This window comes from Ochlerotatus camptorhynchus, unplaced genomic scaffold (genome assembly GCF_037179485.1).
Source record: "Ochlerotatus camptorhynchus isolate MF236.1 unplaced genomic scaffold, CSIRO-AGI_Acam_v1.1 ptg000094l, whole genome shotgun sequence".
Lineage (NCBI taxonomy): Eukaryota > Metazoa > Arthropoda > Insecta > Diptera > Culicidae > Ochlerotatus > Ochlerotatus camptorhynchus.
In genome coordinates, this window is record NW_027040584.1 from 4,250,609 (window position 1) to 4,322,697 (window position 72,089).

General features: G+C 41.8%; 5 protein-coding genes across 5 annotated transcripts in view; all 5 read right to left on the reverse strand.

The window, feature by feature from the left end:
- Positions 1-11,827: 11,827 nt before the first annotated feature.
- On the reverse strand, positions 11,828-13,192 carry LOC135698800 (uncharacterized). Its single transcript, XM_065218932.1, has one exon. The coding sequence runs from the start codon at positions 13,190-13,192 to the stop codon at positions 11,828-11,830; it is 1,365 nt and encodes a 454-aa protein (XP_065075004.1).
- Positions 13,193-16,548: 3,356 nt separating this feature from the next.
- On the reverse strand, positions 16,549-20,514 carry LOC135698801 (interaptin-like). Its single transcript, XM_065218933.1, has 4 exons — positions 20,474-20,514; positions 20,313-20,408; positions 19,900-20,260; positions 16,549-16,748 (listed from the first exon to the last, which is right to left on the reverse strand). Exons 1-4 carry the CDS (start codon positions 20,504-20,506, stop codon positions 16,549-16,551), a joined length of 690 nt encoding a protein of 229 aa, XP_065075005.1. The 5' UTR covers positions 20,507-20,514.
- A 4,052-nt stretch (positions 20,515-24,566) lies between these two features.
- On the reverse strand, positions 24,567-36,280 carry LOC135698802 (syntaxin-1B-like). The gene is made up of 3 exons (XM_065218934.1): positions 36,251-36,280; positions 35,883-36,207; positions 24,567-25,021 (listed from the first exon to the last, which is right to left on the reverse strand). Exons 1-3 carry the CDS (start codon positions 36,278-36,280, stop codon positions 24,567-24,569), a joined length of 810 nt encoding a protein of 269 aa, XP_065075006.1.
- Positions 36,281-40,557: 4,277 nt separating this feature from the next.
- LOC135698803 (syntaxin-1B-like) lies at positions 40,558-60,052 on the reverse strand. Its single transcript, XM_065218936.1, has 4 exons — positions 60,005-60,052; positions 59,851-59,946; positions 59,438-59,798; positions 40,558-41,012 (listed from the first exon to the last, which is right to left on the reverse strand). Exons 1-4 carry the CDS (start codon positions 60,035-60,037, stop codon positions 40,558-40,560), a joined length of 945 nt encoding a protein of 314 aa, XP_065075008.1. The 5' UTR covers positions 60,038-60,052.
- Positions 60,053-69,292: 9,240 nt separating this feature from the next.
- The window catches only part of LOC135698719 (syntaxin-1A-like), a 9,992-nt gene continuing 7,195 nt past the window's right edge, over positions 69,293-72,089 (reverse strand). The window contains exon 4 of the mRNA XM_065218802.1: positions 69,293-69,756. Coding sequence (XP_065074874.1) covers positions 69,293-69,756 — 464 coding nt within the window. The remainder of the gene's footprint in view (positions 69,757-72,089) is intronic.

Sequence of the window (72,089 nt, forward strand, 5' to 3'; positions counted from 1 at the left end):
GCGAAGGTGGGCGCTATGGAAGGCGACATTTATGATCGACAGATCGCCTATAGTGAATTTTTCTCTATTTATCGTCAGCAGTCGCTCGTTAGCTGGCAACATCAATGGAGTGAAGGGAGCTTGGGACGATGGCTACATTCAATTATCCCTAAGGTGTCGAAGTTTGCATGGTTCAAAGGGTTGGACTTGAGTCGAGACTTCATACGCGTGATGTCTCGTCTCATGTCCAATCACTATTGTCTAAACGCTCACTTGTTCCGTGTGGGGTTGGGAGACAGCAATCTCTGTGAATGTGGACAAGGTTACCAGGACGCTGATCACATCCTTTGGTCTTGTGCGGAGTATCGTGGAGTCAGATCACATTTTTATGATTCCCTTCGGGCTCGAGGTAGACAACCTAATGTTCCAGTTCGGGATATTTTGGCTAGACGCGATCTGGAGTTTATGAAACTCATATATGTTTACTTTAAGGATATTAACCTTAGATTGTAAGTTAGATTAACCTTGTGTTTAGTTTGTATTTTGTACGTGTGGGTTTTTTTTTTCAATGTTTGTTTTCAAGATGAATAGAAATAATTTCATGCTTTAGGATTAATTAAATAGTTGTATCGTAAACCACATTTCAAACCTCCTTCTTCCCTTTTCCCATCCAAAAAATTGTAAATCTCCACTAACCTCGAGACAACCGCGAGTACTCGGTCCAGTTCCTTTAACCTTAAATTTAAGACAGTAATAATGTATAACGCAAAGGATAACTCGGCTCTGTAAAGTTTATTCGATTGAGCCTGTACAAATAAAGTAATTATAAAAAAAAAAAAAATGAAAACGCACATCTACGTGTTTCAATCGCCTGGCCAGCCTATCACTTTCCGCTACACGAATGCACGCCTGGTTATCTTCGTATATTATCGTTGGATCAGCAACACGTTCTTCCAGATCTCGCAGCAAAACTCGTAGCCAAATCGCTTCGGTAACTGCCATGGTGAGAGCAGCGTATTCGGCTTCAGCCGACGACAACGCCACAGACACCTGCTTCCTTGTGGACCACGATACGGTAGCCCCTCGTATCTTGAATACTTATCCTGACAAAGACTTACGGTCGACGATATCTCCCGCCCAATCAGCATCGGCGAATCCCTCTAGTAGCTTTGCACGTTTGAGATGACAGTAGTGTTCATCGGTAGCGCAGCTCTGGAAACCGCTGAAATAATTCACCGCCAGACATAAATCGGGTCTCGAAGTGACTGTAACGTACATCAAGCAACCTACAAGTTCTCTATAAGGGTGTTGAGTGAACTTCGTCGTATCGGTACATTTCTCCAGCTTCAAACCAGTAGCCAACGGTGTTTTGACAGGTTTACACTCGCTCATACCGAAACGGCTCAAAAGATTTTTCAGGTACAACCTTTGACCGATTTTCAGTACACCGTCCTTTTTGTTGCGTTCAATCGTTAATCCCAAAAACGTGCTGACTTCCTTTAGATCCGTCATTTCAAACTCGTTGCCCAATGTCCTTTTTATTTTGACCAGAACATCTAGAGAATGGCATGCAATAAGTATATCATCCACGTAAATTGCAAGAATGACGATCTCGTTCTGTATCTTAGCAACGTTCAAGCAGTTATCTGCTCCACTGCGCTTAAATCCCAAGCCAGTAACGAAATCATGGAATCGAGCATTCCATGCTCTTGATGCTTGCTTAAGGCCATATAATGATTTTTGCAACTTAGCCACAAGTGAACCAGCACCAAACTCATCGGGCAGGCGCATGTAGATGTCCTCCTGGATTGTTCCATTTAAAAACGCCGTCTTCACATCGAGTTGGTGAAGATGCATTCCGCTGTGGTTCACGATAGCCAAGAGTGTCCGCAATGTAGTGAGCTTAGCAACAAGAGAGTAGGTATCCTCATAATCGAGCCCTTTCCGTTGCGAGAATCCCCTTGCTACCAAACGGGCCTTGTAGCGGTCGATCTCTCCAGACCCACTCCTTTTTATTTTAAAAACCCATTTACAATCAATCAAGTTCCTACCTTTTGGCAGTGACGTCAACGTCCAGGTGTTGTTCTTTACCAACGACTCCATTTCCTCAGCGACGACAGACTTCCATTTCGGCCAGTCACTACGCTGCTTCAGACCTTCCACCGTGGTCGGCAGATCTTCCACAAAATTTTCAGCACACATAGCCAAACCGCACGTCATTTCGTAGCAATCGAACCACGCCGGTTCTCGTCGTGCACGCCCGCTTCGCCTAGCTGAGATGTGCTGCTCATCAACCTGCGCATCGTCGTGAGAATCCGATTCATGGGAACTGCTGTTATCACTGTTTACTTCTTCTTCTTCTTCTTCTTCTTCCGGAACCACTGATTGTTCATTCAGTTCGTCAACACCTAGGTCTACCGTCTTTGGAACACTCACTTCCACTTGGGATTGTTTTCCGAACAACAAGTTTTCATCGAACACAACGTCTCTTCCACTAACAATTTTTCGTTTTTCACAGTCCCAAAGACGGTATCCATTTACCGTGTATCCGACATGATACAACTTTTTGCACTTTGCGTCCAATTTTGATCTTAACTCCTTCGGAATGTGAAGGTACGCGCCACTACCGAACACTCTGAGTTTCTTCACGTCCGGCTTTCTTCCATTCCACAACTCATAGGGAGTTTTCTTCTCATCCACCGCCGATGTGGGGCACCGATTTGTGAGGTACGTGGCCGTGTACACAGCCTCACCCCACATTTCCTTCTCGAATCCGCTCTCCGCCAGTAAAGCACGGGCACGCTCCATCAACGTGCGGTTCATCCGCTCTGATACGCCGTTTTGTTGCGGCGTGTACGGCACGGTGAACTCCATGGCAATTCCTTTCTTCCGGCAAAACTCGCGCATTTCTTCGTTCGCATATTCACCCCCGTTGTCGGTACGAAGCCTCGCAATTCTAGAGCCGAACCGAGCAGTTACTAAGGCCTCGTAATCCCGGAAACGTTCGAACACTTGGTCTTTCGTCTCCAGCAAAAACACAACCGTGAAATGCGAATAATCGTCAATAAACGAAACCACGAATCTTTTTCCGTCCCATGTCACCGGCTTCATTGGACCACATACGTCACTATGGATTAATTCCAGTACCCGCGACGACCGCCTGTCCTCACTCGGAGTGAACGGCAACTGAACGATCTTACCCGACAAGCACGGCTCACAAATCACCACATCATCGTCTAATTTCTTCAATTGCAGACCGTTTACCATCTCGTTTTTCACCAGTTCGCGGAGACTATCGCAACCCACATGACCGTAACGCTGATGCCATAACAACGCACTACGTGATACCTTTCCTGATACCATAGCAGCTCCCATCTTACTAGGTTTGCAATAGATGTCCAGTTCGTATAACTTCCCTTTTAGCCAGCCAACGGCGGTAACAACACCATCCTTCACGATTTCTGCTTTCTCGCCGTCAAAACAAACTTTCAGTCCAGCCTTCACAACTCGTTTTACCGAAAAAAGATTGCAGCTGAGACACGGTAAGAAAAGCACTTTTTTCGCCGTACACTTTTTCGTTACACCACCGACGACCGTATAAAGCGTGACGTCACCGTATTCAGCACGAAGCTTCTGCCCGTTTGCAACCACTATTTCCACTGGCGAATCCAGACGCCGCAATGACGAAAAACAGTCAGCGTCCTTTAGCATGTGGTCGGTGGCACCAGAGTCGATGAACCACCCCACTTTTACAAATTCACCACTTTCCGCCGTCAAAAATGCAATCTCCGGCTGCTCTTCACTAACACCAACATGAGCCTTTTGTTTGCTCACTTCGTTTTTCGGCTTCGTACTACTCTGATAACCCGATTTCACCACTCGGCAGTCGGCTTTCTTGTGGCCAAGCTTTCCACACAAAAAGCACTTGATCTTCTTCTTCGCAAATCGGCTCGTAGCCATAGCAACGCCATCATGGCCGCCACTCGTTTCACCACGCGATTCGAGATTTCGCTTTTTCATGTCCACATCCAGAAGCCTTTTCTTGACAAAGTCCATCGTGACTCCGCCCGGAAGGGTTTCGATCGCCGTCACAACCGGATCGAACGACGGGGGTAGTGTCAATAATAAATGACACACCGCATCCGACTCCTCGACATTTGCACCACTTCCCTTGAGTTCACGAATCAACTTATCGAAATTCACCAGGTGTTCCGCCATCGTCTTTCCAGCCCCCTCCACATAACGCAATGTGAGGAGCTGCTTCCTGACGTACAGCTGACCGGCAACACCTTTTCGCTCGAAAACGTTTTTCAATGTTTCCCAAATCTGCTTCGGGGTTTGGCACTCCTTAATTAGCTCGAGCTGGCTATCCGCGATCGCTTGCACAATAATCGATTTACACTTTTTCTCTTGTTTTCTTCTCTGTACAATTTGTTTATTCCGTTCCACACGCGCTGCTGCCGATTCACTTTCCACATCGCGGAGCTCTTCGATATCGTTCACTTCCCGCTGCAGACAGTCCAACAAATCGTGCATGTCCAGCACGGTCTCGAGGCGGAACTTCCAGTTATGGAATCCCTCACCATCGAACGCGACAATCTTATTTTTATCTTCCATGATCTGGGCCCATAACCTAAAGAGCGGCGCAATAGGTTATAATACGCGGAACGAGGAACTACCGATTGCCAGAGAGAACAAAGAAAACACAAGTTTATCGTTCAGAGTACTAATAGCGAATGAGATTTATTTATCTGTATTTGAATACAAAGGTGCGCCAAAAATGCATGGCGTTCAAGATCAAAGTATGTAATAAAGAAAGGTAAGGCGAGGGATGGTTGGTTACTTGTATGCACTCTTATTATGAAGGGCCAAAAATGGATTGGGTAGATCGATAAGCAAAGTCGCCAATACGCATCTATGCAACAATAAAGAATCTTCTTCCAGCAACTTGATCAGCCAATTGGTTAAAAAGACAAGCCTACAAACAGGAAGATGCCCGAATAAGTGGGAAGAAGGACCTGCCCTTTATCCACGAAATTTTATCAACAAGGAGTTGGCATTCCCACTCTCCCCGTCCAAATCGCTTCAATCGGGTGCCCTGTTGGACCGTCCCTTCCCTTTTATACATGTATTTCAATATGTATACGAGTTGAGTTGATATATACATATACGAGGTTATTATCAATAATACTTACATTTCGATGAAGATCGTGATACTTATCATTACAGAAACCAATCTTGAATCGTAGACCAGGTCCATCAACAATACACTCGTTCCGAGACGGGGCTCTGTGATAAAGCCATCTTCTTATTCTTCGTCATGTTCGCTCACCATCCGAAATGCAAACGAAAAAGAGATACACCCAGGATTAGTTTTTTTATATATATATAAGTATAAGTAATAGTTTTATCCGAATACCCAAGTTACCATATTGTGTCTCAGTGGCATTGTTTCACTCTGAACCCACATTCAAAACTACTTTGTGACTATGTGGTACTTGGATACTCATATAAAATGTTGTGCAAGTACCACAAGTTCAACAACGCCCAACTTTGGACAGCTCAATGTTTATCCCATCCATTCTTTGAATCAGTGAACACCTACTTGATTATCCGCTAGGAAACACCAAAGAATATATACCGTATGCGTGATAATGTTTCCACCATTTTCAAAAATTTAGTTTTCGAGTTTTTTTTTTATTTATCCAGAGTCTCAGAGTCTTAAACTATTAGCGAATTTGTTTATTATCGGGGTTGGAACCAGTTCCAACCCAGTGAGAAACCGAACTTTTTGTCAGTGCGAACCTGAACCTGAGGTAGGTTTAAAAAACAAACGATCAAACTGACGTTTGTTAGAAAACAAGCAGAGCCGATTTTAATACCCGATCCAGGTTGGAACTGAATAATAAACAAATTCGCTATATGTTAATCATCGATCGAGTTTCCACTTGCAGCAATTACGGCTCCACACGCTTCCGGGATGCACGGCAGGTTCTAATAATGTAGTCTGGATCCATTTCTCTCCAGGTACGGACCAATGTTTGTCTGAGGCTTGCTGTACTCGGGTGGCGTTTAGAACAGGCCTTGGCCTTCATGACGCACCATATTTAGTAATCCAGCGGATTAATATCGGGGCTGGATGGCGACCACATATCCTTCGCCCAGAACGGAAGATGTTCCTGCAACCACTTCTGAGTGCGGTTCGAGGTGTGGCACGGAGCCCCATCTTGTTGAAATACAACATTTGGCTTCGGACCGTACTGTTATTTGATCTACGGAAGAACATACTTACTTAAAATCCCGATGTAGACTTCCGTGTTGACCTTGTCGCCTGCTGGAATGAAAACCGGGTCAATTTTTTTGCCATCGGAAGCCACCAATCCAAACAGCATAACGCTAGCAGGATGCTTGGACAAATACACGTTCTTGTGCTCGTCGGCCACGTCTTCTACCGGAAGAGAGCTAATATACCGGTCGGTTCTGGAATTTGATACGGGATCGACGGTAAACATGCTCTCATTGGTGAACAGGATTACCGGATTTTTTTTTCGCTTGAGGAAATTCAAGATTTTCTTGCATCGTTTGACTCGTAGCTCCCGGATGCGGTTGGTAATCATGTGAGTTTTTTCCGTGCCCTCGACTTCGCCCCGCAATCTTCCTTTACGATCTTCCGTGCCGTAAAGTCACTGATCCCGTGTTCCTTTGCCATTTTCCTTATTGAACGCACTGGATTCACCCGAATCTTCCTTTTGATAGCAGCGATAACCCTCGGAACCCGAGCTGTCCTCGGACGACCTGTGGCCACCTTCGCGGATAGTTGTCCTTTCTTTTCTCGGTCTAAAACCCTTTTTGACGGTGCACCGGTACACTCCCACGGCGATTGAAATGTCTTTTTGTGACATTTGCGCGTGGGACAAATCACGAATACGCTGCCACTTCGTCATAGTGCAACTGTCAAACTAAGTAAATCATTTTCTTTTATACACAGCCTACTACCAACCGGTGGAAACTAACGATTTTAAATTGGCTCACTACTTGACTAGCCTATTGGTCCCAAGCAAATGATTAACGTACCCCATTCTAGTCGAAATTCTAGTACTACACTATGTTTGTTTTGATTCGCTGTGAAAGTTTGACAGATAAAATAAGGGGTTCGTGGATTTTCGTATGTTTCGCGGGGTTCATCGATTTAAAAAAACCAAGGCATTGTATGCACAGGTGAAACGGGAACCTTATTTGTACGATGGTGCAAACATTATCGCCTCCGCGCTCTGCCTCTGATTCAAACATTACAATATAGTGAGTGTAAAATAAAATGTCCACCTACACTGTGACACTGTGTTTTCCATTCAGAAATCATTCTACACTGCAAGTTCCGTTTGTTTCAAATTCATCTCAAATAGTACACTTTACCCATTGAGTGTTGACTAATCACAATACAAATTGTGACCGAGCGCGGACTTGAGGTTATTGGACTATTAAATAATCTAGGTCCTTTTTAGAATTACATTTATATAAAAGAATCCAATTTGTTTTGCCCATGTCCACCGAAAATAAATAAAACTTCTTTATGACTTAAAGTGCAATGAATGAGCGGTAGTTTCGAGATCATTTTAGTGTTAGAGTTATGTTAGTTTCTATCCGTAATCAGCCCTGCCGGCCCCTCCAACATTAGTTGCAGGCAGTGGTTGTTAGGTCAAGCGACACTGTAACCACTACTATGTTAAATGTATGATTCGTCAAGTTTATACAATTCAATGTTTTAAATTAGGTAAACTATTTATCTTAACAAATCTAAAATTGTAATTATATGCAAATGCAAAATAAAACTTGTATGTATAGTAAATGTCTTGTATGAGAATTTAATGGTGGTTACATTTAATTCTTCCTAATGTTTCTTCGAGAGGGTGGTTTAAAGGCTTGGACTTAAGTCGTAACTTCATTCGCGTGATGAGTATACTTATGTCCAACCACTACTCGCTATATGCGCATCTCCATAGAATAAACCTCGTGGACATCTGTCGTTGTGGAAACGGTTACGATGACATCGATCACGCAGTTTGGCAATGTACGGATAATGACGCCGCCGGAGAGCGACTTTTGAATACCCTCGAGGCCCAAGGTAGACACCCTATATTCCTATCAGAGACGTGTTAGGTACCCGCGATCTCTGCTATATGCAGTCGATTTATGTGTTTCTGCAAATGTCTAGTATAAGAATTTAATTCCTTTGTATTTTGTCTCTCTTTATTAGTTTTTGTTTGTCTTGTCTCCCGTCTCGATGAGTCTTATCGTCGCCCAGTGGTCACCATAGCCGGTTGAACTCCAGACGAATCTAGAACCACACTACCGTTCATACTGGCGACATCGCTCTGATGAGATAACAGAACCCTATCCTCCAGCTCCTCCCCTATTCCTATCCTTCGACAATGTACCCATCTAACCGCGGGTAAGCCACGAGTATTCGGCCCAACTCCTACTAGACATAGAATTAAGTGAATTTGGTTACAAACAAGAAACAATGAATTATCGACTCCGTAAAGCTAACGCGATTGAGCCTCACAAGTAAACGAACTAGATAAAAAAAAGTATGTAGATCGGATTTCTTTCCAGCATAAAACAACGCTATTTGCTTCAAAGCAGGAATATCTTTACTGCCATACACACCGCAATCATTATCAATATCACCAGCACCACCGACAAACAGTGGGTCATACTGAAGCAGAGCCATTTGTAGTTGTTCGACCGGGTGTAGAACTTTCGAGCCTGCTTGATATCCTCTGCCGCTTTGGCCACATGTTCCGAGGCCACCTGAACGTACCCCTCGGCTAAATTCAGTATACTACCGTGATCCATCACCAGGGTTGAGAACAGGACAAACAGGTCCCGCATTTCAAGCAAGGATTGTTCCACCGATACCAGCTCCTGGTGCCGATCCACGACGGCGTCCAGAGTGCCACGGGTCTCGTCAACGGTGGCGAATGTTTGAAGATGGTTGAGGTTATCCTGATCAGTCAGCATTGGATCCGAGGTGTTGCCTTCGTTGTTGTCGTCGTCGCCGTATGGCGGTGGTAGAGCCGTGAGGTCCTCGGACGATGACACTGAGAAGATTGTAACAAGCAAATATACTACATAGCTCACTCTTTTGTTTTTCTGGAGACACGATTTTAACCAACAAGGGCGCATTTGCGTCATAAAAGGTTACTAATGTATTCTATCAACATAACGAGGGATGCTTCAAAGCTTTAAGAGAGATTAAAAAGCATTAAGAAGCATTAAAGGCAGTTACTGTTCTTATCTATCGTCAAGCATTGTAAACTCATAAAAATGATCCATACTTTTCATAATACATTATTAATTTCAAGCTCAAAGTCAAAAACCAACAGGCTCAGTGGTGAAAGTATGAAAACCAGCCTCGTGTTTATGATTAACCTGAATTTTCAATTGCAATAATTGATAGAGTCATGGCCCTAATAAACAAATACCATAAACGAACTGTATCACGGATGGGTAAACTATCCCACAAATGGTTTGGATGGTACCCCGAACACGTCGTTACGCTCTCTTTTATGGTTATTTTTATTAGGGGGGGCCCGAGCACTCCTGGCTCAGAATTTTTGGCGGGAATCAACTGAGAATGAGCAAAACAGTTTTAAACTTCTGAAATTTTCAAGCAGTTTTCCATTGGCTTACAAAATAAAATCGATCGACTCCGCAGTACCCAGGTTGGCATGGCTGGTTCTCGACAATGTGTAACGAGCATGAATGTCGTTAATTGTTATATTTATATTTCTTGCTAAATAATTAATTAGTATTAAATACACTTTTATAGACCAGCCTAATAATGAAAACACGTAATAAGAATTCAGTGTCAACATTTCAAAGGGGCGTAATTGTATTAGTAAACAATGACTTTAGCCGTCGATTTCTCGTGAATTAAAACTTACTCATGAAGATTAATGACACCAGCAGGTAGAGGAATGTTTACTTTGCCAGCTAGCATTGTTAATTTGAAGGGATGGACTTTTATTTGCGAGAAATCGATAGCTAAAGCCATTGTTTACAAAAGCAATTACGCCCCTTTGAAATATGGGCACTGAATTCACTACCTTCAATCGGTTCATGATACCACGTACATCTACACGCTATTTCAAAACTACCCAAATTTGAGTAGAATCCACCCAGATCGGTCAAAACTGAACCTACCCAAAAATGGGTAAACTGTGTTGGGACTGAAAAGTTGACAAATGGACAACATCGACATTAATCTGATCGACTTTGTTCATTTGTCAAATGTGGGTAGTTTTCAAATAGCGTGTAGAATGTATAAATGAGTTCCCTACCTAAAGGCTATAGTGCAATCAAAATATACACGGGATTTTCTCCTAGGAATCGTTCGGAAACACCACAGAAAAACGATACAATGAGAATTCGAGTGCAGACGCGACGGAGTACGTAGTTCATCTGATTTATTTACACTATGGCTGTGTTCCATTTGGCGAATTTTCACTTAAACTTGACAGATGGAAAATTTCCAAATTAACCTGCTATTCCAGCAGACTTATATCTGACAGACAAGGAATCAATTTTGACACACACCTTCTCGAAAATTGGCCGATCAACAACAGAGGGATTTTCGAACATTATAATTTAGTTTCGAAGTGTCAAATTTAAGTGAAAATTCACCAAATGGACCACAGCCTATGTACAAATTGTTATGCTGCACTGGTTTGACAGCGGGTGTGTTGCGTCTTTCAGCTGCTTGTACGCTACGTACGCACAATGGGTGTGGTGCGCGTGGTACAGTGGCAGTAATTATTAATATTCGGAATTTCATTTCAATCTGATTGGTTTTAAACATTCCGGCCGCCAATGAAATTTTGGGGAGTTCATCGGTCACTGGCGGTGGAACTTCTACGACGTCTTATACGGTGATGTTGATACACGGGTTCTGATTGGTACAGGTTTTCAGGACAGGCTCCCTCACAGCTTCCGGAATAAAGATGACAACCAAGATTGTGCAGGACGGTGTGCTATAAAGGAGGAACATCTGTACGCGAATTGTTGGATAAGAAAAAATGAAAAGAGCGGGTACTTCACTTGCGTCAAGTCCGAGCCATATGGGTTCCACGAACCCACACGGCGAGCTTGACTCTTTACAGATGTACCACGAACCACTCGATTCCCCCGAGCATGGGCCAGGATGTCGTCTGGCGACTCATTTCCCCGAGTAAGGGCCGGGACCTCGTCCAGCGGCTCTGTTCCCTGAGCAAGGGCCGGGAACTCGTCCGGCGGCTCTGTTCCCTGAGCGAGGGCCTTCTTCAGGCGACGTTTTAGCCGGAATACCGATGGTTTGAACAACATTCGACACTACGGTGGCAGGATCAACCTCAACCGGAAGTAAGCACAACTTGGAAATGGCGCGCTTGGTTGTTCCGGAGTTTGTCTTTACTGTGGCAACCCGAACTAGCCCATCTGTGCCGGGATGGATGGTGATCACGCGCCCGAGAGGCCATTTCTGTGGCGGAACATTCTCGTCCTTGAGAACAACAATGGAACCGACGGCGAGGTTGTCGAGAGCTTGATTCCAGCGGTAACGGTTTTGAAGCGTAGCCAGGTACTCCTTGTGCCAACGGGACCAAAAATGTTGAGTGAGCTGCTGTACTCGTCTCCACCGGGACAAGCGGGTCTCAGGAACGTCTTGCTGATCGGGATGGGGTGGTGGTGAGGTGAGGTGGGTATTGCCGAGAATTTTGCGAAGTAGGGTCTTGACTGATTTTACGCAGGCCTCCCAGATTCCACCAAACGAAGGCGAACGTGGTGGGATGAAATGGAACTGGATGCCATCTTATGTACACTCTCGTGCTACTGACTCCTTGTGCTGCTGTGAGAGGAATACTTTTCGTAACTCTTCCAGATCCCTTTTTACTCCAACGAAGTTTGTCGCGTTGTCACAGTAGACGTGTGCAGGCTTTCCTCTGCGACCGCTGAATCGCCGCAGGCTGGCAATGAATGCTACGCTGGTCAGGTCGGACACAAGATCGAGATGAGCAGCTTTGGTTACGAGGCATATGTAGACCACGATGTACGCCTTGAAGAACGGACTGCGCTTGTTTCTTAACGAAGTGCGCACGTAGATCGGGCCGGCAAGGTCTATGCCGACATTCTGGAATGGGTACGCCTGGTTGACCCACACAGGAGGAAGTTGTCCCATCAACTGCTCGAGTGATTTCGGTTTCGCTCGCACGCAAGTCACGCATCGGTGCACGTTCTGGCGAACTAAATTCCGGCCGCCAAGAGGCCAGAATCGTTGACGAAGGGACGAAAGCAGTAGCCCCGGTCCTGCGTGGAGCGTCTTCTGGTGTTTCTTCGTTGCAATCATTGCGGTCAGTTGGTGCTTGGCTGGGAGAACGATCGGGTACTTCTCCTCAATCGGTATTCGTGCATTGTGCAACCGGCCGCCAACACGAATTATACCGTCCACGAGCTGTGGATGAAGATAGCAGAGCTTGGATTTCCAATCCACTTGACCAATAGTGGAAAGCTGACGGATTTCCTTCTCAAAATGCTGCTCTTGAGCTAGGCGAACTAAGGCTAGCAGCGTTTGATCGATTTCAGCTACGTTGAGCGGACCAACAAGAGGATCTTGGAGATTCTTGTGGCGACGACAATTCTCGGCGAACCGTCGTACCAGCGAACCAATCCGAAGCAGCGGACGAAGACTGGAGTACCGGGAAACTAACTCGTTGGGCGTTTCATCTTCGACGGCTGGAAGAACGACGATCTTGCGAGTTTCAGATTCCTCCAACGGAAATGATGTTGTGGGGGCGTACTTAGTAGGCCATGGAATAGTTAGCGTTCCAAGCCAGTGCGGTCCGTGCCACCATAGTGAGTTTTCTTCAAGTTCGTTGAGGTTCATGCCCCGAGATATGAGGTCCACTGGATTTTCTTTGGACGGAACATGGTTCCAGACAGCATGAGTGGTGAGCTCCTGAATATCAGCCACACGATTGGCCACAAACGTCTTCCACGTAGACGGTGTTGCCGAGAGCCAATTCAACACTATGGTCGAATCAGTCCACAAGTAGATCGTGGCGGAAATATCAACACTGTCCTTGGCTTGTACCAATAGTTTGGACAGAAGTTGAGCAGCGCATAACTCGAGTCGAGGAATGCTTTTGGTGTCTATCGGAGCGACCTTGGATTTCGACATCAAGAGTCGAGTTGTGCAGCATCCAGCAGAAGTGATTGACCGAAGGTACAGACAGACCCCGTATGCAGCTTCTGATGCATCGCTGAAGCCGTGAATTTCCAGGCGTGCGTAACCTGAACTGAGAACGTGTCTAGGAACACGTAGCTGAAATTCCTGCACAATCGACGAGTTGGTCAACCGTTTCTGGCAGTTGGAGGAGGTTCAAAAGACAAAAGGCTGGTCTCCGTCCGAACGTTTCTGCGAAGAACACTTCCTCAAGAACACAACTCGAAACTCCGATGGCCGCTACGTTGTCCTACTTCCGAAGCGAGAAGAACTCCTGTTGCAGCTAGATGACAACTGGTACAACGCTACGCGACGTTTCTACGCTTTAGAACGGTCGCTAACCCGAGATCCTGAGAAGAAGGCAATGTACCAGAAGTTCATCCACGAATATTTGGCGTTAGGACACAGGCGAGAAATCAGTCCCGATGAACGAAATGTCCAGCCTCGCTATTTCCTTCCCCATCACGCAGTGGTCAAGATGGATAGCACGGCTCGAAGGACCAAATTTATGTTTAAGCACTTGACCACTTTTATTCAAAGGAATGAATTGTTGGAATCCTTAATCAACCAATCAAAATGTACACGGGATTTTCTCCTAGAAATCGTTCGGAAACACCACAGAAAAACGATACGATGAGAATTCGAGTGCAGACGCGACGGAGTACGTAGTTCAACTGATTTATTTACACTACGTACAAATTGTTATGCTGCACTGGTTTGACAGCGGGTGTGTTGCATCTTTCAGCTGCTTGTACGCTACGTACGCACAATGGGTGTGGTGCGCGTGCACTGTACACAAACATCATCCTCCGATCGAATGAAACCTCAGACCATTCAAAACAAAACACCGAAATCGCTTTTTCGAATGATAGCTGCAACCGGATGACGGTTGTTTTGAAATCAGATGATTTTCCTCTCGAATACTGGATGAAACTTGTTATGAGAAGGGATAGGGCCTTCAGTTGAAATGCGTAATGCTCTCTGCAGAATGACTGTCATACTAAATGGAAATGCATATGGTATTGGTTCAGCCCAATAACGCAAATCATTCAAAACTATGATGTAAATAATTCTATCAAACGTCATTTGCTGATCTGAGCTGACAAACAAGGTGGAAGCATATGCATCGCTATCAGAGCTGTTACGAACATAGGTAAAAGGTGAAAACCAATGTTTGGCTAATTCGTGGTGGAGGAGGTTTTCTCCACCACGAAAAATTTTTGTATCCATAATGGAATGGCTTCATGACTATGCAGTATGGAATTGTAGATAATCAAATTATAAATCTTATTAAAAGCACTTGCATGTCACACTATTCTTAAAAGTTTGTCCTCTGAGTATGTTTTATAGCTAATTTTCAAACGAAAATCATCCTGTATTTGGATGACAGTCATATGGATGTTCATCCATCAGAAAATCATCCGAAATTCGAATGCATATTGTTAAAGGGCTCGAGCAATGCAATAATCATTCGAAGTATGGCGGATGTTTTGGTTCAGTGTGGTACAGTGGCAGTAATTATTAATATTCGGAATTTCATTTCAATCTGATTGGTTTTTAGTCGATGTGCTGCTGCTCAGACTTCAATATTTCATCGGCTTCATTTTTCGGTGGTACTCCACAACTTGCTGTAGGTATTCATGTTGTTCGGGACAGAGGTTGAAACCGTTGACATTTTTTACTACACTTGTTTCGTTGTCGTGCGCGACAGTATGTTTGTATTTGTACACTCATGCTCTACAGTCGTCTCTCTCACACAATACAAACGGTAGAATAACATTCGAGCAAAAAGAAAATTATCAAATAACTATCATATGACATGTGTGATTTTGTTCTAATTCCTCAATTTGGTGTAAATTTAACCATGTCTGATCAGAAATGGTATTACTAAGACATCATTGCTTGGTATTTTCAGAATTCACACAAGCACAACATAAGCAGCTCTTATTATAAGAAAAACTAAAATGCATACATTCGTGACGGTCTTCGGCGACAGTGTCATATGACAGAGCCTGTCATACGACAGTATAGTTTGGTACTGTCCTATGATAGTTTGTTTTGCAAGTGTCGGAGACAAAGTCAGTCGATTATCACAGAAAATGTGTCGACTACCGTTACTGCTTACAAGACTGGTTCGGGATTCTTGGTTACCGAGTTGTTGAGGTCGGAAACAAGCTTTACTGCCCTTTCCCGCTGCATCATTCACAACCCCAAGAGCTTGAACTCGCTGCTGCGCTCTTAAGTGGAAAAGAACCGCCGTCACTTTCAATAATTTGTAGCTAGCCCGGACGATCTGTCTCTAAAACGTGTGGCTTAAGCGCCACTCCCCAAGGGAGACCACACGCCCAATGTGAATTTGCCCGGTTGAGACTCTCCTAAGGGCGAGTCCATTAAGTTTCCTAGAAAGGATTTACGGATCAGGCAAGCCAGCTTCCAACTAAACGGCCAAACGGGAATTCCCTATTATCCCCATGGATTCTCACTCAAGAAAGTCACTCAGAGAAACGGTAGAGCTCACGCATACCCTAAAACTCTACGAGAGAGAACTCCTCATCATTGGTCAGTCCCGTCACCTGCCACTAGACGTCTCCCCAATCTGGTAGTGGAATGTACTTCCCACCATTCAAACTCAACAAGAGGACGGGCTACGAAAACTAACACGAACGCGGAGTGATGTCAAACACATTCAAATAATTAAGCTAGGGAGATTTGGAATGTGAAAACAACATTTATTAATAACATGAACGACGATATATGGAGTGCCTCTCACTGTTTATTTACATTGTACAAAGTTCGTTTTATTTCTGTTTCTGTGTGTTCGTCCCTATTCGCTCTCCTACTGTGTGCGGTTTTTCTCTCTCCCTAGCATACTCTCCTTCTCGTTTTGTCTCTCATGTACTCATGTGCTCAGTGTTATGTGTTGTTGAGTGTCGTCACAAATCGGTAGCTCAGCTCTTCCAAGGCATGTGCTCCTGGTGACAAGATTTGCCGCGTCGAATTACGCGCGCATGCTTTTGGCGGAATTGACGAGTCACGAGTTTCGGCAAATCGTCACGGAACTCGACCCAAATTACATCAGCCTTAGGACTGGCAAAAAAAACTCCGTGGCGCCCTCACCGGACGCCACACTCCACAAAAAATCAAAGATTGGTTGACTCACCAGATGATGGCTTGTTGTAGCTTACGTGGGTTTCGGCCAACGGTCACAGTCGATGACCGGTTGGCGGGTTCGATGCACTCGGTGTCGCGTTCGATGACCGTAGAGAAAGCGTCACCCCTTTGATGACGGTGGCAAATGGCGGTTCGGCGTTTCACACGCCAATGCGATGGCGGTTACTATGCCGTGCCGGTTTTGATGACGAGCCGGCGCGTGGATCCTGTCCACGTGGAGGTCCCTCGAGCCTCCTCGGACCGATGTGTTGACGGACCTGTCCGCTTCCGGCCGGTTGGCAAATGCCGGGAAATTCCGTCCGACGGGGAGAAGAATCGCGCTTGGGTGCGCAATTGGTTGCTGCGGAATGTAGGTACAACACTTTTTTTTCTTAGCAACTATCTCCTACCGCACACCTCTAATTCACGCACACTTTAGGTTCTAACTAAATTTTCGCTACACTAACGGACACGAACAAACGCGCACACTTCTAGATTGGTGGAAAGTCACGGACGAAAAGGTCGAGCCTGTGAATACTCAGATTAAGGAAATGTAAGACTCGGACGGACCGGAAGTCCATCTTTTCCCGAAACCCATCGTGTACTTTCGTGAGTCCAAAAACACGAAAGATAACTTGGCCGATAGAAGTGCCGTTGTCTCTTTCCTACCTTATCCATCAATTAAATGGACCCGCCTTAGGAAAGATTTCAGCAAAAATGCTTGTGTCTTCCTACTGCCTACCCTAAGGAATTTAATTCAATAATTTAAACCTATTAAATTATATACAAATTCATGCAAAATTCCTGATCGTTACAAATTTTAAAGCACTTTTTTTGTTAAAAATCGAAACAATGTTTATGAAAATATATCACTCTCTTTCGGTTGGTAACAGCGAATACATTTTCATGAACATGACACATCAACAAAAAATAACTTTGATCTTGATGATTTGTTATATTTACTTACCTCTAAGATAATCTTGATTTAAATCTCAATGTTCAGGGTTTTCACCGAGAAAATCGGTGGAGATGTTCATTACAGAAAAAAAAACTCTCTTGAAGCCTCAGTAATATAGTCCGAAATGGTCGAATGGTCACGGATGTTGGTTCCTTTGACGGGAACTTTATTCTCGCTAAATTTGCGTCGATTTCCGGATTTTTCAATCGATTTTTTTTTGGTTCATTTAAAGCAGCTACCATCTTTACTTTTTCGTCTATTTCTACTTTTGTATCGAAAAAGCAAGGGCCACGTTCCATTCCGATAATTGTTTGAATTCAATTATATTCAATTAACATAATGTCCGTCATGAATCCAATGCACCTATTCAGACGAAGAAATAATGCATCTGTAAATAGGCAATATTACCATAGAGGTAACTCTAAGACCACTGGGTCCCGAAGAAAATCATTATTATTTTTGGCTCACTCAGTACCAGAACAACGGTCCCAAGCAGTCCCAAGCTATTTCACTCACCCCTGCATGTTCTGCATGAATCCACACACCCCTGATGTTATCTGTCAAACTTTCATAGCGAATCAAAACAAACATAGTGTAGTAATAGAATTTCAACTAGAATAGGGTACGTTAATCGTTTGCTTGGGACCAATAGGCTACTAAAGTGGTGAGCCAATTTGAAATCGTTAGTTTCGTATTGATTGTTGATATTACTGAATAACAACGCTCTTGATTGGCTTCTGACCGACTTGAAAATACTAGCTAAAAAATCCTTTGAAAGCCCCCTGTCGAGCTAGTCGGAAAACAGAATGCCAACACGTCAAACTCCGTCAAGCATTTAAACAGCGGGCGAACACCATCTCATTCGGTCACACCATCTCTTCGGTCACTTTGTAACTCTTCACTTCTATGGTAAAATCCCATAAGCAAACATCAGTATGTGCGTGAAACTTGGTGAACATTTCCTTACCAATGAGTTGCAGAGTCGCCGTCAACGCCAATGCTTACTTTCGTAAGGGCCAATGCAGCAAACGTAAATAATTACTTTTTGTGTGAATTTCTCGAAAATGAAAACTCCTTCAAGAAAACCAACACCATGATTGTGTAGAGAAAGAGTCCTTCTATCCGATAAAATTAGTGGCTTACGTAGATCGACTTTGACCTTCGAGACATTTACGAAAGAAGCCATTATTTATGTTTTTAACATTGGTCCTTATGAATGCTCAGTGTCGATATCACGAAAATTTTATTTTGACAGATCTATGTCCAACTATGCCAGTTATACCACTGAGGCAAAACAAAAAAGAGGTCAGATTTGAGTCAGCTTTTTGCATGAAGTTCCACATGTTATGTGATGAAAGGGAAAGCGAACAGTAGGCCTAGACATAGGCGCTTAATACAAAGGTGACACACAAGGAAGAAGTGTTAGTTTGTTTATTAAAATGAACTATGCCCATTTTGTTATAGCAAGTTTTGCTATAATAAATGCTCCTGGTGTTTATTAGCGAAATTCAAATCAAAGATTGATTAATTGCGTAGGAAATCAGTTTGGCCCATGTATGTTTGAATGGGTGCGATATCCTACGCAGGTGTGGAAGCTGCCTTTCTGCACATTCGATTGTCGTCAATGGATGACAATCGATGTCCGTCGGTGATTGGCACTAGATTGCGGAACAGAGATCGACGTTAAATAAAGAGAAGAAGAAGAAGAAGGAGGAGGAGGAGAAGAAGAAGAGTAAAAAGAAGAAGAAGAAGAAGAAGAAGACGACGAATAAGAAGAAGAAGAAGAAGAAGAAGAAGAAGAAGAAGAATAAGAGGAAGACGAGCCAGGATGTCAAACATACATGAGAATGCAACGGTTGAGGGAGTGGAACTCCAGGCATACATATACTGCACACTCTTTTAGACAGGTGATGCGGATGAGGATCAGGGATGAGAATTTGAATTCCTGTAAGTTTTTTACGTAGACGTGTGCTTTTTTACTGCAATTTCATTTTTTAAATTGATAAATTTTTGGCGAGAGCAACAAAAAAAATCCGTTGAAATGTTTGCCAGTAAGCATTAATTTTCACTCACATGCAGAAGCACCTTCCGACACTCAAAAATACACAAGAAACACTATCAACACAGGCTGATTTACCCCCTGGGAATTGTCCATTTTCCCGGTGAATCAGAATTTCCGCAGAGCCACATCTCACGGGTATCCCGTCCCGACTGACCAAGCAAAGATCCAATCGGTTCCCTGTCGATTCTGATCGAAAGTAGATAGTCATACCTTTCAAATAGTGGCTCAATCTTAAAATTTGGTAACCAAATTGCTTAGAATCAGTTATGTATTTTGCTCGGGATAGTTCCAAATCAAAGCTTGAAAGTTTCGAATGGTGGCTGAATCATAACGATTGATCATCGTATTGTTGATAACCAGCCATGTGAACCATGAATCGACACGCAGTTTGCAGCCTTGGTACTTTGAGGAAGTTTTGATGGCTTGAGGTTCTATCAGTTAATGCAGTATATTTGGTAACAGGTCCAGTAGGGATGCTTGTTCGATACTCACCGACCAAGCTCTTATCTTTGATTTCATCCTCGTAGCGGCGTACCACCGCATTGTACTTCCAGTACGCATCAATGTAGGCAGTCTTAATGTTATCGAACTGCGTTCGTCGCACGAGATTCACCAAGCCCTCTTCCTCTTCCGTGTCATCGTTCTGTTGCTGCTGCTTCAGTTTGTCCAGATCCTCCTGCAGTCGTTTGACGGCATTGAAGATTTTGAAGCACAAGTTGGCGTTCTCATCTAGCCTTTGACTGACATTGACCGAACCGGTGTCGCCGTTGTCGTTCTCATCAGCGAAAAGGTTCACCTCTATGTCGAGGATGTTCTGCTGCAAGTCATCAATCCACCTCGAGATTTCTGAAAACTACAACGGATTTGAATATCATCGTTTGAATGCCCATGTCGGAACCACCCACTTGCTTCAGATCCTGCAAGATCTGCTTCTGGTTGTGCAGTATCTTGCGATCATGCTCCTGGACGGAGGTGTCTTCCAAGTCCTTGAATTCACTTTTCTAAAACAGAGCACACCGCTGTAGGTAGTCATTTATAAAATTAAAATTATTTTTTTTTAGTTGACCTCTAGTAACTCGTTCAATCGATCTTTGACCATCTTCGGCGCAATTTCGGACATCGGCGTCAGTTCACACCCAGACCAAGTCTAGACTACCCGCTCTCACGATCTGCAACCGACTGTGCTGGCGAGTGCTTTGCGGTTTCTTGGAACGCAATGGCATGGTTTAAAAATTCTTTGGATAAGTTCTTACACAGTTCGAAAAACTAGTGAAAATTTTGGCAACGTTGGAATTCATAATAAAATATTTCAAACATTGTATGAAAACATCAATCTTGTTAACTTGTTGTAAGTAATACAATCCATATTCTCCTGTCCGGTAGTTCACGCCAAATGTAGTATTCAAAACTTTTTACTGTGCATTTTCACATGATGAACGATATTAGCCACATTTTGGGCATATATAATAGCGCGAAATGAAACTGTTCTGCCCTCCTATCACAGCAATCCGCAACGCTGATAGCTATAGATGAATCAAAAGTGTGCGTTGAAAACGAAAAATTCTCGCAGAACTATTCAAAACGTCCGATGTAATGTATCGACTCGCTTCTTCACTTCCCCTTATTTGTTTGCTTTGCTAGGTCAAATCAGTCTCCACAGCTAGGATTTTGATGAGTGAAACTTAGAACAAGTGACCGAAAGACACAAAGTCTGTGAAGAGAATCTATCGAACACACATTGGACGATTTGAAGAGTTCGGCTGGAGATGGAATGAGCGAAGCATGCTGAAAGAATTATGTTTTGGACAATCTATTAATAATTTGGTCTCGGACTGAACGGTTTGCATTTGGGGAAAAAATATCAAATAGGGTAGAGCGCTACTTCGTCGTAATCGCCCATTTCCGTTCTATCGATCAGAAAAGATCAATAATATCAATGAGTTCACCGTGTACAAATCACTAATAGGTTTGTTCAGATGCGTTAGTTCATTAGCTACAACATAAATCCTATTATAGCGCAAACAAAAGAAGCGCTCCCTGTGAATCCCCTTTTTCTACGTTTATCCGTAGAACGAAGAAAATCTAATGGCGTTTCAATGCGTTAGGACGGAATTGAAACTCATAGGACGAATTTAGAATCAAGAAGCTTTTAAACAATATCTCAACAATTTGTGACTCTTTATCGAATCCAGCTGTACGTATGGATAGGTGAATAAATTTAGAAGTCATCGTTCACAGAAATATTCAATTTTTTGTTCAACCCCGTTCTTAGTAGGACGAAAATTAGATCAAAAACCCTATCCAATAACCCTAAATACGGAACGTCGGCATTTTTTTTTGTAATCTTGCTTTCGGCTGTATTGGCACCCTGATCTTCTGATGGTAATAAATCAGTCAATTACAATCTTATAAAAGCAAATGTTTGCACTTCACCAGTGGTTTAACATATGTCATATGTCACCGAAGTTGAAAATGTGTGTCTTATCTTTTTGTCCATACGATCAATATCACTATCAATTCCATAGCAAAACGATATAGTGGTTCTCAGAATTTCGTAACAATTGGTAGTTTTGTTCCTTATCAAAAAATATTAGACCCATATTTTTTTTTTATTTTCTCATTAGAGTGATCATTTCCATGTTAGGGTGGTCAAAAAAAACGACTTTTTTCTATTTTTTTCCAAAAATGGCATATTTTAAAATTATAACTTTTGAACCATTGAACAGATCTGAATGATTAAAATATCAAATGAAATGTTATTAAAAATGCTTTTCAGAAAAAATATAAAAGTTTTCGAAAATTGGAGTTTTGTATAGATGAACTTTGATTGTATTTGTTTTTTATGGTTTTCATGGTTTGTAGACAATGCCCGTAACATGTTTTTATATTTTTTTTTTTTAATTTAGGCTTTTCTTCACAACATATAAAAAAATCTGCGATGTAGTTTTCTTCGTTTTTGAGTTACAATTTTTTGAAATTATCATGTTTAGAAATTTCGCTCATTACTCCAATACGACTAGATTACCCTGCGTCTCCATTGATACATAGCTGACATAGTCACATAATCCATATCAATTTCCTGCTTCTGCTTTTATAGGCTTGTTTATTCAAAGTGAATACTTCACCAAGTAAATAGCTACCTAGACAGAGTACATGCTAAAATCATACGGAAAACTTGGCACCCGAAGAGCCCACCGCTGGACCTGCTGTCAACAGCCAAGGTTAATATTGTATTTAAAAAAATGTATTTACATTGGTAGCCATGAGTCAAACGAGCATGACGTCACATTATAGCATTCTGAAAACTTTGTCACGTCAGGCTCAAATGTAGTGTAGTATGAAAAGTATTTTTAATAACCTTTCATTTGATATTTTAATCATTCAAATCGGTTCAATGGTTCAAAAGTTATGATTTTTAAAAAATGCCATTTTTAGAAAAAATAGAAAAAACTCGATTTTTTTGCCCACCCTAACATGCAAATGGTCACTCTAATGAGAAAATAAAAAAAAAATATGGGTCTAATATTTTTCGATAAGGAACAAAGCTACCAATTGTTACGAAATTCTCGTTTTGCTATGGACTGGCTGAATATCGATATGTCAACAGAAATCAAACGGTGCTGTTCACGGACACAATGCAACCATTCTAGTATTGTCCTAAATTTTTTGTGACAATTTTGTGACACACAAATTTACAACGCATTCCAGTTTAAACTTGATTCTTCAATTTTTTTTTCCAGTCAAACAGATAAAGTTTGACATCTTCAAGGGGTAATCAACTCTGCACACTGTGCCAAAGCACATCGTAGCACACTGATCGGCACGTTAGGATACACGATGACAAGTGTGCAATACTGGTAAATTTTAAATCTCAGAGGCTTGGGCCTCCTGTTTATTAGGGTGTTCAAAAGTTCAAATTCATGGAAAATCACAGTCGTCTGACTATCTCACCATCAATTGTATAGCTCAGTTAGACGAATTCAGTACTCAACAGCGACTGCTGGCATTGGAAAGCTACTGAAGGTCTATTGCTACTTCTACTATTGCCGGTGGGAATTTTTGGTTGAATTCTTCCTGATTGCCCGAGTAGCATGATGATACTATGCACGGTCTTCTGCTCATTCCCGCTTCGGACGGCGTGGCAAGCAGCAAGCAGGAGCAAGAGGTGGATTTCCTCCCTCTCTCTCTGCCGTCATGCTGAACATTCTCGCAGGCCGAGATGGGAAATGACAGGTGGGCAGGAACTCACGGTCTCCCAGTGTTGGTGAGTTCTGTGTCGTTAATATTCACGGAAAGTTCACTATTTTGCCATACAGAATTTCAAAACAAAAAATTTTATCTGCGGATTTGGACAGTTTTTGACCTGTTTCATACGACCGGAAGGTGTATGCTGTTAACAAATGCCGTGCCAAACTGATTTCCTACGCAATTAATCAATCTTTGATGTGAATTTCGCTAATAAACACGAGGAGCATTTCTTATAGCAAACTTGCCATAGCAAAATGGGCATGGTTCATTTTAGTAAACACTTCTTCCGACTGTGTCACCTCTCGCTTTCTCGCCTAGGCCCCACTCTGCTGTCAATTTTTCATCAGTGACCATCCATAGTGACAAAAAAAACATGTGGATGGAAGATAGTTTTTTCTTTCTTTGATTTGTTTTCCGTCGATCTTGTTTTCCGTGCTGAGCACCAATGCTACCGACGCCAGGGAGGCAACTCCCACACCTGGGCCCTACCTATCGACCCATCAACTCATGAACCGGGGACCAACGGCTTTACTTCCCATCCGAAGGAAGGCGTGATCAGAGATGTTATGCTTCAGAACATCCCGGCGGCGCCGACTGGGATTGAACCCAGACCTGCTGGGGTGAGAGGCAATCACGCTTACCAACACACCACCGGCGCCGCTGGAAGATAAATTACACATATTACGAGTTAATTTCACGTGAGACAAGCTTTAAATATATATTTTCATTTTCCGTCATATAGGGCAAATGGATGTAATGTCGGCCTAAATGCCAAAATGACGTGTTCATCTAGATAAAATTGATCAATAGCAGATTTTTTGCGATGGGCCCAATCTTAGATCCATAGGCCAACATTAGAGCCCTTCCACCTAGATCGGATTTCTTTCCCACATAAAACAACGCCATTTGCTTCAAAGCAGGAATATCTTTACTGCCATACACACCGCAATCATTATCAATATCACCAGCACCACCGACAAACAGTGGGTCATACTGAAGCAGAGCCATTTGTAGTTGTTCGACCGGGTGTAGAACTTTCGAGCCTGCTTGATATCCTCTGCCGCTTTGGCCACATGTTCCGAGGCCACCTGAACGTACCCCTCGGCCAAATTCAGTATACTACCGTGGTCCATTACCAGGGTTGAGAACAGGACGAACAGGTCCCGCATTTCAAGCAAGGATTGTTCCACCGATACCAGCTCTTGGTGCCGATCCACAACGGCGTCCAGAGTGCCACGGGTCTCGTCAACGGTGGCGAATGTTTGAAGATGGTTGAGGTTATCCTGATCAGGCAGCATTAGATCCGAGGTGTTGTCGTCGTCGCCGCATGGCGGTGGTAGAGTGGTGAGGTCCTCGGTCGATGACACTGACATTAGAGAAGATTGTAACAAGCAAATATACTACATTAACATAGCTCACTTTTGTTTTTCTGGAGACACGATTTTTAACCAACAAGGGCGCCTTTGCGTCATAAAAGGTAACTAATGTAATCTATCAACATAACGAGGGATGCTTCAAAGCTTAAGAGAGTTTTAAAACAAACATTGTTTAAACAATTAATTTAGTATTCCCATAACTCATCTGCAGGCTTACGCAATGTGAACACGATTTTTCATTGATTGTACTTAATGTAAACGAATAAGATTTTTCATGTGTAACAATTGCAATCCACTCACCCCTCGACTGTAATCAAATGCAGGTTGTGTCACACGGTAACCAGCGTAAACACATAAATGAGTAAAAAATACACATTTTTTATATTTGCATGCAGCTGTCAAAAAATGTGTAAATTTGGAGATCCTAAAATGTGTGAAAAAATACACATTTTAAGAATGTAGTACCAGTCAAAAAATGTGTATTTTTATACTCATTAATGGGTAAAAAAACTTTAAACTTTGCCGCATCCTGCTTTGTTGTCGCACGCTATTTGCTAAATTTTCAGTGAAGAACAGCAGGAAACTTCAAAAAACTTTTGAAAAATGCACAAATGATAATTTTATCACTGTTTTCATGAACTAAACGTTTTCTCCAAACCCAGTCATCATAAAGCAATACCACTTGGTTGCACATCATTCTGCTTAAAAATGAAAAGAAATAAAACAGCACTGCTTTCCTGCCTATGCTCAACCTTTAGCTGCTTGAACGTCAAGCAGTTCAGTTCGGTCTTTGCTCGCTTTGTCGAGTTGTTCGATAAATCTATAGTTTGTTACAAACGTTTGCAGATATACTGCACGTCGCGTCGTCAGTAGTGTTGGTCGCATCGCGTGATGGGAAGACAGCGCTCTCGGAGCCAACTTCGTGACCAAGTGGAGAAGAAGAACAGTGGTGAGGGTAGCTCAGTACCTACCTCAAATAGGTACGCTACTCTGCCCACCGATGTTGGAAATACCAACCCAGTCCCGGTGAAGCGGACGAAAAAGAGGAAGAAGAACCAAGGACAGTCCGATGGTACGAGCGGACGCGACGATGTTACCGCGACGAACGCCAGCGACATCGGTGATTTCGGCGACGCCGTCGAAACCGAGAATTTTGCCGGCCCGAGGGCGGCGAAAGTCAAGCTTCCTCCACTGGTGGTGAAGGTAGTGCCACTCAAGACGCTCATTGGCGATTTCGCATCGCTGGGCATCGCAGCTGAGTACAAGATCAGCAGGATCGGCACTAAGGTGATGCTCCGGACGAAAGCGGAATACGAAATCGCAGTCAAATTCCTGAAGGATTCCAATGCGGAATACTTCACGCACGACATCCCCGGTGAAAAGCCCTTCAAGGTAGTTATCAGGGGTCTACCGGATGTTGATCCCAAGGCGATCGAAGAAGAACTCAAGGACCGGTACAAGCTGGCCCCAATCGCTGTCTTTCATACGAGGCGAGACGAAAACGTGAAGACGTACCCGGATTGTCTTTTCCTGGTGCACTTCCAGAAGGGAACGGTGACGCTGAATGCGCTGCAGGCTATCCGCTCAATCTACTCAATAATCGTACGATGGGAGCCATACCGTGGAGGCCATCGCGATGTGACCCAGTGCCAACGATGTCTGAACTTTGGACACGGCACTCGCAACTGCAACATCAAGCCACGCTGTAGCAACTGCGCTCAAGGACACGCCACTTCCAACTGCCCTGCGGATGGAGCCGTGGCGTTAAAATGCGCCAACTGTGGTGGTGCTCATCAAGGTTCCGACAGACAGTGCTCCAAACGCGAGGACTTCAAACGCATCCGAAAACAGGCGGCAACTAACAACCAACCAGGACGCAAGAAGGACAAAGTCCCGGCATTTCGGACGGAGGATTTCCCGCCCCTTCGTGCTCCTCAGCAAAGGCAAGTGAATTCGCGGGTGCATTCCGCTCAAGCAACTTCCGGTGATTCTACTGGTCAAAGCTCTCCATCCCCCCTGGATTCTGGAGACAACCAACAGCGCAAAACAACAACCCCGATCTGTTCTCAGCGGATGAACTGATGGAAATCTTCGTCAACATGTCCGGTGCTCTTCGTAAGTGCCGCAATAAGCCCGAACAGATCCAAGTGCTCGGTAAGTTCATCATCCAGTATGGCGTCTAAACCGCTAACTATCGTCACCTGGAATGCTTGCTCTATAAGAGCAAAAGAGATTGAGCTTGCCGACTACCTCCGCAAGCACAGCATCGACGTGGGCCTTCTAACCGAGACCCATCTAAAGTCCGGCGACAGCTTCTGGTTGCCTGACCACAACATTATCCGGCTTGATCGCACCTGCTACAGGGGGGGGGGGTGTTGCGGTCGTCGTCAAGAAAGGAATAAAATACCACACTCTGTCCCATATCCGCACCACTATCATCGAGGCCCTTGGTGTGGAGGTGGAGTCGTCGACTGGATACGTCCAGTTCATCGCCGTCTACTGCCCTCGACAGTGTGCCGCCAGTAGTGGACTAGCGGCTAAATTCAAGAAGGACCTTTCCACCATCACCCGTAACGGTTCCCGCTTCGTAGTAGGAGGAGATCTAAACGCTCGCCATGAGGCCTGGCTTAACTACAGGCAGAACCAGAACGGTCGTCTGCTGTTCGAACACTCACAGCATGGGCTGTACTCCGTTTGGTTTTCGGATGAGCCAACATTTATCTCACCGGCGGGCAACCCATCGACGCTAGACCTGTTCCTGACAAATATCGGCTTGTCCAAGCCGGTAGCCTTGAACGAACTCAGCTCCGACCACCAACCGGTGGTGGCTGAACTGGGCTGCAACGTGGCTCCTGCTTCAAGCCTGCGCAAGGACTACCATCGCGTAAACTGGGCCCAGTTTGGACGCGTGGTAGACAGGCACATCATCGACAACCCGCCGCTTGACACCGTTGGGGACATCGACCGAGCGTTGGAGGGACTCCACCAAGCCATAACCGTGGCTGACGAGGCGTGCGTCCGACGAGTTCCTGTGAGGGGTAAGTTTATTGCTATTGATTCCCACACCCAACTCTTAATTCGCCTGAGAAATGTTCGTAGACGCCAGTTTCAGAGGACTGGAGATCAAGCGAGGAAACGTGAAATGGCCGATCTGAACAAGGAGATTGCTTCCAGAATGGTCTCACTCCGGAACGAAAGTTTCGGGCGGCTTGTCCAGAATCTGGACGACCGCTCCAGACCATTCTGGAAAGTTGCCAAGGTCTTAAGACGCACCCTAAGCCCATTCCGCCACTAAAAGATGAAAATGATGACGATCGACTCATAATCACCCCTCAGGAGAAAGCAAATGCGATTGGTGAGCATATTGCCAAATCGCACTTGCTTGGCTCCAACATCCAAAGTCCGCTCGAAGTTCAGGTTGAGCAATGCGTACTCAACCTTGATTCCTCCCCTTGTGCCATCCCTCCGGAGGATAGAATCACAGTGGAACAGATTTGCTCAGCGCTGAGATGCACCAAAAACATGAAGGCCCCCGGGTTTGACGGAATATTCAACCTAGTGTTGAAAAATCTCAGCATGAAGGTTCACTCTCTGCTGGCTGCTGTCTTCAACAGATGCTTGGAACTGCACTACTTTCCAAGTATCTGGAAGACAGCGAAAATCATACCTATCCGCAAACCCGGGAAGGACCCAACGCTAGCTTCAAGCTACAGACCAATCAGCCTCCTTTCAGTGCTGAGCAAATTGTTCGAGAAACTCATTCTCAACCGTTTGCTCAAGTTTGTCGAGGAAAATAACATCGTCCTTCCGGAACAGTTTGGGTTCAGAAAGGGGCACTCCACAAATCACCAGCTAGTGCGGGTGATGAATAACATCCGAAGTAACAAAGCTGTATCCAAGTCCACAGCCATGGCCTTGTTAGACGTTGAGAAAGCGTTTGATAATGTCTGGCACAATGGGCTTGTATACAAGCTCTGTAACTTCAACTTTCCATTACATCTGGTTAAAATCACCCGTAGCTACCTCCAGCAAAGGTCGTTTAAGGTATCGTTGAATGGTTGTCTTTCAGACACGTTTTCCATCCCAGCAGGAGTCCCGCAAGGCAGTCTGCTGGGCCCCTTGCTATACAGCATTTACACTTCCGACATTCCTCCCCTTGGAGACGGTTGCGTGTTTTTCCTGTTCGCAGATGATACCGCAATAGCCGTCACAGGAAGGATGCCTCGCGAAATAACGAACAAACTTCAACGATGCCTTAACGCCTTTGCTGATTATGCCACCACGTGGAAAATCAAAATCAATGCTTCCAAAACACAAACAATCATGTTCCTCCATCGGCAATCACCCAAACTAAAACCGGCTCCATCTTGTACTGTAATCATGGATGGCACAAGGGTTGAGTGGTCTGCCGAAGTAACCTATCTCGGGATGTTGTTTGACGAAAAGCTCCTATTCCGCTCGCATGTGGAGAAAACCGTAGTCAAGTGTTCCGCCTTGGTTAGGTGTCTGTATCCGCTTATTTGCCGCAGATCCCGCCTCTCAAGGGTGAACAAACTGGCCGTCTACAAACAAATCGTAGCACCTGCGATCCTCTACGCAGCTCCGGTGTGGGAATCATGTGCACAGACTCACAGGAACAAAATTCAGGTAGCTCAGAATAGAGTGCTGAGGATGGTTCTTGATCGTCCTTTCGACACTAGAATAACAAATTTACATGAAGAGGCAGGCATTGCCAAAATAGATTCCAAAATTAACGAAATTAAGACTAAATTTGCAGAAAAATGTAATTTATCAGAACATGCTTTGATAAGCAATTTGAGATCGAAGTGTGCTGTGCTCGTGAACGGACGCGATTTTTGTGTCCTCCCGTCATTTTTTCAATTTTCCACATTGAAATTTTTCTACATTTTGACTCGAATGATTTTCAACTACGGACTTGCAGTGGCAACGGGTCGGATGCGCGGTTTATCGAGTGTTGAAATGGTGAAATTCCGAATTTGGGCCGAACGCGAACGAAGGGTACAAAACGCGTTCCGCTGGTTAGCCGGCAGCAGGAAGGAAGCACTCGCAGCAGTAGCACCACCGGGTGAAAAACTGCAGCCGGAATCAGAGGACTAGCGCTGGAGGAGCACGAGGATTTTTCCAGCTTCCCGTCGGCGCAGTGGAACTCCCTTGAACGGCGAATAGATCCGGATCAAGCAGGAAGAGTGGAAGTCTTTTACCCACGGCCAAGGAAACGAAGCAAATAGTGTTTGTAGTGTGTTGATGTATCTGTGTGCAATGTGAACACCATCAACATATCTCAAGCTGCCTTTAGGTTCAATCGGCTAAACTTGGTGAGTTCGTTCCTTTTTGTTCATTATATCTTTTCAATACAGTAACGATCATAATCTACCACACCTTTTCCTGTTGTGTCACTGGAACAAAATTTTCACCGAACTCTAGTACTGAACAGGAGGGGAACAGGAGTTTTCAGTGAGAAGGGGAACGCACTTTAGACCTTGTTATTTTTAATGGCTTGTTAATAGTGACAAGACTCGAGTATGTAGTTGTTGGTGCTGCCATGGTGATTGTATTTGGTGAGCTTGTTACAGTTAAAAACAACACGTTTGTTTCCTGCCGGGATAACCTCAATCGCGCATGATCTATTTTGCGAGTGCAAGAACATAGTTGGGTCTGGGGGGGGGGGGGGGAGACATTAGGATTTATCCCAGGCTACACACTTAGAAATTATCGCCGACTTCGGTAATTTTTACCGAAATCTGAACAACTGAACTTTTCGGTAAAATTTATGCAATTCAATTCAATTGCTTTTCAGCTACTTTGGAACTACAGGTCGGACTCGATTATCCGGAGACTCGATTATGCGGAGACTCGATTATCCGGGATTTGATTATCCGGAATTTTAGACTCGATTATCCGGAGTATTTTTTTTTTTTTAGTTAAAAACTTATAAAATAATAAAATGCAGACATTTGAAATAATTTTGTATTATAATATGCAATATGATAATTTTAACAATCGTTAAGAGATTATCCGGAAGATTTGTCTATCCAAATTATTATTACTATGGTTTTTATTAAAGTTGACGATACCAATACTAATAAGGAAAGGAATTCCACATTTCCTTTTCCCAAGTCCTTTTCCTCTCCTTCCCTTCACTTCTTCTCTTTTCAGAAAGCGAGTAATGGCGCTATAACCATATGCCATATAGGGCTAGGACAAGAGTTAGTGCTCATGTCCCAACCGCTAGAAGAAAATGGAGCATCACTTACCCTTTTTAGACTAGATGCTCCCAACGACAAATGATTTATAAATAACAATACAATGGAACGTATGGTACGAGATGTCCACGTTTCATCCATTTATTGGATTCTAAAGCATCGTGCTTAAATCTTGGATTTAAACAGGCCCGATGTTTCTAAATCATCTTGCCCCTCAAATGCTGCACAGTAGGCCTGTCCGTTTTGATATATTTTGCGCATCTATGGTGTGCAACATATAGGGTATACGTCCCTAACCTCGGTCTAATATGCAGCCATCGATTACGTTTTTAATCATAACTCATCAATGAATTTACCTGCAAACGATATTCTACTGCTAAATGGTATGCTTAGATATGCTTATCATGTCGTTTGCTATCAGAAACCACGAAAAGTTGAAAAACTTACTTTTTTTAAGACAATAACTCACGAGGGAAATGTATGTAATATGGGTCTATTGTCCCCAAATTGGGTCTATTTATGGATGCAACTTCGTCCTATCTTGTTTGATCCTCAAAAAAACGCTCTTGGTAACGTTTTCTGATGTATTTTTTTTTATCACTATCACTGTTAACTTAATGCTCTTCATTCCTCAAAACATTTCTTAGAGAAAATTTTACGAAAACTACATTAAATCACTCAATTTAAAAATTAAAAATTAAAAATTTCGCTTATCGTCTTTTGACCGCAGAATATCTAAATCAGAACATTGTGATGTTCATTATACAGGTTTGGCAGAAAAAAATCTCCCTTCCTGTTCGTTCCTTATCATCCAAATGCAAAACAACATTGTTGACATTACTCTTATTGCTATATGCTGTCAAATGAATTTCATGGGCCATAGTTAGGAACATAGAAAAGAAATGTGTCCCTAAAGTTGGGTCCATGTTTTACTTGTGAAAACGTTGTTAAACAATTAAAATAAACATAAAATATTCAAACAGCAACTGTAAGTTTTACGTCTAGTGTGTATTATCAGGTAATTCCAATCAATAAATGCCATAATCAGGCCATTTGATGATCGTCAGTCAACCTTCCCATCTTAACCTTATAAGTCATGGCGGCTAAAAACTCCGAACAGAGTGATATTCTCAACCAGTTTTATTACTTACGAGAGCTGAAAATGTATTGAAATGTTGTGATATAAATTGATTTGTGTGTGGTACACATTTATCAACCATCAGTGATCAATATTTTCCTTATTTTTTGTGTCATATTCCTTAATTAATTATTTATTTGCGTGATAGGCCGAATGAAAGGACTAGACCCACATTACATACCGTAACCCTACCAAATAGGAAAAAAAAGTGATGAAGGTATATCTATCATTTTCCAGGATGCTTTCATGAACTGGCTATGTTGGTGTTAGATTAGATTAGATTAGATTAGATTAGATTAGATTCAGTCTGCTGTGAAATTCAGGAGAAATTGCATTTTTTAAATCACAAACTAATTTAAAATCAACAACGCTTGAGCGTGACCGATGCGAGTCTGTGAACACTGAGTATTCAATAGCCGTATGAAATTTTTAATTCTTCCATAATGGAACTGCTGCTTCTACAATACAAAAATCTTCTGAACAAGTAGTAAACATAAAATCCAGATAGGAATTGATCTGGTTACGAACATGGTTAATTTGATGAAGTCCTAAGTGGCTGCTTTCATCAAAGATGAATTGCAAAGTATCGTTTTCACCTACTATTGGTAACAGCAGAGAATCAAATATATTACTATCCTCTATAAAATTAACAATATTCTGGTTAAAATCTCCATAAATATGAATTTGGATTTTTGAATCTTCTCTTTGAATTTTCAGTTCTGCAGTAGTGAAAATTTTTTCATAAGCTGGTTTTTTTGGAAAAGTGTGAAGGAAAGTAGACAGAAGCGAAAATATCTTCACCGTTTATTAAAATTTCAACCCACATATCTTCCAATTCTTTTGGTCTTTCACTAGCGATTTGTTCAGCTTGAAGTGTAGCATTCATAGCAATAAGTACAACACTACCTGTTTTTTTACCTGATAATGATAAATCGCGGTCACATCCAAGGAAAAATGATTTATATAGTTTTCATAAAAGTTGACGATACAAATACTAATGAGGAAAGGAATTCCGCATTTCCTTTTCCCAAGTCCTTTTCCTCTCCTTCCCTTCCCTTCTTCTCTTTTCAGAAAGCGAGTAATGGCGCTATAACCATATGCCATATAGGGCTAGGACAAGAGTTAGTGCTCAGGTCCCAACCGCTAGAAGAAAATGGTAGCGAGCAAGGGCGCTATAACCTAGGCGAATACAGCATTCCCTCCGTATAGGTTACGTCCGCACACCGCTCTCTGTTGTCCTTCGACTGAGGTCGGCTGGATCGATTGAGGGATGGCAGTGGGTTGGCGGTGCCGTCCACGCTTGTACGGAGGGAGGACTGTACGCTCGAACACAAGGGGTAAATACCTGTGTTCCATCCCAGGAGATCGGACAACCAAGGAGTGTACATTAACTTTCTTAGCTCTGTCACTCCCAACGATTTATATAGCCCATTTTCAAATCCTGCATACGGAGCGGTTGGTACGGTATGTCCCCGCTCTTTGATTACCTGTGGATTAAATGTTAACCACTGCCTATACTTATTAAGTAGACATGGTAAACATTCACTTCCACAAAAATTAACTAAACGCTACACAGTAGGCCTGGCCGCTTTATTGTTTGTTTCACATCCTTGATGTGCAGCAGGCATTAATAATGACAAGAAAAATGATAGATGTATCATTTTCCAGGATTCTTTCAAGTACTGGCTGTGTATGTGTAGACTAGACATGCTTTGATAAGCAATTTGTATATAGTAGGTTAGGTGTACATAGTAGTAGGTTAGTTGTAGTTGTAAATATTAGTTATAAGTAGTCTACTTTTTCAAATTCAAAACAAACCAATCCCACCAAGGTGGTCATACTTAAAACAGGCCTGATAGGACTAGGAACTGTAAATAATAATTAAAATCTCAAATGTATTAAAGTTGAAAAGACGCATCTGTGTCACTTAAAAAATTCATACATGTAAACCACACAATCACAAGAAATAAAGATCATTTAAAGTAAAAAAAAGCCTCTGCTCATTACCACTTCGGACGGCGTGGCACTTGGTCCTGCAGGAAGCAGGATCAAGTCAGCGGATAAAGGTGGATCACGGCGTGATGACCTGTCACACAATGAGGAATGAGACATGAATATGCAAAATACCCCTCTCCCCTCCCCCCACTTTTTTTCCGGGAAATAAATTTTAAGCAAACTACAATTATATGTAAAAACAAAAGCTAAAATTTTCAAAACAATTGCTTAAGAGGAGGCATACATCCGATGATATTATGTTGGTAAATTACCAACAACTGACTGTAAAACATAACTGGTATATATGCAATTAGATTAACATCCAAAGTCCATCCTTTTTTTCCATATTCTGCACAAAAGAAACGTTCTGCCCCGCCCCATTCGTAATAATAAGTATAATAGTCAAAAATGCATGCCAAACATCAATTTTGCGTGGTTCTACGTCATACTGCGGTCGTGTCTAGGACACAACCCTTTAATTAATTTTTTTTAATCCTCTTCAGTATTTCCTAAGTACTCAAGTACTTTGCCATAATGGCCTTGAAAGTCGCCCAGAAATTTCCAGATGTTCTTTTCTCATAATGTAACAATTCCATGTACGATTTTGCAATAATGTCCAACGTTGATGGCCTTTAAAAATTAAAGTAGTAAGTTTTGATTTTTAATTTTTTTATTAGTGGGTCCATCAATTGCAGTGATATTTAAAAGCAACATATTTTTTTAAAAACCTGGGAAAATCTGGAACATATTTTTAAAAAATCTGGATATATAAGTAATCTGTCTGTGTATCTGGCAAGACAACTGAAAATCTGGAATACTGGCAACGCGGATCAGGGATGAGAATTTGAATTCGTAACTTGTTTACGTAGACGTGTGCTTTTTTACTGCAATTCTATGCATCCTACTGTGTATAATTAAATTGATAAATTTTTGGCGAGAGCAACAAAAAAATCCGTTGAAATGGTTGCCAGTAAGCATTAATTTTCAATCACATGCAAAAACACCTTCCGACACTCAAAAACACACAAGAACCACTATCAACACAGGCTGATTTACCCCCTGAAAATTGACCATTTTCCCGGTGAATCAGAATTTCCGCAGAGCCACCTCTCACGGTTTTCCCGTCCCAACTGACCAACCAAAGATCCAATCGGTTCTCTGTCGATTCTGTTCGAAAGTAGATAGTCATACCTTTCAAATAGTGGCTCAATCTTAAAATTTGGTAACCAAATTGCTGAGAATCAGTTATGTATTTTGCTCGGAATAGTTCCAATCGGGTTTCTACCTGTTCCAAATCAAAGCTTGAAAGTTTAGAATCGTGACTGAATCATAACGATTGATCATCGTATTGTTGATAACCAGCCATGTGAACCATGAATCGACACGCAGTTTGCAGCCTTGGTACTTTGAGGAAGTTTTGATGCCGTGGGGATCTATCAGTTAATGCAGTATATTTGGTAACAGGTCCAGTAGGGATGCTTGTTCGATACTCACCGACCAAGCTCTTATCTTTGATTTCATCCTCGTAGCGGCGTACCACCGCATTGTACTTCCAGTACGCATCAATGTAGGCAGTCTTAATGTTATCGAACTGCGTTCTTCGCACGAGATTCACCAAGCCCTCTTCCTCTTCCGTGTCATCGTTCTGTTGCTGCTGCTTCAGTTTGTCCAGATCCTCCTGCAGTCGTTTGACGGCATTGAAGATTTTGAAGCACAAGTTGGCGTTCTCATCTAGCCTTTGACTGACATTGACCGAACCGGTGTCGTCGTTGTCGTTCTCATCAGCGAAAAGGTTCACCTCTATGTCGAGGATGTTCTGCTGCAAGTCATCAATCCACCTCGAGATTTCTGAAAACTACAACGGATTTGAATATCATAGTTTGAATGCCCATGTCGGAACCACCTACTTGCTTCAGATCCTGCAAGATCTGCTTCTGATTGTGCAGTATCTTGAGATCATGCTTCTGAACGAAGGTGTCTTCCCAGTCCTTGAATTCACTTTTCTAAAATAAGCACACCGGTGTGTGTAGGTAGTCATTTAATTTTTTTTTTTTTTTTTTTAGTTGACCTCTAGTAACTCGTTCAATCGATCTTTGACCATCTTCGGCGCAATTTCGGACATCGGCGTCAGTTAACACCCAGACCAAGTCTAGACTACCCACTCTCACGATCTGCAACCGACTGTTCTGGCAAGTGCTTTGCGGTTTCTTGGAACGCAATGGCATGGTTTAAAAATTCTTTGGATACATTCTTACACAGTTCGAAAAACTAGTGAAAATTTCATCAACGTTGGAATTCATCATAAAATATTTGTATGAAAACATAAATCTTGTTAATATGTTGTAAGCAATAAAATCCATATTCTCCTGCCCGGTAGTTCACGCCAAATGTAGTATTCAAAACTTTTTACTGTGCATTTTCACATGATGAACGATATTAGCCACATGTTGGGCATATATAATAGCGCGAAATGAAACTGTTCTGCCCTCTATCACATCAATACGCAACGCTGATAGCTATAGATGAATCAAAAGTGTGCGTTGAAAACGAAAAATTCTCGCATAACTATTCAAAACGTCCGATGTAATGTATCGACTCGCTTCTACACTTCCCCTTATTTGTTTGCTTTGCTAGGTCAAATCAGTCTCCACAGCTAGGATTTTGATGAGTGAAACTTAGAACAAGTGACCGAAAGACACAAAGTCTGTGAAGAGAACCTATCGAACACACATTGGACGATTTGAAGAGCTCGGCTGGATATGGAATGAGCGAAGAATGCTGAAAGAATTATGTACGATCTATTAATAATTTGGTCTCGGACTGAACGGTTTGCATTTGGGGAAAAAATATCAAATAGGGTAGAGCGCTACTTCATCGTAATCGCCCATTTCCGTTCTATCGATCAGAAAAGATCAATAATATCAATGAGTTCACCGTGTACAAATCAATAATAGGTTTGTTCAGATGCGTTAGTTCATTAGCTACAACATAAATCCTATTATAGCGCAAACAAAAGAAGCGCTCCCTGTGAATCCCCTTTTTCTACGTTTATCCGTAGGACGAAGAAAATCTAATGGCGTTTCAATGCGTTAGGGCGGAATTGAAACTCGTAAGACGAATTTAGAATCAAGCAGCTTTTAAACAATATCTCAACAATTTGTGACTCTTTATCGAATCCAGCTGTACGTATGGAAAGGTGAATAAATTTAGAAGTCATCATTCACAGAAATATTCAATTTTTTGTTCAACCCCGTTCTTAGTAGGACGAAAATTAGATCAAAAACCCTATCAAATAACCCTAAATACGGAACGTCGGCATTTTTTTTTTGTAATCTTGCTTTCGGCTGTATTGGCACCCTGATCTTCTGATGGTAATAAATCAATCAACTACAATCTTATAAAAGCAAATGTTTGCACTTCACCAGTGGTTTAACAGAGTTTGATCAATGTCATATGTCACCGAAGTTGAAAATGTGTGTCTTATCTTTTTGTCCATACGATCAATATCACTATCAATTCCATAGCAAAACGATATAGTGGTTCTCAGAATTTCGTAACAATTGGTAGTTTTGTTCCTTATCAAAAAATATTAGACCCATATTTTTTTTTTATTTTCTCATTAGAGTGACCATTTCCATGTTAGGGTGGTCAAAAAAAACGATTTTTTTTCTATTTTTTCCAAAAATGGCATATTTTAAAATTATAACTTTTGAACCATTGAACCGATTTGAATGATTAAAATATCAAATGAAATGTTATTAAAAATGCTTTTCAGAAAAAATATAAAAATTTCGAAAATTGGAGTTTTGTATAGATGAACTTTGATTGTATTTGTTTTTTATGGTTTTCATGGTTTGTAGACAATGGCCGTAACATGTTTTTATATATATTTTTTTTTTTAAATTTAGGCTTTGTTTCACAACATATCAAAAAATCTGCGATGTAGTTTTCTTCGTTTTTGAGTTACGATTTTTTGAAATTATCATGTTTAGAAATTTCGCTCATTACTCCAATACGACTAGATTACCCTGGGTCTCCATTGGTACATAGCTGACATAGTCACATAATCCATATCAATTTTCTGCTTCTGCTTTTATAGGCTTGTTTATTCAAAGTGAATACTTCACCAAGTAAATAGCTACCTAGACAGAGTACATGCTAAAATCATACGGAAAACTTGGCACCCGAAGAGCCCACCGCTGGACCATCCGGAGTTCCTGCTGTCAACAGCCAAGGTGAATATTGTATTTAAAAAAATGTATTTACATTGGTAGCCATGAGTCAAACGAGCATGACGTCACATTATAGCATTCTGAAAACTTTGTCACGTCAGGCTCAAATGTAGTGTAGTCTGAAAAGTATTTTTAATAACCTTTCATTTGATATTTTAATCATTCAAATCGGTTCAATGGTTCAAAAGTTATGATTTTTAAAAAATGCCATTTTTGGAAAAAATAGAAAAAACTCGATTTTTTTGCCCATCCTAACATGCAAATGGTCACTCTAATGAGAAAATAAAAAAAAAATATGGGTCTAATATTTTTCGATAAGGAACAAAGCTACCAATTGTTACGAAATTCTCGTTTTGCTATGGAATGACTGAATATCGATATGTAAACAGAAATCAAACTGTGATGTTCACGGACACAATGCAACCATTCTAGTATTGTCCTAAATTTTTGGTGACAATTTTGTGACACACAAATTTACAACGCATTCCAGTTTAAACTTGATTCTTCCATTTTTTTTTCAGTCAAACAGATAAAGTTTGACATCTTCAAGGGGTAATCAACTCTGCACACTGTGCCAAAGCACATCGTAGCACACTGATCGGCACGTTAGGATACACGATGAAAAGTGTGCAATACGGGTAAATTTTAAATTCGTTGATGAACAATCTCAGCGGTTTGGGCCTCCTGTTTATTAGGGTGTTCAAAAGTTCAAAGTCATGGAAAATCACAGTCGTTTGACTATCTCACCATAAATTGTATAGCTCAGTTAGACGAATTCAGTACTCAACAGCGACTGCTGGCATTGGGAAGCTACTGAAGGTCTATTGCTACTTCTACTATTGCCGGTGGGAATTTTTAGTTGAATCCTTCCTGATTGCCCGAGTAGCATGATGATACTGTGCACGGTCTTCTGCTCATTCCCGCTTCGGACGGCGTGGCAAGCAGCAAGCAGGAGCAAGAGGTGGATTTCCTCCCTCTCTCTCTGCCGTCATGCTGAACATTCTCGCAGGCCGAGAAGGGAAATTACAGGTGGGCAGGAACTCACGGTCCCCCAGTGTTGGTGAGTTCTGTGCCGTTAATATTCACGAAAAGTTCACTATTTTGCCATACAGAATTTCGAAACAAAAATTTTTATCTGCGGATTTGGACAGTTTTTGACCTGTTTCATACAACCGGAAGGTGTATGCTGGTCACAAATGCCGTGCCAAACTGATTTCCTACGCAATTAATCAATCTTTGATGTGAATTTCGCTAATAAACACGAGGAGCATTTCTTATAGCAAACTTGCCATAACAAAATGGGCATGGTTCATTTTAGTAAACACTTCTTCCGACTGTGTCACCTCTCTTACTCGCCTAAGCCCCGCTCTGCTATCAATTTTTCATCAGTGCATGAACTCAAATCCATCGGTGCAGTGGTCCATAGTGACAAAAAAAAAACATGTGAATGGAAGATATTTTTTCTTTCTTTGATTTGTTTTCCGTCGTGATCAGAGATGTTATGCCTCAGAACATCCCGGCGGCGCCGACTGTGATTGAACCCAGACCTGCTGGGGTGAGAGGCAATCACGCTTACCAACACACCACCGGCGTCGCTGGAAGATGAATAATAATTTAATTATTAAACATTTTACGTGTAATCTTCACGTGAGACAAGCTTTAAGTATATATTTTCATTTTCCGCCTTATAGGGGAAATGGATGTAATGTCGGCCTAAATGCCCCTAATTTGGGCCGATACATAAATTCAGCAATCGACTAAATTTTCAATAGCGACCAAAAATGTCCATAAGTACCGTCCCAGTGACGTGTTCATCTAGATAAAATTGATAAATAGCAGATTTTTAGCGATGGGCCCAATCTTAGATCCATAGGCCAACATTAGAGCCATTCCACCTAGATCGGATTTCTTTCCCACATAAAACAACGCCATTTGCTTCAAAGCAGGAATATCTTTACTGCCATACACACCGCAATCATTATCAATATCGCCAGCACAACCGACAAACAGTCGGTCATACTGAAGCAGAGCCATTTGTATTTGTTCGACCGGGTGTAGTACTTTCGAGCCTGCTTGATATCCTCTGCCGCTTTGGCCACATGTTCCGAGGCCACCTGAACGTACCCCTCGGCCAAATTCAGTATACTACCGTGGTCCATCACCAGGGTTGAGAACAGGACGAACAGGTCCCGCATTTCGAGCAAGGATTGTTCCACCGATACCAGCTCCTGGTGCCGATCCACAACGGCGTCCAGAGTGCCACGAGTCTCGTCAACGGTGGCGAATGTTTGAAGATGGTTGAGGTTATCCTGATCAGGCAGCATTGGATCCGAGGTGTTGTCGTCGTCACCGCATGGCGGTGGTAGAGTGGTGAGGTCCTCGGTCGATGACACTGACATAAGAGAAGATTGTAACAAGCAAATATACTACATTAACATAGCTCACTTTTATTTATTTATTTATTTATTTAATTGATTCCATCAACAGGCTTCAATAAGCCCCAATGATGTTAAGTAATACAAAAAACAACATGATTGTCTGTGCTTAAAACATAAACATTACACTGCTATTCACGGTTACCTGTGCCCGAAAATATCGAGGTGAAACTACGGCAAAGCGTCTGACGTGGTACGTGAAAATCGAACACTGAGGCAACTCTGTTGAAAACTCGCTGCAGTCCGTTTATTGCTCCATTCATTCCGTAGTTCGTGCGACGAAAGGGAAGTCTCAGCATAAGACTGTTTCTTAGTGCACGTGGTCGTACATTCAAATCGATTTTTTCGAGGATAGTAGGACAATCGATTCTCCCTTGCAATGTATCGGCAACAAGTAAAGCCCTTGCAGCGTCTCTTCGGGTCGAAAGAGTTTCCAAACCAATCAGCTGACATCGGCTTTCATAGCTAGGCAAACGGAAAGGATCTCTCCAAGGCAATCGCCGAAGGGCGAAGCGTAAGAATCGGTGCTGGACTGATTGATTTGTTTTTCTGGAGACACGATTTTTAACCAACAAGGGCGCCTTTGCGTCATAAAAGGTAACTAATGTAATTTATCAACAAAACGAGGGATGCTTCAAAGCTTAAGAGAGTTTTAAAACAAACCTTGTTTAAAGAATTAATTTAGTATTCCCATAGCTCATCTGCAGGCTTACGCAATGTGAACACGATTTTTCATTGATTGTACTTAATGTAAACGAATAAGATTTTTCATGGGTAACAATTGCAACCCACTCACCCCTCCACTGTAATCAAATGCAGGTTGTGTCACACGGTAAATAGCGTAAACACAGTAAAAATACACATTTTTTATATTTACATGCACACACACTCTGAACCTTGACAGCCCTACCAAAGATCGCATTAGACTCCGTGACACCATTCGTAGGCAGTACCAGCGTACTAGCCTGCCTAACTTGAAGACCAATTGTAATCGATTAACAAAGATCATGCAGGCCAGGATGGTGGATCTCAGAAATAACGATTTTGCTAGTAAGATCCGCTCTCTTCCAGATTATGCTAAGCCCTTCTGGAAACTTACAAAAATTCTTAAAAACAAGCCTAGGCCCATTCCACCACCACTGACCCCACTGGATCGTCCCGGCGACCCAGTGGTTCACTTCGTCAGCTCCCATAATCTCGGACAAATCATCGTCAGCCCTCATGAATCTGAGGTTGCTGAAAATGCAACCAATCTTCTTCAGATTCCTAACATTTTTCCAGAGGAATCCGAGATTACGGCTGACGAACTGTTGGCCTATATCAAATCATCTAAAAACATGAAGGCCCCAGGTTTCGACAACATCCTGAATCTGGAACTCAAACACTTGAGGTCCAGATTCTACAACCATCTGGCACTGATTTTTAATCAGTGCCTCAGACTTGGCTACTTCCCCTCGTGTTGGAAGTCAGCTAAAGTCATACCCATCCGGAAACCTGGGAAGGATCCGTCCTCTCCTTCAAGTTATCGACCGGCTCCTAACATCTGCCGATGAAAACAACTTGTTGCTCGATTAACAGTTTGGTTTTCGGAAAGGTCGTTCGACCGTCCACCAGCTGACTCGAGTAACAAACATTCTCAGACGGAACAAGTCTGTTTCGAAAACATCTGCCATGGCGTTGTTGGACGTTGAAAAAGCATTCGACAATGTCTGGCATGATGACCTGGTGTGCAAATTGCAGCAGTACGGTCTTCCAATCTTCCTACATGTTGGAGCCGACTAGGCCCTTTGTGAAACAACAGAGATAGATAGGAAAACCTAGCAACACTGGACGAGCAGAAATAGTTAGTTAAGAACGAGAGTCGGTCGTGACGACACCATGTGCGCGTGTGCAGAGCGAGGTTCGGAGATAAAGCGTGGTTGTGTGGAGAGCAATTCTGTGCGTACTTATTTCGTGGATCCGACATATTTGGCGACGACGGGATAAACCGTAAAGACGGCTTGAAGTGAATTTCTGCTTTTTTGGTGGAAATAGACGTTGTAAAGTGAATCAGTTTGTATATTACGGCACTGATGCTAAATGCTAGACTGAACAAAAGGTGGTCGCCATTTTGAACGGGCGGAAAAAAATCGCGAAGAGCAACAGGCTGAGCTGAAATTTGGGGCTCGGGCTGCGAGCGTAAGTGAAAAAAAAGAGAAACAGGTTGGTTCAAAAAAATTAAAGGTTTTTGGTGTGCATTCCCAGTGTCGATAATAATATTGAAAAAAAATAAGTGCGGGCCATTTTTTATCTAAAAGCCAATGAAAAAGGGAAGAAACGGGGAAAACAAAAATGAAATGCGGACGCCGGAAAAAAAAATCGTCCTTTGAGAGGTTATGATGCTGATAGATTGTGGCTGAATTGTGAAAAGCAGAAGGGTGATTTTGTAGCATGGAAAAAAACAAAATGGCAGTATACCTGAGAAAATTCTGATTACTGAGAGTGTATAGGTGAATTTTCGAGTAACAAAAAGGAAAGAGAGAGAGAGGAAAAAAACGTGGTTTTGTACCGTATGAAAACAAAATGGATGTGTTCCTGGGAAGTTTTCGATTACTATGAGTGTGGTGGTGTTGATGGAGGTCGAAAAGGATGTGTATCTAGAATAGAATAGAAGTAAAGAGAGTGAGAAACAGGATCGTGGTTTTCGTGCCTTTTGAAAACAAATTGGATGTGTTTCAACATAAAAAGAAGATTTTCTGTGGAGGAAATGATAAGTAGCAAAACGGCTGACGCATCAGCCGAGCAAATGAGAAGAGAGATGCACGCCTTATTACGAGGTAATTGGAATGGTTGGTTGTGTACCAAGGAGATTTAAATAAAATAATAAGGAGATGGTTGTGTACCACAGTGAAATGGAAGATGGTTATGTACCACTACTATGTGAATGGAGATGGTTTTGTACCACAGTGAAAAGGAAGACGGTTATGTACCGAATATTATGTGAATAAAGAGAAGGTTGTGTACCACTACCTATAGTAGAAGGGCTGTGTGCCAAAGAGAAAAAAAAATAATAGCATTGGTTGAGTACCAAAATGAGGAATAGTTATGTACTAAGGCAAATGAAATGGTTTCGTGACAATATGGAATTATGATCAGTAAGTATACTTTTGAGTGTAAAAGGCATATTCTTGAATGGATTTTGGATCTGGTGCCACAGAGTACATCATTATTATGGTACCGATCCATGAAAGATGACAGGAACTACCGGGGTAAGTCAAGCGGTGCTACGCGAATCACATCCTCTGCCTCTGGTCGATGAGCTGCTTGGGTCTGTTTGCGGAGCCGTACGATTTTCCAAAATTGATATCAAAGACGCCTACCATCAGGTCGAGATCTCGGAACGGTCAAGACCAATAACAACGTTCATTACCAAACAGGGTCTCTTCAGGTAGACATATTGATTGAATAAAGTGGTGTTCGCAGTTGCGAACAATTAATTATGTGCTTTCTTATTTATTTATATTTTTAAATATTTTATCATTTAGGTACAAACGGCTCATGTTCGGAGTAAGTTGTGCACCCGAACTTTTTCAAAAGGTAATGGAGTCAATTGTTGCGGGTTTGGACGGCGTCATCGTGTATTTGGATGATGTCTTCATTCACGGCACATCCGTTGAAGAACATGATCGAAGGCTGGCTGCAGTTCTTAAGAGATTTTCTGATTATGACATCCTGCTTAATGAAAAGAAGTGCGTATACGGTGCTGATAGTTTAGAATTTCTGGGTCACCATCTGTCAGTCCAAGGTGTTAGGCCGACCGAAAGTAGAATTACGGCTATACAAAGTTTCAGGGAACCACGCAATTTATCTGAGTTGAGGAGTTTTCTGGGATTGGTTTGTTATGTGGGTAGGTTTGTTCCAAACCTGGCTTCGCTAACTGATCCTCTGCGACTGCTCCTTCGATCAAAAGGACAGTTTGAGTGGACATCAAAGCAAACTTCGGCTTTTCAGCGGATTAAAGATGAAATCTGTAAAATTCATCATCTGGGTTTTTTCAATCCAAAGGATCAGACAAAATTAATAACCGATGCTAGCCCAACCGGGCTTGGTGCAGTACTTCTGCAGGAAGATTCCCAAGGTAGATGCAGAGTAATCGCCTATGCCAGCAAGGCACTAACAGAATTGGAAAGAAAATATTTTCAGACAGAACGAGAAGCTTTATCGCTAGTATGGGGAGTGGAAAAATTCCGCCTGTATCTTTTGGGAATCAAATTCACTCTGCTAACCGACTGTAAAGCCCTGAAGTTTCTGTTCAATCCAAGGTCTAGACCATGTGCTCGGATTGAACGATGGGTTCTCAGGCTTCAAGGGTACACATTCAAAGTAGAACACATTCCTGGACCTGACAACATAGCTGATGCACTATCGAGGTTGAGTATACCAGATTCTGAAATGTTTGATGAATCATCCGAAGGCTACATTCGGAGCATCGTTGCAGAAGCAGTACCAGTAGCAATAACGATAGAAAAGGTTATTGAAGAGTCCAAGAATGACGAAGAAATTCAAGAAGCTCTTGTGGCATTACAAGCGGGAACTTTGGAGAAAATTCCGAAAGCATTCAAACCCTATGTGAATGAGTTATGCTCAATGGACGGAGTACTCTTGCTGATATAGGCTGCAATAGGCTGATCATCCCGGCGCAGCTTCAAGAACGAGTAATAACGGTGGCACATGAAGCGCATCCAGGCATGGCAGCGATGAAACGACGTTTGCGACAGAAAGTTTGGTGGCCACTAATGGACAAACAGGTGGAAGCTTGTGTAAAGCGATGCAAAGAGTGTACCCTGGTTTCCCGTCTAGGAGCTCCTGAACCCCTGAAGCGTATTAAAATGCCCGAAAAACCATGGGCGAGTATAGCTGTTGATTTTATGGGTCCTCTACCTTCGGGTCATTCACTGTTTGTGATAGTCGACTACTTTAGTAGATTCACTGAAGCAATAGTAATGAGAACAATCACAGCCAGGCGCACAATTCAGGCACTGCATGAAACATTCAGTAGATTTGGTGTTCCTGAAAGCATTAGAGCGGACAACGGGCCACAGTTTATCAGCGAAGAGTTCAAAACATACTGTGAAGAATATGGAATTACATTGGTGAGGACAACCCCGTATTAGCCGCAAGCAAACGGGGAGGTGGAACGTGCAAATAAAACAATATTGAAGCACCTCAAGATAAGCCAAGAAGCGGATAGCACTGACTGGGTTTGGGATCTAAGATCATTCTTATTAATGTATAATTCAACTCCTCATGCATCAACCGGAGTAGCCCCGTCGGCACTCATGTTTGGGCGCATATTTCGTGACAAGCTTCCTGCTTTCGGCGAGACAACTAACCGTTTGGAGCAAGAAGAGGTACGTGATCGAGATTGGGAAAAAAAGCTTAAGGACGCGGAATATACGGATACACGCCGCCAGGCAAAGCCATCTGAACTGAGGGAGGGAGATATAGTTGTTTGTAAGCGAATGATGAAGGAAAACAAACTTTCAACAACGTTTGCTCCAGAAGAATATGAACTCATGAAACTAAAAGGTTCAGAAGCTACATTGAGGTCAGTCAACACGAATCGCGAAGTACATCGAAATGTGGCACATCTAAAGCGATTGCCTAGAACCGAACCAACCGAAAATAAGACAACGGACTCGACAACAGTACAAGAGGACCGAAGCTCATCTATCCATGACGATACCGTCGGCGTTTCATCGGGCAGTAATGTCACACGACCGTTGCGAACACAGCGTAGGCCAGCATATCTTAATGAATATCATACGGATGCAGTTTGGGACTTTTAAGTGAAGGGGGGATGTTGGAGCCGACTAGGCCCTTTGTGAAACAACAGAGATAGATAGGAAAACCTAGCAACACTGGACGAGCAGAAATAGTTAGTTAAGAACGAGAGTCGGTCGTGACGACACCATGTGCGCGTGTGCAGAGCGAGGTTCGGAAATAAAGCGTGGTTGTGTGGAGAGCAATTCTGTGCGTACTTATTTCGTGGATCCGACACTACACACTTAATCTAGCTCGGTAAAATCTCCAACAGCCGATTTCTTCGGCATTTACTTTTGATGATATCTCTGCAAAATATCTGTTTGTTAGCTGATATCTCAGCAAAATTTTATTTGTTAGCTGAGTCTCGGCAATTGTTTGACTGAATCTCAGCAAAATAAATTGCAGAATTACTCGGCTGTTGGAATCTCGGCGAAAATTTTTAAGTGTGTAGTGAAGATCATAATCACGTCCTATCTATCAGACAGGACGTTCCGAGTCTCTCTGAATGGCATCTCATCGGATGCTTTCAACATCGGTGCCGGGGTTCCACAAGGAAGCATTCTTGGCCCCATCTTATTCAACCTGTTCACTAGAGTCGGTGTATAATGAGTCACGCCAAGAGAAAAACAGTTGAACTCGCATCACGGTTTTCGAAAGATTCCCTTTCTTTTCACTTGGCAACAGAGGACTGCTACATCAACTTCAAATGACTTCTAGCGAGCAAAAAAAATAGCAACTGTTGTAAATCATTCTATCAGTGATTTTGTCCAATCATCTTAACAAAAAATAGTAGAAATTCTCATTACTGATCGTTACCAAACGTATCCCATGACAATTTAATGCTCACTGCGTGTTTATGATCATTTCTTCGATTATATTTTATATTTTATTGCGATACCTTTCGTGGACCTTTCATAGCATAGTAATGTTTGTTTACTTTGCACGATAGGTAGCCAGTTTGACAGTCCAATAGGTAGACTTGGCTTCACTCTTGGCGTGACTCATTATACACCGACTCTACTGTTCACCTCCGATATGCCGGCTCTCAGGGTGCCTTCCATTCATTTTGGCTAAGAAAATGTTTTATGGAATTATGGAATAATAAGATTATATGATAATATTTTGTTTGTGTAAGCAACAAGAAAATATTGTGAAGTTTGGGTCTGACGCATAATACCTGCCAATTTTGCTACATTAGCGTCGCAATAAGCGATTTTGTCATTTATCTCACCCACTCTTCGCTCTTCACTCTTCGCGAAGAGGCGATCAGAAAAACGCTCATTGTGACTCTGTTAAAGCTAAATTTGCATGTGTTGTGTGTCAAACATAAACTTGACAATATTTTCTTGTTACTTACACATACAAAATAATATCATAATATCTTATTATTCCATAATTTCATAAAACATGTTTTTCACCAAAATGAATGGAAGGCACCCTGCCGGCTCTTCCTGGTGGTGGATCGTTATTTCTGTTCGCAGATGACACATCCATCGTCTACAAGGGTAGGATCATCGGAGCTCTGACTGCCAAACTTCAGAGAGGCCTGGACGTTCTGTCTGAATATTTCAACAGCTGGAAGATCCGTATCAACGCGTCGAAAACCCAGGTCATTATCTTTCTACACTCTAAATCTCCTAGACTTGTTCCGTCGGAGAATAACAAGATCTGCCTGAACGGCACAGTGGTGGAATGGTCCAAAGAGGTCGTGTACCTCGGGCTAACACTAGACAGCAAGCTTCTTTTCAGGGAGCACGTTGACTGTAATGAACTTGAAATTTAATGAATTTGTCTTTACAGTGTGACAGATTCCTATCCCTCTTGCGTCTTCAAATGGGTTCTATCTTTTCTATGTAATGCTCGATGTTATATACCTGAAAAGCAATTAACTTTGTTCCTTGAGGTTTGCTGTTGACAGAAGATAATAAAGTTGCTCTCTTGTATTTTGATCGTTAACCAAAGCAGAAGTGTTTTATATTTAGTGAACTGGAAGAAGGACTTAACAGCTGACGACGAGGTAAAAGTAAAGTTAAAAAAGCGCGTGAGAAATAGAAGTGATTTTGAAGAAAAAGTATTGGACAAAATTTAGCGGATTCTGGAGCGTTTGAAGGTGAGTTTAAAGGCCACTTACACACAGTAGTATAACGTTGACCTCGGGCGGTGCTGAAAAAGCCTAATAGAGAAAAGGATTGAAACTAGCAGTCTGTGAATTCATAGTTCTTTTGTTTTAGAAAACAAAGTGTGACTTTTGTGAGCTTATTCTAAAACTTTTGTTTTCTTTGTTCCATAGCCGGTCGCAAGCGACGCTATATTACTGGTACGAAGGTACTCGTGAGCAGCAAAGCGAGGATACGGTGAATTGAACTCTCAGGTTGAAATTGTTCCCTGGTTGAGGCCTCTGTCAGAAGTGTGAGGAAATTTTTGATGCGGTTGATGATTGCTGGTTGCTGTTGCTGTAAACTCAGTGGTGTAGCTTGTTGTTTGAAAGGTTCTGGTGTTTTAAAAAGGTACGTGGTTAGAAATTACTAATTACGGGGCATTAGAATTCGATATCGTAATTTTGACGTAGGATTACGTCTTTCGGCAACATATTGGGGGTGCAATTTAAAAAAAAAAACAATCGATCGCGGGACGAAAATAGGTCAGGTTTTGACCACATATACCTCTGTCAATAGCAGATGAATTTTAATTCTAAGTAAGCCAAAGAATTGGGAATTTATCTACCAATCTGCTCAATTGAACACTTTATTAATTTTCAATAGGTCACTATTGAAAAATACACAAATGTCCAACTGTTGCTATGGTGATAAAAATTATCACTGATTACCTGCAAACAGCGCATTCCCTAACATAGATTTAAAAATCGAATTCCTGTCTCACTGAACGGTGCTCATTCAATCACCGTGTGTGGTGGTGTCCGGTCGTCAACGTCAGCAGCAGCAGCAGTGATTAGCGTGTGGCGTACCCCACGAAAGGCAGCCTGCAAGCAGTGAGCTGCAGAGCCCACATGAGCACCCATAGAAGGAGGAAGAAGCCGCTGGATCGAAATCAGTTTCCTCGTGAGTAGCTGTGGGTCATTTATGCCAAGCGTGTCAACCTTGCTCCAAACAATTAACAGCTCGCCAACCACACCCCAATAGCTCAGCATTACTCAACAATCACGACTAAACGGTCCTTTTCAGGACCACCACAAATTTGTTAAAGAGTATGTTTTGGATATTGTAAAGGTTATCAATCGGATGTCAGTTCTCGCAAGCAGCTAACTATCAAAACTCAATCGGTCTATAGAAGGTGTGCAACATATTGGGGGTCCAATTTCAGAAAATCAAATTCGACCGCATTACGAAAAGAGGTCAGGTGTTGATTACATACATATAACTCTGTCAATAGCAGATGGATTTTAATTCTAAACAAGCCAAACGATTGGAAATTTAGCTGGCAAATTGCTACAATGAACACTTTATTAATTTTCAATAAGTCACTATTCAAAAATACACAATGTCCACCTGTTGCAATGGCGATTACCTGCAAACAGCGCATTCCCTAACACAGATTTAAAAATCGAATTCGATCCTGCCTCACTAAACGGTGCTCATTTAATCACCGTGTGTGGTGGTGTCCGGTCGACGGTGTCCGCAGCAGCAGCATCAGTAGCAGCACTGCTTTCAGCGTGTGGCGTTGAACATCGTTATCCTGTACACCACGAAAGGCATCCTGAAAGCAGCGAGCATCCATAGAAGGAAGACGAAGCCGCACCGCGATCGAAATCAGTTTCCTCGTGAGAAGCTGTGGGTCATCAATGCCTAGCGCCGTCAACCTTGCTCCAAACAATTAATAGATCGCCAGCCTCATCCGTGTTGAACACCTTAATAGCTCAGCATTACTCAACCATCACGACTAAACGGTCCTTTTCAGGACCAGCACAAAATTGTTAAAGAGTAATATTTGGACATTTGTCGAGGTCATCAGTTCCCGCAACCAGCTAGCTATCAAGGCTCAACCTGTCTATATCCAGAACAACATGTGAAAAGGGCATACAAGCTTTTTGTAAACAAACCTTTGTAGGCCCTTTTCTCACCAACCGAGGGTCGCCCACGCAAACCAGCAATATCATCGGGAAGGGGAAAGTGTCCCCTACCCGGTGATGTTAAAGGTTTGCGTTGGTGTCATATGGGTGGCGAGAAAAGGGCATAAGAAGGTTTGTTTACAAAAAGCTTGTATGCCCTTTTCACATGTTGTTCTGGATATAAGGTGTAGAATTGTAGGCCTGATTGTATTGGTGAGATTAATCATATCGTCCGACCATTTTTCAGAGACGGAGCTGTTCCGCTGGTAGGAAGTTATAAAATTCCACATATAGAATTTGAAAGAAGCAGAAATAATTCGGTTTAGGTGCATATTCAGGTAAAAAGTGAACGACAAGTGAAATTTATTAGTCAGGGACAATCATTTGTTTTCCCGGAAAATACTGTTTCATATAAATGATTTTTCTTCATACAGTTTTACCTGCTTTACTACCAATCCTCAGAAAGCCAAAAAATAATCAAATAGCTTGACAAAATGATTAATCCGTTTTTCCCTCAGCTTTCATTCCGCTTTGCACGATTCGTTTTTTACTCAATCAACCTTGTAGTGACGTCAAAATGTTTGTTTCGATCGGCGCTTACATAGGAAATTTAATATGGATTATAGAATTTTTTGTAGGGGAATTGGCTCTAATGTTGGCCTATGGATCTAAGATTGGGCCCATCGCTAAAAATCTGATATTTATCAATTTTATCCAGATGAACGCGTCATTGGGACGGTACTAACGAATATTTTTGGTTGCTTTTGAAAATTTAGTTGATTGCTGAATTTATGTATGAGCCAAAATTAGAGGCATAATGTTGAGGTAATTAATTGATTATTGAATTAGCACTCTATATACCATGAAAAAGCAGCCTGTTTGTGAGTTTTTGCCTGTTTTCAAGTAAGGAGTTATCATAAAGAAACAATTTGCCAGATGGTATTAACCGGCGACTTTACAAATAAATACAATCAAACAAAATCATCATGCAGAACGAGGATTTGTTTCACTTCATATTTCACAAAATTGCTTTCGAGTGTTATGACATCGTCTCCCGCAAAGTTTACATTTTGACATAGGATTACGTCTCTTGGCAACATATTGGGGATGCAATTAAAATAAAAAAAAAAATCGACCGTGTTACCAAAAGTGGTCAGGTGTTGACCACTTATAACTCTGTCAATAGCGGATGGATTTTAATTCTAAACAAGCCAATTGATTGGTAATTTTTCTTCAAAGCTGCTTAATTCAATACTTCATCAATTTTCATTTAGGTTACTATTGAAAATTACACAAATGTCCAACTGTGGAAATGGTTATCAAAATTATCACCGATTGCCTGCAAAAAGTGGTTTCCCTAACATAGTCGCCAAATATTGATACCGAGCACGTAATCCTACGTCAAATCTACGGTCGAGTCTTGGATACAACCTCTTACTTTTTTCTTCTTCTTGAATTTGTTTCTTCTTTTTGCGTTTCAAGTGGTGAACAATAAATAGACTATGGGGCTAATCGGCACTATTGACCCGTATGTACAAGGAACATCGTTCTCCCATTACGTAGAACAAATGGAATAAATATTTTCGAGTAATGATATTCAAGAAGTTAAGAAAAAATATATCTTTTTAAGTTTATGTGGGGTTACAGTATTCCATGAGCTTAAACGTCTTTATCCTGCTATAGATTTGAAGACTGTTGAATATGCCGACATTATCAAAAAGTTAAAAGAATGGTACGACAAGGTAGAATCAGATATTGTAATGAGATATAGATTTAGATGCCGAGTTCAGGGACCAGCAGAGACAAATGAAAATTTTTTACTTGATGTGAAATTGTTGGCTGAAACATGCGATTTTGGGGAATTCAGGGATTCCGCCATTAGGGATCAGTTAGTTTATGGAGTGTATGACAAAAACTTGCAGCAAAGGCTCCTGGATGAAGAGAACTTAACCCTAAAAGTGGCAGAGCGTATTCTTAAAACCAAAGAAGTGTCGACGAATAGTTCTCAGGCAATAAATAGGACTGGTGAAGTCCATTCAGTAAGAGAAAGATTAGGTCGGAAGGTTCCAAAAGATGATTCGAGAGGTTATGGAGAACGAGATGGTGTAGAAAGAGGTAGAGAGAGATTCAGACATGAGCGTGGACGTTATGATAGGCGCGTTCAGCAACCCTATGGGAGTTATAGGTCCAGATCAAGATCGCAAACTAAAAGGCGTTATGCCAATTTCATTTGTTATTATTGCAATTTAAGAGGACACATACAAAAGAATTGTTATAAATTGATTAACAAACAAAAGAATCCGATAGGGAATCTAGTTAGGTTTGTTGGTGAGGCTTCAAGTGAGGAAGATCCCCATGAATATTTTAAGCGGCTGAGTATGGACTACGATAGCGATGCGGACTCAGGTGATTACTTTCCTTGCATGATGATTAAATCAGTTAACAGGATTAGTGAACCTTGTCTGTTGGATGTTTGGATTGAAGGGAAATCAATTAGAATGGAAATCGACAGTGGTTCTTCAGTTTCAGTTATAAGTAGGCCAGATTATTTGAAAAATTTTGGAGGAATTCCAATGAAAAATAATAGGAAAAAGCTAGTAGTGGTAAATGGGTCCACTTTGGAGGTTTCCGGATCTGTTATGGTGGAGGTGTTGCTAAATGCAAAGAAAGTTAAACTGGAGTTAATTGTTATCAAGACTGAGCATACCTTTTTACCTCTGATTGGAAGAGATTGGTTGGATGTTTTTTGCGATGGGTGGAGACGATTGTTTTCTAAGGCATTATGTGTGAACAATCTTTCATTGACAAATGATGTTGACAAAATGGTGAACGGCTTGAAAGTTAAATATGATAGTGTTTTTAACAAGGATTTTACACATCCAATCCGAGGATATGAGGCCGATTAAGTGCTCAAAGAAAATAGGCCAATTTTTAAAAAAGCTTATGACGTACCTTACCGATTGCGTGACAAAGTGTTGGAACATTTACAAGAGCTAGAGGGGAGTGGCATTATAACTCCTGTCAAAACTAGTTTATGGGCGTCACCTGTAGTAGTTGTCCCGAAGAAAAACAATGAAATTAGGCTAGTAATCGATTGTAAGGTATCGTTGAACAAAGTTTTGATACCAAATAAGTACCCCTTGCCAACCGCTCAAGATTTATTTGCCTCTCTAGCTGGTTGTACATGTTTTAGTTCTTTGAACTTGACAACGGCGTACACGCAATTGAAACGATCAAAAAAATCTAGAAAGTTTGTAGTTATTAACACAATTAAGGGAATGTTTACATATAATAGGCTACCTCAAGGTGCGTCATCCAGTGCTGCAATATTTCAGCAAATAATGGACGATATTTTGAATGGTATTGAGTTTGTTTACTGTTATCTTGACGATGTGCTAATTGCAGGAAGGAGCCCAGAGGAATGCTTAAGAAAATTGGAGATTGTTTTAGAGCGTTTGTCACAAGCTAATATCAAGATTAATTTTAACAAATGTAAATTTTTCGTCAATAAGTTGCCTTATTTGGGGCATATTATTACAGACCAGAGTCTTCTTCCGAATCCTGACAAAGTTTCAACAATACAAGCGGCGAAAAAGCCAGAGAACGTGAACGAATTGAAAGCTTATTTGGGACTTCTTAATTATTATAATAAGTTTCTTCCAAACCTGTCCATGACTCTAAATCTCTTGTATGGGTTGTTAAAGAAAAACGCTAGATTTGAATGGAATGCTGCTTGTGATAAATCGTCTGAGGAGTCCAAAAGGAAATTGCTAACGGCAGACATACTCACCTTCTATAATCCGGAACAACCTATTGTTGTCAGTACAGACGCATCATCATATGGTTTGGGTGGAGTAATTTCACATATAATAAAGGGAGTAGAGAAGCCTATTTGGTTCACTTCGTTCTCTTTAAATAACGCACAAAAGGTCTACCCGATATTGCACTTAGAAGCATTGGCAGTCGTTTCTACGGTAAAAAAAATTTCATAAATATTTGTATGGTCAAAAATTTATTATCTACACGGATCATAAGCCACTATTGGGCATCCTAGGTAAGCCAGGCCGCAATTCAATTTTTGTCACTAGATTACAAAGATATATTATGGACTTGACTATATACGATTATGATATTGTATACAGACCTGCCGAAAAGCAAGGAAATGCAGATTTTTGTTCTCGTTTTCCACTGAAGGAGGAATATGTTTTTGATACTGCATGTGATCACGTAAAATCTTTGAATTTATCTGGTGAATTTCCTTTGGATTACTCACTAGTGGCTCAGGAGACCAATAAAGATGCATTTTTACAACAAATACGTTTATACATAAAAAATGGATGGCCAAAAAGAATGCAAAGATGTTTTAGAAACGTTTATTCTCAAAATCAAGACTTGGAAGAAATACAAGGATGTTTATTATTTCAAGATAGGGTGGTGGTGCCGGCTACTTTACAGGATAAAATATTAAAATTACTACATGCAAATCATAACGGAATTATTAAAATGAAACAACTTGCTAGAAAAAGTATCTACTGGTTTGGCATAAACAAGGACATTGAAGATTTTGTAAATTGCTGTGATACGTGTTTGAGAATGACAAATACATCTGGAAGTAAAGAAACAAATAAGTGGATACCGACAACGAAACCTTTCAGTAGGATACACGCTGATTTTTTCTACTTCAAAGGACACGTTTTATTATTGATTGTTGACAGTTGCTCTAAGTGGTTAGAAATTGAAGTAATGGATACGGGAACAAATGCGGAAAAAGTTTTGAAGAAATTTGCTGGACTGTTTGCGAGATATGGGCTTCCTGATGTAGTGGTGACCGATAATGGCCCGCCTTTCAGTTCAAGTTTGTTTATTTCATTTCTTGAGAAGCAAGGAATACAGGTTGTTAAAAGTCCTTAGAGGTCTTAAATAAATTTCTGCTGGACTCTCAAATACTTTCCTTAGGTCTTCTGGACAAGGTCAATTACTTTCTTTTCAGCTATAGAAATACTTGTCTCGAGACTGGCGATTCTCCATCAGAAAAAGTTCTAGGTTATAAACCAAAGACTCTACTGGATCTACTAAATCCTAATAAATCATTTAAAAATAATTTAGAATATCCACCAGTAGAAAATATGGTTTGGAGCCATTCAAATAAGAGCCAATGTGATCCATTTGAAAAACTTACACCAGGAGACAAGGTTTACTATAGAAACCCTAATTTAGCACAAACACAAAGATATGTAGAGGCCACATTTACTAAAAGAGTCTCTACAAATGTTTTACAGATTGCCATCGGAGCACATCTTCTCACGGCCCACAGGGGGCAGATAAAACTCATGAAGAAGAGTGAAAGGAAGCGAAATGTGTGGTTCCAGATCGAAAGAAGTGGTGCGGATAGCCAAAAGAGAAAATACACAGCATCGGATGACGAAGAACCGTTCTGCGGTTTCAAGCAGTCGATTGACCCACCACCAGCTAGGAGGGAACTACACCCTGGAGTACTACGAGAAAATTGCGAGACCAAGGATTCCACAGTTGATCAGTTTGTAGGAATTCGAAAATCCTACAGGAAGAAAAGAAAACCAGCGCATGAAGAATTTATTTACTATTGAACAAACGTAGCATGAATATTCAGGGCCATCGAAATTGAATTTAGCTCTATGTGGTGAGCATTCGAATAATAGAACATATCAGCTTTTGTATTTACAGTTTAGATTATGTATTTCAACTAAATAGGGAAGGAGTTGTAATGAACTTGAAATTTAAAGAATATGTCTTTACAGTGTAACAGATTCCTATCCCTCTTGCGTCTTCAAATGGGTTCTATCTTTTCTATGTACACGCTAACTCCAGCTTACTCACCGGATGAGTCGATCGTACTCACTTTCGTCCGATGTATGGAAATGTCAAAAACTGAGTAAACGAGAAATGTCAAACTGAGTAAAAGCCACTCAGTCAGCAAAATCCTGCACTTAGAAAAAATGTCAACCATGTTGGAGGAAACTTCATAGGAAAAGTTACTCAAAACCGGCTGAAATGCCTTCAGGTAAGAAGGAGTTGCTTAGGGAAACGGTGTTGAAACATTTGCTGATCCGGTAGAATGAATCCGGAGCAAGAAATTTCCATTTCCTTAAATAAAAATCAAAACAAAACACTCCCTGCAACTGAAAATATCACTGAGTGGATTTGACTCAGTCTACGTGAGAACGTCGTTTACTCAAAAGTGAGTCAACATAAGGCTACTCAATTTCGAGTAGCCTTACTTGCCGCTGAAATGAGTACATTCGACTCAATTTTGAGTTGACTAGAATAAGCGTGTAATGCTCGATGTTATATACCTGAAAAGCAATTAACTTTGTTCCTTGAGGTTTGCTGTTGAAGATAATAAAGTTGCTCTCTTGTATTTTGATCGTTAACCAAAGCAGAAGTGTTTTATATTTAGTGAACTGGAAGAAGGACTTAACAGTTGACAAAACGAAAACCAAGTGCAACATCTTGATAAGATCGTTGTATCCACTTATCAACAGGAAGTCAACCCTGTCCCTGAAAAATAAGCTTGCTGTCTACAAACAAATCATCCTTCCTGTAATCGAGTACGGTATGCCAATCTGGGAGAGTTGCGCAAAATGCTATCACCTTAAACTCCAAAGGATCCTGAATAAGATCCTTAGGATGGTCCTAAACAGTCCCCCGCGGACTAGAAATTCTGAGATCCACTTCCTGGCTGGAATTCAAACATTAGAAGAACGGAGAGTATTCATCCTGGAAAGGTTCAGAGACACCTGTCTGGGATCAAATCATCAGATCATATGTGATCTAGCACGTTAGGTTAAGTTATACTCGTAGTTAGGTAGGTTATCACTTTTTTTCAATTCAAATAAAACACATCCCCAAAGGGATATTCTGTAAACTAGTTGAAAAACGCAAATATTAAATTAGAATAGCAAATGAAACAAAGATGAAGAGCCAAGTAGGCTAATCAATTAAAATGATAAATCAATGTACTACCATAATCAACAGAAATAAACATAATTTTACAACTTACTACTACTGCCTCTGCTCATTACCGCTTCGGACGGCGTGGCACTTGGTCCTGCAGCAAGCAGGATCAAGTCAGCGGATAAAGGTGGATCACCTGTCACACAAAGAGGAATGAGACTTGGATATGCAAAATATCCCTCTCCCCCTCCCCCCACTTTTTTCCGGGAAATAAATTTAAAGCAAACTACAATTATATGTAAAAACAAAACCCAAAATTTTCAAAACAATTGCTTAAGAGAAGACATACATCCGATGATATTATGTTGGTGGATTACCAACAACTGACTGTAAAACATATCTGGTATATATGCAATTAGATTAACATCCAAAGTCCATCCTTTTTTCCATATTCTGCACAAAAGAAACGTTCTGCCCCGCCCCATTCATAATAATAAGTATAATAGTCAAAAATGCATGCCAAACATCAATTTTGCGTGGTTCTACGTCATATTGCGGTCGTATCTAGGACACAACCCTTTAATTATTTTTTTTAATCCACTTCAGTATTTCCTAAGTACTCAAGTACTTTGCCATAATGGCCTTGAAAGTCGCCCAGAAATTTCCAGATGTTCTTTTCTCATAATGTAACAATTCCATGTACGATTTTGCAATAATGTCCAACGTTGATGGCCTTTAAAAATTAAAGTAGTAAGTTTTGCTTTTTAATTTTTTTATTAGTGGGTCCATCAATTGCAGTGATATTTAAAAGCAACATATTTTTTTAAAAACCTGGGAAAATCTGGAACATATTTTTAAAAAATCTGGATATATAAGTAATCTGTCTGTGTATCTGGCAAGACGACTGAAAATCTGGAATACTAGCAACGCTGATCAGGGATGAGAGTTTGAATTCGTAACTTGTTTACGTAGACGTGTGCTTTTTAACTGCAATTCCATGCATCCTACTGTGCATAATTAAATTGATAAATTTTTGGCGAGAGCAACAAAAAAATCCGTTGAAATGGTTGCCAGTAAGCATTAGTTTTCACTCACATGCAAAAGCGCCTTCCGACACTCAAAAATACACAAGAAACACTATTAACACAGGCTGACCATTTTCCCGGTGAATCATAATTTCCGCAGAGCCACCTCTCACGGTTTTCCCGTCCCAACTGACCAACCAAAGATCCAATCGGTTCTCTGTCGATTCTATTCGAAAGTAGATAGTCATACCTTTCAAATAGTGGCTCAATCTTAAAATTTGGTAACCAAATTGCTGAGAATCAGTTATGTATTTTGCTCGGAATAGTTCCAATCGGGTTTCTACCTGTTCCAAATCAAAGCTTGAAAATTTCGAATGGTGGCTGAATCATAACGATTGATCATCGTATTGTTGATAACCAGCCATGTGAACCATGAATCGACACGCAGTTTGCAGCCTTGGTACTTTGAGGAAGTTTTTATGCCGTGGGGATCTATCAGTTAATGCAGTATATTTGGTAACAGGTCCAGTAGGGATGCTTGTTCGATACTCACCGACCAAGCTCTTATCTTTGATTTCATCCTCGTAGCGGCGTACCACCGCATTGTACTTCCAGTACGCATCAATGTAGGCAGTCTTAATGTTATCGAACTGCGTACTTCGCACGAGATTCACCAAGCCCTCTTCCTCTTCCGTGTCATCGTTTTGTTGCTGCTGCTTCAGTTTGTCCAGATCCTCCTGCAGTCGTTTGACGGCATTGAAGATTTTGAAGCACAAGTTGGCGTTCTCATCTAGCCTTTGACTGACATTGACCGAACCAGTGTCGTCGTTGTCGTTCTCATCAGCGAAAAGGTTCACCTCTATGTCGAAGATGTTCTGCCGCAAGTCATCAATCCATCTGGAGATTTCTGAAAACTACAACGGATTTGAATATCATCGTTTGAATGCCCATGTCGGAACCACCTACTTGCTTCAGATCCTGCAAGATCTGCTTCTGGTTGTGCAGTATCTTGAGATCATGCTTCTGGACGAAGGTGTCTTCCCAGTCCTTGAATTCACTTTTCTAAAATAGAGCACACCGCTGTTGGTAGTAACTTAAAAAAAAAATTTTTTTAGTTGACCTCTAGTAACTCGTTCAATCGATCTTTGACCATCTTCGGCGCAATTTCGGACATCGGCGTCAGTTCACACCCAGACCAAGTCTAGACCACCCGCTCTCACGATCTGCAACCGACTGTGGCAAGTGCTTTGCGGTTTCTTGGAACGCAATGGCATGGTTTAAAAATTCTTTGGATACATTCTTACACAGTTCGAAAAACTAGTGAAAATTTCGGCAACGTTGGAATTCATCAAAAAATATTTGTATGAAAACATAAATCTTGTTAACATGTTGTAAGTAATACAATCCATATTCTCCTGCCCGGTAGTTCACGCCAAATGTAGTATTCAAAACTTTTTACTGTGCATTTTCACATGATGAACGATATTAGCCACATGTTGGGCATATATAATAGCGCGAAATGAAACTGTTCTGCCCTCCTATCACATCAATCTGCAACGCTGATAGCTATAGATGAATCAAAAGTGTGCGTTGAAAACGAAAAATTCTCGCAGAACTATTCAAAACGTCCGATGTAATGTATCGACTCGCTTCTTCACTTCCCCTTATTTGTTTGCTTTGCTAGGTAAAATCAGTCTCCACAGCTAGGTTTTTGGTGATAAGATAGTGAGTGAAATTTAGAACAAGTGACCAAAAGACACAAAGTCTGTGAAGAGAATCTATCGAACACACATTGGACGATTTGAAGAGCTCGGCTGGAGATGGAATGAGTGAAGAATGAAGAAAGAATTATGTTTTGGACAATCTATTTATAATGTGGTCTCGGACTGAACGGTTGGCGTTTGGGGAAAAATTATCAAATATCGAAAGAACATGGAAAAAGGGAAATACGGAAGGTCAGCATTTTGTGTCGGTGATAAATCTGTCAATTACCATCTTATAAAAGCAAATGTTTGCACTTCGCCAGTGGTTTAACAGAGGTTGATCAATGTCATGTGTCGCCGAAGTTGAAAATTTGTGTCTTATTATTTTGTCCATACGATCAATATCAATATCAATATCGAAGAATATCGTTATATCAACTGAAATCAAACGGTGATATTCACGGACACAATGCATTCTAGTATTTTCCTAAATTTTTGGTTACAATTTTGTGACACACAAATTTACAACGCATTCCAGTTTAAACTTGATTCTTCCAGTTTTTTTTCGTAGCAACCAGTCAAACAGATAATGTTTGAAATCTTCCAGTTATTTTAATATTAATCCAGTTTTATCAAGAGCTTTATACAGGTTTTCATTATTAACTCTCAAACCCCCAACGTCAAAAACGAAAAAACTACCGCACTACAATTCAAAATATTTTCAGAATAAAAAGGTTTTTCCAAAATCCTTTAAAGTTCATCAACACTTGAGGAGTATGCGGCTTATTTTAGATGGATAGTTGAAAAATCTGTTCAGAAATGATGGAATTATGATAGTTTTAGCATTTTTCAGTATCAGACGATGGTGCTTTTATAGTTAATAGCAACATATTTTGAAGTACAATAACCAGTACAAAATAACTTTAAATTTACTAACTTTATTGGACTAGGATTACGGGAATACAATAAAGGTTGAATACGAAAAAATCTGGACACATTAAAAACGCTGCCATTAAGTCATTTTTTGAGTAAAGTTTTTCAAAATTTCACCGAATCCAAGCTAAGAGTGTATAGAATCACAGTATGCATTGGTTGTCAGGATAGTTGATTTGTTTACATCATGGCTTCACCGGAGCAAGCAAGTCGCGATTCGATGCTGCAAACTCGACACGAAAATCCCGCTCTATCCGCTCCTGGCAGGTTTCGATTAAAATCCTGGGCAGGAATTTTATACCTCGGTTGACCGGGAGAGTGCCCCAAAAGAATGTAAAATCAAAAAGAAGTCGAAATTCTCCAATATGTTCCTTGTCTGGCAAGCAATCTGCAGTTGTGGGCTGAAAAGCGAAACTTTCGTTACTTCTGGGACCATGAAGCAGCAAATTTACCATGAGGAGTGACTACGGAAGAGGCAACTGCCTTTCCTGGAGCAGCATGAGGTGGATTGCCTATTCTGGTTGGACTTGGCAAGCTTCCACTACTCAGATTCCACCAAACAGTGGTACAGCGAAAATGGCGTCACTGTGGTTCCCAACGAGATGAAACCGGCCAATACTCCGGAACTAAGGCCAACTGAGGGCTACAAATGGTGAGTGACAATCTGAAAGGAGCGATATACCTAGCTCCGGTCCTCACAAGTTCCTACCTCACGCCTCCACGGGTCATATGATCACAAAAGACTGCCAGCTGAAACATGGACACAGCTGGTTGGCGTAGCCTGGGCAATGTTGTCAATCCGACAATAGCAGAGTGAGGAGGTGCGACGCGAACACTGGCGCGGTAACCATAGCACGGTGATAGAGGAAATGCTTCGCCAACCCGAGCGTCTGTTCACCATGGAGGTGCGGCTTAAACAGCGTCTGACTGGCATCCAGCGGCTGAATAAGAAATGCTCTTCCCGGGAAGCTACCACCAACCACCTACTGTCTCTGAAACCTTTACAATTGTTACAGAAACCAACAGAGAAAGACATCGAACTGATATAACGGCAACGACTTTTAGCGCAAAACAACGGACACGAATTGGATCATGGAATGTATTGACGTTAGCAGGGTAAACTGGCACAACTCGCCAACGAGGCGCGACGCATGAAGCTAGAAATCATGGGACTGAGTGAAGTTCGTTGGCCAAACTTTGGAGAACACAAACTGCCGTCGGGACAGGTACTACTATACTCTGGTATTCGAGGTGAAAACGCTCCCCGCCATCGTGGAGTTGGTCTCCTACTTAGCGTCCAGGCAAGTGCTGCGCTCATCAAGTGGGAGCCTGTTAATGAGAGGATAATCGTTGCCAGATTTAGAACACGGGTTCGTAACCTTACCATAATCCAATGTTATGCGCCAACCGATGCTGCCGAGCTACAGGACAAGGAGAATTTTTACAGTCAACTGAATGCCGCCGTGGATAAGGTTCCAAAGGGTTACATCAAGATCTACACTGGCGACTTCAATGCGAAGATCGGCTCCGACAACACGGACTATGAGCGTGTCATGGGACGCCATGGTCTCGGCAAAAGGAGCGAGAACGGTGAGCTGTTTGCAGAATTTTGTGGCAATAACGACATAGTGATCGGGGGCTCGCTCTTCCCCCATCGACCAGTGCACAAAGTCACGTGGATTTCCCGTGATGGACATACCGAGAATCAGATCGACCACATCTGCATCAGCCGAAAATGGAGACGGAGCCTTCTTGAAGTCCGGAATAAACGCAGCGCCGACATCGCGTCTGACCATCACCTTCTAAATAATCGGTGAAATCCGCCTACGCATGGCGCGGATTCAGCGACGGGAGGAGAGACTCGGGCGGCGGTTCAACACACGCCGACTTGAAGATCCAGCGGTAAAAAGGTCTTTTGATCATGAACTTGAGACTCGAGCTGCGGACGTTCCAGAAGGTGGCAGCGTAGAAGAACAATGGACGGCCATCAAGAATGCCCTTATAGAAACAAGCGAGAACAACTAGGGTGAGCTGCGCACCCAGAGGAAAGAGTGGATCACAGATGAAACCTGGCGAAAGATTGAGGAGCGTAGAGAAGCAAAAGCCGCGATAGAGCGGGCTCAAGCGGGCAACCAGAGGAGCCAAGAACGAAGCCCGTCAACGGTACTCGGCTCTAGAGAAGGAAGTCAAGCGCTCTTGCAGACGGGACAAGCGAGCGTGGGTGAACTCCCTGGCCGACGAAGGGGAGAAAGCCGCAAACACTGGCGATATACGCCTCCTCTACGATATCTCACGACGCCTGAGTGGAGCAAGGATAAACCCGAGGATGCCAGTGAAGGACACGACTGGACAATTGCTTACCGACCCCACTGACCAGCTGAAACGCTGGTTTGAGCACTTCGAACAACTTCTTCAAGTTTCGACGGCCAACCAGCCATCAACATCTCGGCATGATCCGCCTAGGGTGCGGCGCATCACTCGCGTCAATTCCGAGACCCCATCACTGCAGAAGATTGAAGCAGCTATCCGAAGCATAAAATCCAACAAGGCTCCAGGGGTCGATCGCATATCAGCAGAGATGCTCAAAGCTGACCCCATGCTATCCGCACAAATGTTGCATCAACTATTCTGTAATATCTGGGACACCGCGACTTTTCCGGCCGACTGGATGCAGGGCATCTTAGTGAAGGTCCCAAAGAAGGGGGATCTGACTGTGTGCGACAATTGGCGAAGCATCATGTTACTGTGTATTGTTCTCAAAGTTCTGTGCAAAGTTATCCTGAATCGGATACAGGAGAAGATCGACGCGACTCTCCGACGGCAGCAGGCAGGATTCCGTGCCGGAAGATCTTGTGTGGACCATATTGTCACGCTCCGCATCATCCTGGAGCAGGTCAATGAATTCCAAGAGTCCCTTTATTTGGTATTCATTGACTACGAAAAAGCTTTCGACCGTCTCAATCACGAGAATCTGTGGGGCGCCCTGAGACGCAAGGGAGTCCCGGATAAAATCATCAACCTCATCGAAGCGCAGTATGAGGCTTTCACGTGCAGAGTTCTGCATAACGGAGCCTTGTCCGATCCTAATCGACGAGATCATGGTAGGTGCAATTGACCGTGTACCGAACCGTGGGCTGCTTTGGCAGCCTATCACCATGGAGCATCTCAACGACTTCGATTTGGCTGATGATGTTGCTCTACTAGCACAACGGCGCTCTGATATGCAGAGTAAGCTCAATGACCTAGCCGAACGCTCCTCTGCGGCGGGTCTCACCATCAACGTCAACAAGACCAAATCGTTGGATATCAACACGGGCAACCCTTCCAACTTTACGGTAGCGGGGCAAGCAGTGGATAAGGTCGAAAGTTTCCAATATCTTGGCAGCCAAATAGCGTCGGACGGCGGGACCAAGAGCGACATAGGTGCACGTATCAAGTGCACGTGCCTTTGCGAGTTTACGAAACGTATGGAGATCCAACCAGATAAGTCAACGCACCAAAATCCGAATTTTCAACTCGATCGTGAAATCTGTGTTGTTATACGCCAGCGAGACGTGGTGTGTATCAACGGAGAACACTCAAAAGCTGCAGGTCTTCATCAACCGATGCCTGCGGTATATAATTCGTGCCTGGTGGCCTTACAACTGGATCTCAAATGCCGAGCTCCATCGTCGATGTCATCAGAAGCCGATAGCAACAGAAATTCGAGAGCGAAAGTGGAGGTGGGTCGGCCACACACTTCGACGGGGCGGAAACGAAATCTGCAAGCAAGCGCTGGATTGGAATCCAGCAGGACATCGCAGCAGAAGCAGACCCAGGGGCTCATGGCGGCGGAGTCTAAATAAGAAAATTAAGCAAGTCGATAGAAATCTGACCTGGGCCCAGGTCAAGGCAAAAGCGAGCAGCCGCCCAGGATGGAAGTCTTTCACGTTGGCCCTTTGCACCGCTGGTAGTGCACAGGACCCTTAAGTAAAGTAAGTAAGGCCAATTGAGAAGTACTGGTCAATTGTGAAGCACATACTGAAGAAAAAGGGTAAAACTGCAATTGAACTTTACGATTTCAAGCGGAAATGGAGATTTGGCAGCCAAACAAGTGGAAACAGGGCTCATGCAAAAGATGATGGGCCGTGTTCGAATGAAAGTTCGAGCAATGGCCTATTGTAAGAAGGAATACTGAAACAATGGTCTTACAATAAGCATAAAACCGAAGACTACAAATCAAGAAGACTGGCAACTCTGCCAAAAATCAGGAGACAGTAACGGCAACGCCTCTTCTGAGCAAAAGTGGAACCTATGTATGAGGGTGTGTGTGTTAATTCACGAGTACATTTACACACACAGGTAGAAATGAATAGATGTCAATTATTGCTTTTGTTATGATTGTCGTAAAAAGAGAAAAGTTTCTTTCTTTGCTCTATGCTGACAACGAGTAAAATTCCAGCTGAAATAGAACAGATGCGCAAGTAAATTTGTTTTGAAAATTAAAACTATGGCAATGATGCCATTCACAATGATGGTGGGACCTTTCTCGATCATTAATTTGCTATCTCAGAATTATCTTCCACTTGTCCTAAGCCCTTTAGTGATGCATTATGGGCATTCATATGGTGCATTAGTAAAATGCATACCCGTTCCGCATGACTTTGGCACCTGGCTACAGTGGGGGAAGTTAAGTTGTGACGCTCGGCAACTTGGCACAGTACTCGCTGACCATTTGAATGTCACTGGCCAATCCGACACTGTTGTTATCACTCTCTGGAAGGGGCCGGTCGATTCCAAGAATTGTTAAAGCATACAGAAGATCACTATCTGGTTCTTTATCAATAGGTACCGTTTGGGATTGTAGTCCTTCAACCTTTCATTTTCATTTTCCCCAACATTAAATCCTGCTACGGCTTCCGTTGGATCGTGGTGTAGGTATCGGATCTTTCTTCTTTTTGAATCCTTGAATTTTCAGCAGCTTCCGAATGATGGTAGTTCACTAATTGGTGATGGAAGCTGTCAATTCCTTGTAATTGATTGCTTCCAACAGGCAAAATAAACAATATTTCGGTTCCTCGTTCACAAGTAAAAGTTATTTTCACTAGGTATCGATCCGAGTTTCAATGACAAGTTTTTCGGTTTGAAGTTTGAAAACCACCGGCTTGCTGAGATTACGACACAAATTGCCGTGAAATTTTGTAGGGCAAATCAAAAACAACAACGAGTACCGTGTTATGATTATTTGTTTCGGTGACATTAGGTAACCCATACAGTCACTGTTTATGAGCAGTCTCACTAACACTTGTGCTTCACAGTTCCACCTTTAATTGACAGAGGCGCTGTTATCAGTGACGTTTGACATTTGTATGGGAGAAGGGAACAGTTGCCAGTCTTCTTGATTTGTAGTCTTCGATAAAACCTACTAAGGCCGTTAGCAATGCTGTTGTATTTGATATAGACTGTATCAATATGAAACTAGAACAGAAACGCACCCCTCGTAATGCTGAGTTGCAGTTTCATTATTCGAGTACTAGTTTGCACCATATTTGCAATTGCTCGTCTATTCTGCTTGATTTATGAGAGGGTTTGAAACATGAATGGAACTCTGTTTAAAATTTCTATAGATGTATTTGTGGAGCTTTTAATCTGACAGATGGCAGGTGGCCAGGGGAAAACGAGATGACGAAACGAAATCGCATTCTGTTAATGTTCGGAGTAGACAAATTTATCCAGCAAATAAATTTGCTTTACATCATAGACATCTCTCAAGAAACCAGATGAAATGAGATGATGATGGTCCCACCTCTTACCCCTACAAAGGTTTGAGCTGGACGATTTATCTTTAAGATAATTGAATATGACATTTTAACCAGGTTGGCAAACAAAATCGAACTGGTTTCAGTTACAGATATAGATTCCCTCTCAAGTTTACAGTTGCTTCACAGCGATATAAATGTGGAAAAGCTCAGGCGTCCACCTCTTAGTTCGCCTTTTTGTCCACCTAAAATATTCATAAGTATTACAAGCAATCAAGAGTTAATGAACAATCAACAAAGCATCCTATTACACTAGTAACCCCGCAATCTGATGCTAACTCAAAGTATCTTCCAAATAAGCTTCAAAATTGCATTTTTTTTTATCGAATGTTAAATTAAGTCCTCTATATCCGTAATACGCGCGCGAGGCTCAAACCTTTGTAGACTACTTTTTTTTTTAAATTAATCTACTATAAAATCATATATTAAAAATCCATCATCACCTTCGTGGCGAACAGAAATAGTTTTTGCAGTGCTACAATAATTATTAAAAAGTCGTTATGACAGCTATCCATATAAAATAATCCGTTAGAGATAACTTCGTCAAGATACATAATTTGCTCCTAATTTTTCCTAAGATCTTCAGGTGATTAGATATCTACAAAAAAATTCTCTGGATATTTTTTCGATACTTCTGGTTCATCAAATATTCTGGAGATCTTCTACTGTCCAATAATTCTAATCGCGTCTCTCATATATTCTCTTATGATACCACGTGACTCAGAAATTATACCAAAGGTCTTCAGGTGATCAGATCTGACCAGATCAGCTCTCGAAAAAAATCTTTGGGTATTTTGACATAGGATTACGTCTTTCGGTAATGCTATTCGGGGTGCTAGTGGTATGTCGGTTCGTCGGTGGTGCTATTAAAAAAAAACAAAATCGACCACGTTACGAAAAAAATTCTCGAATCAATTTTCGCTGTTTTTTTTATTTATTATCCATTGAATAAACCAAAAATTCCGTGCGTTTTGTGCACGAAAAGGAGTAATTTTGTCATCATAAAACGAGACGTTTCCGTGAGGAGAAAAAAGGGTTTCCCTAACACAGTCCCCAAATATTGATACGGAGCACGTAATCCTACGTCAAATACAACCTCTTACTTTTTTCAAATTATTATTCTGAAGATCTTTAACTGTCCAACATTCAACTAACGTCTCTCAGAGATTCTCTCATGATGCCAGGTGTCTCTTAAATTATTCCAAAGGCCTTCGTGTGCTAATAGGTTTTCAAAAACTTCTCAGGATATTTTCTCAATACTTCAGGATGCTCAAAGATCAGAGATTCTCTAGCTGTGTCTCAGAAATGATTGTAAAGCATTCATGTGCTCATGGGTCTCCAATAACTCTGGATAATTAAGTTTTATTCTAAAAATATTCAACTGTATTCCAAAATCTTACTGTACTTCAGGATGAACTGTTGGGGTGTGCTGCTGCCGTCTTTGTTCGATCTCACTGGGCCACGGTTGTTCTCATATATGAGACTGGTTGATAAGGATTAACTCACAGTAATTCACATCGCATTGAAATGCAAAACACTTCAAATCCATCTGTAGTGTGATTCAATGTGCAATACACTTGAATTGATAGAGAAAGATTAATATTTCAAAGTTTGAAACACTAGAAATCAACGTGTAGAACACACTAAACCACGGTGAAATACACTTTAAATAAATGTGATTGTGCATATGAAAAATCAAGTGTTTAAACAGTTCGATCAGACGTGTGATTTTTTTTTGTGTTTAGGTAACCAGGTTGCTACTTTGCCCAATCGCGGTCCGCAATAGACTGGCTTAACTGAGAGAACGCATCATTGTAATTAATTGATGAGACATGTTTTGTCAAATTCGTTGTGCCCGACATCTGATAACGATCAGTTGCAAACTAGCAAAAACGTGCTACGTACGTTCTACCATATCTTATCACTCAGCAGTAGGAAGTTCTTTCACGGAAGGAAACGAAACATACCTATGTACTAAAATAGCAACTTTTGTATAGTCACACAAATCGCAATCACCACCAGCAGTCCCAAAACGGCCACCAGCAAAGCCGTCCGACTGAGGCAGAAACATTTCCGCTTGGCCACTCGCCACTGCAGTTGCCGTGCCTGCTTCAGATCCTCCGCCGCCTTGGCCACATGGACCGAGGCAACCTCAATGTTTCCTTCGACCAGGTTCAGAAGACTACCGTGTTCCATCACCAGGGTGGAAAACAGGACAAACAGGTCCCGCATTTCAACGAGGGATCGTTCCAGTGTCAACAGGTCTTGGTGGCGTTCCTCTGTGACGTTTAGGGTATGGCGGGCCTCCTCTTCGACGGAGGAGAACTTTTGAAGGGTTTGGTCAGCGAGTGAGATCCTCCGGTATTGGATGCCATCCAGCAGTAGGGGATCCGAGGCGTCGTAGTAGGTGAATTGATCGGGGTCTACGTGGAATGGCACTGAAAGAGGGGGAATTAATTGGGAATTATTTGTCGTTTTGACATCATCTAATCTAATCCGAATTGTTGTTTAGTTTTCACCAGTAGACATAACCAGTTGAAATCATTGTTAGGATCCACTAAAGACCCAGTTAATGTTTTAGGTAAAGCAGGTGTATATAAAATAAGCTGTAATCATTGTAACAAAGTATATGTAGGACAAACCAAGAGAACTTTAGCAACTAGATTTAAAGAACATATAGCGGAGGTTAATAAGGCCAAAAAGCAAGAGGAAAAAGGCCTAACATATGATTTCAAATCAAAGTTTGTAGAACACATCTTCACATAGGACCACCAACTATCGACGGAGGACATCACGATTTTACGAACCGTATGTACACCATGGAAATTGGATGTTGCAGAAAGCCTCGAGATCAACAAACAACGTAATTCAACTGTACTCAACAGGGATCAAGGAAACGGACACACATGGCTTTTCAAGTTACTACCTAGGACACATCAACGAGTAAGCAACGGAGTACCTGTTCCTATAGAAAATTAAATTTAAGTTGACCTAGTTTCTAAGTGAAAATGTACCTGTGTTAATATATATTCGGTAAATGCGATGTTTTTCTTCAGTCGAGTATTAGTACAAGACACTGAAGAAGTCTGCACATTGTAGACGAAATACGCGTATCTGTCAAGGATAAGCAAATAAAGTAGTGGAATTAAATGGAAAATACTAATCCTTCTCTCTCTCGTGACACAATTAATGCATGGGCCCAGTCATATTTTGAAACAGTGGGGTTATTTTCATCAGTGACGATTTTTTATAAGAGAAGCACGGAAATAATAAAAGTTAATCTGGTTCCACGGCCAAAAACTAAGTTATTTTGTCTGCAAGGTTTTCAACCCGCAATTTTGTGTTAACTTCGAGTGACTTTTAATTTAAGCGACTGTAATTTGCTACAGCGTCACGGTAAATCGAAGACTTTTTTAATCGTATCGGTAGTATCGGTATTGATACAAATTATTTGAAGACTCAATTTTTGACAACTCTGAGGGAAACCGAATATACTACATTGGAGGGTATATCAGGCATAACATTTGATAACGGCACAAAAGCATTTGTAACCAAACTTTCTAAGGTCCTTTACACGCGAAACAAAGTACGACCACACAAACCAATACCACTTTAGGAAAGGTGATAGTTGCCTCAATCCGATAATGTTATGGGTTTGCGTGAGCCTGATATTATACAGAACGTTGCACAAAATTATGCAATCTGCGATTATTAAGCCTTTTACCAAATTCACTATCTTTATAGATTAACATTGATGTAAATATAAACAATGAATCGCAAAAGATTTTACTTGTGTTTTATTTGTATTCAAAAAGTCACACAGTATCCAATTTCACTTGTCTTACGCAAACTTAATGATAATGATTTAAATCTTAAAAATTAAATTTCAACCCCAACCTCAATACTCCCCACTAGAAAGGGTCTAGGATAAGGGAGGAGCGATTTCGTAACAAACTAGCTTGGTCTAGCAACACTGACAATGCAATCTTATTCAGCTTTCAATGTTTGTTGGGTACTCAGGATTTGTTAAGGAAGATTACAATTGTGCGATGAATTCCAGGAGAACATAAAGGGTGTATTCGATAAAAATGGCACACCGAAAATCTTCTGTAACTTTTGAACCGTGTGAGTAAAAAAACCAGAAAATTTGAGTAATTCTTATTCATAGTTTACACCTGTCAAGTTTCATAGTTATTCACGTTATTCATACAGTAGTTCCAGTCAACCCGTCGAAAAAGGAAATTTTCCGTGAAAAAATTTTAAGCGCTTACAATCAAAACCCGACTGTAGAGCTGTTCAGTCCGTTTATTTACTCCAGATCTCGTGTCGATTTTGTTTCGTTTTGTGCTGTCGCGTTGCGCCGTGGAAGTGTCGCCACCTTCTCGCGTTCTGGCAAGTTTACTAGAACTTGCAAACACGAAACAAATGGTGAGTAAACGTGCCAATGAGACAGCAGCGGACCCTTCAAAGAAGGTGCTAATCAAGCCCAACGCGTCGCAGGATGACGCCGGAAAACGGGTACTGCAAGCCAACCAGTATGGAGTACTCCCGGAAGAAAATGGTGATGGTGACACCGTTCCCATTGCAAAAAAAGAGCGGATTCCCCCGCTTTTCACGCCGGTGAAGGATGCCGCCAATCTACGTGCCGAACTGGCAAAACACAAGCTGCTGCCTCGCTTCAAGCTTTGCAGCATCGGTACCAAAATCATGTGCTCCAGCCTGGAGAAGTACAAACAAATAGGATGTTTCCTGAAGGACAACAACGTGGACT

Excerpts from the sequence above, each read along its gene's own strand:
- LOC135698801 (XM_065218933.1), bottom strand. The coding sequence starts at position 20,506 with ATGGTCAAAGATCGATTGAACGAGTTACTAGAG. Across the intron at positions 20,409-20,473 it reads GATTGAACGAGTTACTAGAG|AAAAGTGAATTCAAGGACTT; the intron begins GTCAACTAAAAA and ends GCTCTGTTTTAG. Across the intron at positions 20,261-20,312 it reads TCTTGCAGGATCTGAAGCAA|TTTTCAGAAATCTCGAGGTG; the intron begins GTGGGTGGTTCC and ends AATCCGTTGTAG.
- LOC135698803 (XM_065218936.1), bottom strand. The coding sequence starts at position 60,037 with ATGGTCAAAGATCGATTGAACGAGTTACTAGAG. Across the intron at positions 59,947-60,004 it reads GATTGAACGAGTTACTAGAG|AAAAGTGAATTCAAGGACTG; the intron begins GTCAACTAAAAA and ends GCTCTATTTTAG. Across the intron at positions 41,013-59,437 it reads CAAAGATAAGAGCTTGGTCG|TGTCATCGACCGAGGACCTC; the intron begins GTGAGTATCGAA and ends CTCTTATGTCAG.
- LOC135698800 (XM_065218932.1), bottom strand. The coding sequence starts at position 13,192 with ATGTCGAAATCCAAGGTCGCTCCGATAGACACCAAAAGCATTCCTCGA.
- LOC135698802 (XM_065218934.1), bottom strand. The coding sequence starts at position 36,280 with ATGGGCATTCAAACTATGATATTCAAATCC. Across the intron at positions 36,208-36,250 it reads AAACTATGATATTCAAATCC|CAGAACATCCTCGACATAGA; the intron begins GTTGTAGTTTTC and ends GATGACTTGCAG. Across the intron at positions 25,022-35,882 it reads CAAAGATAAGAGCTTGGTCG|TGTCATCGACCGAGGACCTC; the intron begins GTGAGTATCGAA and ends CTCTAATGTCAG.